This window comes from Malus domestica, chromosome 03 (genome assembly GCF_042453785.1).
Source record: "Malus domestica chromosome 03, GDT2T_hap1".
In the NCBI taxonomy this organism is placed as follows: domain Eukaryota; kingdom Viridiplantae; phylum Streptophyta; class Magnoliopsida; order Rosales; family Rosaceae; genus Malus; species Malus domestica.
The window spans coordinates 7,220,606-7,288,778 of NC_091663.1; the positions used below are offsets into that span (position 1 = coordinate 7,220,606).

Consider the following 68,173-nt stretch of genomic DNA (forward strand, 5'->3'; position numbering starts at 1 on the left):
ACCTTGCCCATAAACCAACCATCACTTGCAGAATGAGTTTTGAACGTGGCTGATGTCAGCATGACGTCAAACCGCTCGGGTGCAGAGTCAGACAATTGCCTGATTGGGTTGCCACAATTGTGCCCACCATTTGCCTTAGTTTTCTTTATCCTTCAATTTTTGGACAATAATTGTACGGGTCCGGAACTTGAAACTGCTCTTCGTCTCACACGCCCAAAATATCAGGACCGTGCAGATTTCGCCACGTGGACCGACTCATGTAATCGGATGCAAACCTATTTATATTCCACTCTTTAATCTTTTGTTCTCGTCCGCCCCTCTCTCTCTCTCTCTCCTCGCTCTCGCCCCTCCATCCTCCGCCGTGTTTCTCTCTCCTCTCCCTTACACTCACACACCCCAAACCTGATTGCATGTTAGGTCTTCAAACTGGTATCGATTTTCTGCGCTGAAGATTTCTCTTCCTCAATTCTGCCGGGAAATCTTCGATTCGATTTTGCTTTTTGCTTGACGGAATCGGAGGTAGGCGGAGCTGAGATTTCAAAAATGGCGGCCTCCACGAGCGGTGTCTACGTCAGTGTTATTGAGGATGTCATCAACAAGGTCCGCGAGGAGTTCTTGAACAACGGCCCCGGGGAAGACGTTCTGAAGGAGCTTCAAGGAGTAAATTCAATTTCCGATTTCAATTTTCAAGTTTTTGTTTTCGTTTCGATTGTTTGAATTTCGGATATTGGTTCAGAATTAGGGTTTTTTTCTTTTATTGTGTTGACAGATTTAGGGTTTTCTGGAGGACTGGTTGTCGAGTTCGATCCGATCAATTTCTATGGTTTTGAATGATAAGAGGGGATTAATTGTTTTGTTGGAACGCAGCTCTGAGCTCGGGTATAGCTAATTTTTAAATTTGGGGTATATTTCAGACTTGGGAGGCGAAGACGGTGCAGGCTGGTGTAGTAAATAATCCTATAGAGAGGTCGGCGGCAAAGGGAACGCCTGGCAGTGGGGTTACTCCAGTTCACGATCTCAATGTACCGTATGAAGGGACCGAGGAGTACGAAACTCCCACTGCCGAGATGCTCTTCCCTCCAGTGAGTGTTTGCTGTGTCTTGTTTTTCTATGTAATCAAAACCTTTGCTTAGAATACATGGTTGATGTGGGTTCATTGTAATGCTAGACGCCGTTGCAAACCCCAATTCCTGCAACCCCAATTCCAACACCTCTACCTGGAACTGGTGACAACATGTATAACATCCCTACCGGAGGTAGTGAATATTCTGCAAATGAGTCTGGTAGCAGCAATGGTGGTGTCAATGCAGAGTTGAAAGCTGGAAGATCTGGCCCCTACATGGTAAACACTCAGTTTGGAAGCTATGAGGTGCATGCAGTTATTATTTTTCTAAATGCATTGCGGGAGTATGAAATTCTCTCACTGGTTACTATAAATGTATCTAAATTTTATTTCAAATAGATTTAGCTGTTTCACTGTTTAATAAATAAATACTACTAACTCTCTTTGCTAATTAATAAATATGAAATATCAAACATTCCTTGAGTTATAATAAATTGCAAAGGTAAGGATATTATGGTGATTGTAATTACATCACTTTATGTCATTTATGTTTGTACTCTCTCTTTACACGCGTTTCTTGTAATAAATTTCCAGTAATACTGTAATAGTATAAGAGAACCTAAATTATCTTTGTTCTGTTTGCAGCAACCTTCATCTACTTGGATGAACCACCGCCCCCCTCTTGATGTTAATATTGGTAAGTTGGAGCGTATTGTTGTATATAGCTTTACTTTCAAGAGTTCTGTAGTAATTCACATTTTATTGGTGTAGCTTACGTGGAAGGGCGGGATGAGGCAGATAGAGGGGCCTCTCATCAACCCCCAACACAGGTAATCCCTACTATTATTTACAAATTCAAATTAGCAGAAAAATGACTGGGTTTCTGGGTACGAAGAAAAATCATGATTAAAGAGTTCTGAATGGCTTTGGTTCACTTGATCATTGCCATGGAGATGGTGTCGTTGGATTACCACTATAGTTGGTCATTAATGTAATGTTGGAGAAAATTTCAGGATTTTTTCCAGATGAATTCTGGAAAGCGAAAACGTGAAGATTTTCCTGCACAGTATCAAGCTGGTGGATATTTACCCCAGCAAGATGGAGCTGGAGATGCTGCACCTGAGATTTTTGAGATTGAGGTTTGTTTTCTTTCCTGCTTTTCCCCCTAGCCTTCTGACAAGATTAGTGTGGATGGTCTGATGATCATGATGTCATACCAACTTCTATTTTTCTTTAACATTCATCCATTGTATGAGTGAATTTTTTTATTTATTTGAATCTCTGGATGGGTGTCTATGTTTTGTAAAATCTAAGACTAGATTACTGGCACTTGAAAATATGAAGAAAATGTGACCTGAGACTCTTTATCCAATGAATTACAAATTATCTCATGCTTCAACTGCACTCAAATATTTAGGTGACTTGTATATTTTGGTGGGACATGGTTTTGGATGATTTAATAGGAGGAGAGTGTTAATCATGTTTTTCTCCATTGTTCTTACTCAATACAGTTGTGGTGGCAATTGTTTCAGGAAGTTAGAGCTATTTGTGTCATTCCAAAGGGTTGTTTCAAGCTTCTAAGCACCAAGTTTTAGGCTTTAGGAAAGGGGAGGAAAGCTAAAGCTTTGTGGGGCTGTTTGGTGTTGGCAGTTTTTTGGAACATTTGGTTGGAGCATAATAGAAGAGTTTTTGAGGATTATAATGGAATGGGGGTAGCAGAACTATGGGGTAGAGTAAGAGACTGGGCAGCCCTCTGGACATCAGTTTCTTTCAAATGAGTTCAGGGATTATTCTCTTATATAGTGTGGGATATGTTAGCAGCTGTAAAATGATTTTGGTTGAGGTTATGTTACCTGTAAATAGATATACTTGAGAGGTCTATTCAGTTGTTAGGATTAAAAGGTTATCTGGAGCAAGTCTGCCTCTACAGGAGCTATAAGATAAGGGGGAAATTTGATTGTTTGAGACTGTTTTGTCATTTACTATTCTTGATTTGTTCTTTCATGTCAATGGTCCCTCTGGTTTTGTATTGTTTTATAAATTAATTTGCTCAACAAATTTTTTTTAAAGGGGAAAAAAGACTTTTCTCATAAAGTATGAAATGGTTGGCTATACGAATTTTTTTGTCTTCATTTGTGCACTCATTGGAGGAGCATAAAATTTGAATGGAAAATTATCTGTGTATTTTATGAAAAGATTCCATTGGGTTTGATGACCTTGCAAGTGTTGAAAGAAAAAAATGGTTAATACTTGAAATTTGGTCAATAATGGTAACGATGAGGTAGGTTGTTCTTGTGGAATTGCTCAATTTCCGGTGAATGTTAGTGCAAGTAGGACGTGCTAAAAGTGGAAATTGATAGATAGAAAAATCATAAAGTGCTAAAAGTGGAAATAGAAATGCTAAGGAGACTCTCAAAAGTGGGACTCTCCATGGACTCTATGCCACCTCATGTTTTTGGCACAATGTTTTATAATGGTGGCACGAAAACTAACGTTAAACTGAGAGGTGTGTGAGAGTCCATGGAGAGTTGCACTTTGAGAGAGTCTCCTTAGCATTTCTTGAAAGATAGAATAATCATGAACGATTCTAATGGGAATGTACTCGAAGGACAAAAGCGTATTTTCTTCACCTTGGAAGGCCATTTCCTCATTTATATTAGATATTTGTCTCTCTGGGCTAGTTTTGTAGGTTTTGTCACAGTACCTGGTGTTTGACTTAGGAGTTGGGACTCAAATGGTCTCATATATTATGATCACTTTTATTGCAATTTTCTTGTGCAAGTGATTTCTCCTTTAGGGTCTATTAGTTTTTCCTGAAAGGTATGTTTTAGGTGTCATTTGATGTCAAAGGAATATGGTTCATCTATGTAGCTGTAAATTATGGTTGGGGTCACTGTTGTTTATTCTTTTTTGGATCAATTAAATAAAGTTAGAATTTGCAATTGTAACTAGCTAGCCATTACGCTGCAAATATTCCAGGCAGGAGGCCTGTGTGTTTTAATCTTAGGACATTGTTTAGATAAGACTATTTTCTGCACTTCACAATGGCACGTGACTGGTCATATCTTTATGTTTTTGTCGGAATAGTACACTGTTGCTGCTATTAATAGTTGTTTCTTTATCTTTATGAATTCAAGTTACTCAGAGCATGAAAAAACACTTCTAAACCAGCACGCTTTGCCTTTATTTTTATTTTTTTTTGTTATATGCTATTTAATCATTTAATGGTGATAAACTTTCAGGTCAGTGAAGGGAGCTCATCCATTGCCAGCCGTGCATGGAGTGAGATGTTAACACGTGTACGAAGTTCTACTCTCAAGATTCCTCAACTTGATGGACCAATCCCTGATCCTTATGATGAGCTTTCTACTCCCAATGTAAGAACTGTTATGAAAATTTCACACATGGCTCGAAATTGTGTGTTTATATAGTCTAAATAGCCTTCTATAATATATAATGTTAGAGTAACACATACAAGTGACCACCATTAATCTGCATGCCACTGCTGTGTTGGTTTACGGGGGTTGATTTTCCATCCTTTTGGCAAACAAAAGAGTGTTAATATAGGAATCTGCATCATATTTGTATTGCTTTTATTTTTCCGGTGGAGGTCTCTACCGTATAGCAAAAATACCTTTCTCTACCTTTTTGGTTAAGATCAAGTGTACCATATGTCCATGAGCAGTAGGTCTCGGGTTCGAGACTTGGGAGCAACCTCTCCATAAATGGGGGTAAGGCTAGCCGACATTCACCTCTCCCAGACCCTGCGTAAAGCGGGAGCCTTGTGCACTGGGTACGACCTTTTATTCTAGGGCCCACCAGGGTGACTTTCATTGGGCATTTCTAGTGTCGCCCATGCGATGCACTATTGCCTGGAGGACCCTAACTTGAAATATTGTATGGGAATAAGTCTGGTGGTTTTTTATTTTATATGTAAGTTTTCAACTTGTAGTTTACAGCCTGAAATGAGTCAACTGTGATATCAATGGTCAAGGAAAAATGGTGCAAGTCTTTAGATAGAGTACTGGGAACTTGGATTTTGTTGTCTCTTGTTTGAATTAGCTCGAGGGATTTACTTGGTTGTTCATATTTGGTTCTGGACTCTAGCCAGTCTCTCTCGGGTACTAGTAGCCAGTATCTCTTAACCATTGACTTGATGTCTAAACTCTGAAGTATAAATTTTGGATACATACATATCTTTTATTTATCCAATAAGCTGTGTTGCGTTGGCTGCGTGCTTTGAAAGTTTAAGGATGATGAACCAGCTATTTTCAATGCCCCTCTTTCTGATCTGCTCTGGATCTGTTCTTAATATTTGATAATTTTCTTTTACTTATGAACTGTTGCCTTTTCCTCCCCTTTCCCTACAGATATACAATTATCAAGGAGCTTTCAATGAAGACTACAATGTTGCCAGCACACCTGCTCCTCATGGTAATCTAGTGATAAACTTGTGAACATTGTGATTACCGTAGGAGTGGATAAGTTTTAAGTGTTGTAAATCCATCTCTGTGGTGTTGAAGCCATCTCCTCTCATCATTTTTTAACCTCCAGATATACCAGTGAGCACTCCAGCTCCGGTTGTTCAAAATGATGTTGGAGATGATGATGATGATGAACCCCCATTGAATGAAAATGATGACGATGAGTTGGATGATGTGGACCAAGGTGATGAGCTAAACACAGCACATTTGGTTTTGGCCCAGTTTGACAAGGTCTCTCTCCGCAGCATTATGACTATAATATTTAGGCTCCATATAGGTTTTTCAGTTTTATTTCTCCAATATGATTAACAATTGTCTTCTCGTGTGTTTGGTTGGGTAGGTAACACGCACCAAGAGCAGGTGGAAGTGCACATTGAAGGACGGCATTATGCACATAAACAACAAGGATATTCTCTTCAACAAGGTAAACTGTACTTTAAAGGGTTTGACGTTCTTCGTTCCTTTTGCACTTGTTATCCTCATGACCTTTCTTTTGGAATGCTGGCTCTTACAGGCGACGGGAGAATTTGAATTCTGAATTCAATGGAGAAAGCCTATTCTGGCAAACAGCGGCAGTTGCCCTAGCGAAGCAAGTCCGAGATGATATCATCGGGTGTTTCCTAATTTTTCTTTATGAATTGTTATTAAGAGAGAGGTTGAGGGGAAGAGAAAGACAATGCTAGATACTTTGTTTTTAAAGAATATGGGATGAATGTTGTTGGCCAATTGTACATACAGGATGAGCTTTTTTGGCCTTTTAAAAATGGGATTGGCTACTCGTGCGTTCCGACGTTTTATATTTTCTTTGATGGAATGCAACTGCATTAAATTGGTTTACTTACAATGCAATTCGATGGCAAGTGTCTTCGCCCATAAGTGGTAGGTCTCGGGTTCGAGACTTGGGAGCAGCCTCTCCATAAATGGGGGTAAGGCTAGCCGACATTCACCTCTCCCAGACCCTGCGTAAAGCAGGAGCCTTGTGCACTGGGTACGACTTACAATGCAATTCGATTATTATCTTCGGGAAGTACCCTGCCCCCGGTAATTTTTATGTTTCAGACTTGCTTGCAGTTGGTAACACTGCGTTTCTAACGCCATTTTTTGGTTTGAAATGCGACGTGTTTTATTTATGTTTTGGGAGCTTCGAGTCTAGAAATGTAGTTTTAGACCGAGCAAGGGGCTTGTAGGCTTGTAGCTCAAGCGTTTAATCCTGCATTCGTAGTTTTGTTCAAACTTGCATCCGTAGGAACTATTTTTCTTCTTTTTCTTCGGCTATTCTCTCTTTCGGATTTTTTTGTTCGTTCGGTTTAGGTTGACAGATGATGTTTATTTCGCCCGATCAAACACCCGAGGTTCTGAAGCTGTAACGTTGTGGTTTCTATGCTTTTATTTTCCATTTTTTGGGTGGTTTTGATAGAGTAACTTGAAATTTTTTGCAGACAAAGTGTGAGTTGGAGAAAAACGAAAAACAGTACGGAATCATGAAGTCAAATATAATCAGAAACCGTGGAGAAATGCAGGTTAATATTTGAGAATGATTTGTACTCTGTTCTACACAATGCAGCAGGCAGGCAAAGCCTCATCAAAACACAGGCCCTAATCATTAATTTTCGTCCGAAAACTCAAGGCATCAAGTTGAAATCTTTAAATGTCAGTACCGCGCTTGGTTTGCGATCATGCACTGGGTTTGAAACATGGCAAACAACGTTGAGGGATCCACAAAAGGACCCACAGCCGGGTGTTGCCACCCCCCTGCAGCAGGAAAAGGCGGTGCAATACTACTCACGTTCTGATCACCGGCTTTTTCCATCGCTACTGCCACTGGATGCGGGGATGGAATGAGTACCGGAGACAGTAATGGGATTGTCATTGTGGCGTCATCGTTTGATGAAGGGTTGGTCGAGGCAGTGCTTGCAATTTCATCAAGGTGAAGAGACGCCGGGGCACGCTGTTGTAACCTAGTTGGAGCCTTCCCTGTATCGGCTTTGACGCTGCACGCATTGTAACTCTCCATTGTTTCGGATGATTCTACGAAACTTTTTCGAAATTCTTGTTCGAAATTTCCGTAGAAATTCAGGTCTGTCTCTGTGATCAGACAGTTTGGGTTACTGTACGTAGAGGTTTATAAAGGGTAGGAAATTTAACCTAAATGATATAGATAGTAATGGTGCTTAATCATGACTAATTCTCTCTTAGCTAAAATTAAGGGTTCGGTTATGGAGGTGGACGTACGGTTGGAAAAACGGATTTTTCGTTAACGGTCATTTGCTCTGAGGCGTTGGCTTGTGCCCCAAGCTTGGTGGAGCAAATGAACCAAAGGAGATAAAGCTAGGGATATACCGTGTCGTGTCAAATTCGTGTTGATGGTTAATCAACTTACTAATCAAGGGAGATAAAAGTAAAGACGATAATTGACCAATTGTACAACGCCAAATTCGTGTTGAATAAAATTAATCTGTTTAAGAGTAGGATCTGTCAACAATAGCTGCTAGACATTATTGGTATAGACAATAGACTTGTAACTATTCCTCTAGTTAGCCATCGTTACTTTACTGTATAGCTAGCTATCATGACTTTGCTTTACTTTCCTTTTCTCCTTATTTTCGTCTTCGGTGTTTTCCTCATATAATCATCATTTGGCTTGTCCACTTTTTAGGACCAATTGTGTAGTTTTTGGCCCTCTATAAGAGAGGACTTCCCTCTTGTAAACAAATAATGAAGTATATTACAATTTCTGAGAAGATCTACTCACACGTCTCGCTGATCTTACGAACTTTGCTTCAGATACGATTGTGACATTTGCATTCTCGCCGCTGAAGGTATGCATATATGCCACCTCCCCACGTTATTTCCTCGTAATGAGGCCAATCCATTTCTTTCAAAGTTCAAGCAGGTTTTCTGATATCTCATGAGTTAAAAGTCTTTAAACTGACTGGTATAGGAGTGGTTCATTAAATTTGCTAATTCTGCAGGAGGCGCTAGGAGCAGATAACCTTTTCATCCTCTTTGATGCTATCGCCTTGTTATCTCTTATCTTCGTTGTACTGACTGTCCCCGAAACCCAAGGCTTGAGTTAGGAGGAAATAGAATCCAAACTCTCGAATGGATGCTAACCCCCTGGCCAAAACCTTCGAAGGTTCGAAGGCTTTGTGGTGGAAGAGGCAATGCCCCAAGAAATATTGAGCATTCCGGCGTCTGTTATTAAGAGGAGGACGCATGTTTTAATGCTTGGTGAACTAGCAGCTGTAGTTGGATAGATTCTTTCAACTTTTGTGATACTAGAAACTCCCAACGCAACTTCAGTTTGAGCTTTTATGGATACCACATTTCAACTGAGAATAATAATCTTACAACATTTTGAAGTCAGTCTCAAGCATAGCTACTGTCCGGAGAAATAATGTGATGCAGACATTGCAAACTCCATACTTTACACGGGAGGAATAAAAGCGTTTTATGCCAACTAAAAGTGTTTCCGACTGTGTTTGACAGACAAACTTGAGTGTTTCTAAGTTCTTGAAATGCTTTTTAGAGAAGCAAGGTGCTTCTTTAGGAAAATTTTCCAACTACATTTTTAGAATGAACTTGGAAGGCGCTTATGAGAAGAAGTGCCTCTTACAAAAGCAATCTGAAACCCAAAAATCACAAGACGTCTCAAATCACTGTGAATACAATGAAGAGTTTGTACAATCAATAGCAATGAAGGATTGTTAGACATTACTTTTGTGTAAGAGAAATTACTTTCGTGTAAGAGAAACACATTGTCACATGCATATGTTTTAGACGGAAGAGAGTGGTTATTGCATACACATTTTCTCCTCTTGCATACTCTTATATATATCTAACCTTTAAATTGAATAAATAAATTAAAAAAACTGATGAACAAAAATAAACAAAAATGTGCAGAAGAAGAAAAATAGTGTGCGGAAATCATTTTCCATTTAAAACTCTAATACCTCTCATTTTGTATGGTTCAACATCAATGACGTGAAGTTTGCTTGACTCTTCCATGTGAGTACACTCTCAATGTTTTAACTTAATAGTGCATTATTTTTCAAGACAAAGGGTCCCAAAACCCAATCCACTTTCAGAGGTGAAGAAGCAAAGCTTAAATCTGATCCTCAACTGTTGTGTATTTTGTCATTTTTGTAAAGTAGGATGAAGCCAAGTAGGATTATCCTATTTTGTCCACAGAGAGCCACGTGTCACTCAGCCAATCCCCATTGTGTGGCCTTCTGGATTTCTACAACCACACATGTTTTCATCAGACTTTGGTCTCACCTTATATGCACCTATCACTACACTATCTGCAGCTTTATTGCATTAATCTGTAGTCGCAGCTCCTCAGTCTCAGGATACCACTTTGATCCATGGCCGCCATGCACACAGTCTCGAGCGTCGGAACCGTTAACCGGACGCCAGTACGTTGTTTTCCCGCCAGATTCTATTTAATTTTTTTGAGTTTCTGTGTCGCTTAATTTTTACATTCAAAACAGTTCTTCATGTAGTGATTTTACATTATTAGTTTCTATTTTATGTACTTATCCGCTTGCTTTTGTCTGCTAATTCTCGTTTGATTTAAGGGAACTAATAAAAACGGTTTGAAAACTTTAAGTTTTAATGATAAAGACAAAATAAAGGATAAAGTGAATAGTACCAGGATTGACTTTTTAGTGTAAAAATATGATTTTTCGATAAAATAAACAATACTGGAAGCTTTTCGTTAAAGTTCTTTTGATTTGTCCACTATGACTAAAACCGAGGGTTAAGTATAAAGAACTGTACAGAAATAACTTCCCATATCCATATTGTTTTTCTTTATACTATTCCAAAATACCAAAAAGGTTACTTTTATTTGTCCGTGTGATGCATCAAACTCAAGTGTCTTTAAATGAGAGGCGATTTCCATACAACTTTTTTCTTCTTGCAAATTTATGTTTAGTTCTAGTCTCTTTGACTGAAGAATCGCGAGACTTAAATGAACCGGGTGTATAGAAGGTGAAAAAAATTGCACGAGATCATCTCTCTTTTTCACTAACTATTATATTTTTTACAAGGGTTTTGCTCCAAGGTTAATCTAAATGCAAAGAAATGAAGTTTGTGATTCTGTTTTGATGAATTTCCGAGTTTCTTGGTTCTAAAGTTATGTTATATATATTCGATCCAGGTGAGCTTGATCAGCTCTGGTTCCGGAAGCTCGGCCTTCTTGGGCACCAGTTTGAAGAAAGTGACCTCAAGAGTCCCCTACCAGAAGGTAGCATCTGCAGGCAACTTAAAAATTAATGCGGAAATCGACGAGAACAAGCAAACCAACCAGGACAGATGGAAAGGCCTTGCCTACGACACTTCCGATGACCAACAAGACATAACAAGAGGAAAAGGTTTGGTTGATTCTGTGTTCCAAGCTCCCCAGGGAAGTGGAACTCACTTTGCTGTCATGAGCTCATACGAATACATCAGCACCGGACTTCGAGAGTAAGCGAGAAAATGTTGAAAATAAATCCTTTTTGTTTCCTGGATGCTTGGAGGTTGAATTTGTTTTGTGATAAGGTTTTGATTTGTGTTTCAGATACAACTTTGACAACAACATGGATGGGTTTTACATCGCTCCGGCTTTCATGGACAAGCTTGTGGTTCACATAACCAAAAACTTCATGAGCCTGCCTAACATTAAGGTACGAATAACGCTACAAACACAAAAAAATAAATCTAGAAACTTCGGTTTTTAATTGATATGACACTGTTTCATTTGCTCGTATTTGACAGATCTCGAAGCTTATTTAATTCTAACGAGTAAAAAGTAAGATATTATCATGTTATCCGCCATATGCAATTCACAAGGTGACTAAAATTCGAGAATAGTTTTGTTGCTTCTAGTAGTATTATCATCAACTTAACTTTCTCATGTTGGTTCTAACTAGTAAGAAATGAGATATTATCATGTCATCTGCCATGCCATTTGCGGGGTTACGAAATTAGATGAACTTTTGTTTCTTTCAAGTAGTATAATTAGCTTAACTTTCGCAGTTAAAAGTTGTTCTTCGATTGTTGGTTTTTGTTTTGGTAGAATTCTTTGATTGTTGGTTTGGACAGCTGAGATGATTTCATTTGAATCTGTATCAGATTCCTCTCATTCTTGGTATATGGGGAGGAAAAGGTCAGGGAAAATCCTTCCAGTGTGAGCTTGTGTTTGCCAAGATGGGAATTACGTGAGTTCGTAAACTTTACGAAAGTTTTTTTTTTTTAATGAAGAATCACATAAAAATGAAGTAATATTTTCAATTCATTTTGTTTTAATTACACCTTGTGATCATATTTCAGCCCCATCATGATGAGTGCTGGAGAATTAGAAAGCGGGAACGCAGGAGAGCCCGCGAAACTGATCAGGCAAAGGTACCGTGAGGCTGCAGACATCATCAGGAAAGGAAAAATGTGTGCCCTCTTCATCAATGATCTCGATGCAGGTGCCGGTAGGATGGGTGGAACCACACAGTACACTGTGAACAACCAGATGGTGAATGCTACCCTCATGAACATTGCTGATAACCCGACAAACGTGCAGCTTCCTGGTATGTACAACAAGGAAGAGAATCCTAGAGTCCCCATTATAGTCACTGGTAACGATTTCTCCACATTGTATGCCCCTCTCATTCGTGACGGTCGTATGGAGAAGTTCTACTGGGCTCCCACTAGGGAAGACCGGATCGGTGTTTGCACAGGAATCTTCAAGCCTGACAATGTGTCCCATGAAGATGTTGTCAAGATTGTTGACACATTCCCAGGTCAATCCATTGGTAAGTATACTGTTGTTGTAGTAATTTTGCATATAATTTATATTTCTTGAATAGTATATCTGTTAGAGATGTGATCAGTAAATGTGATACAAAATAACATTACTCGGTTAACAAATAAATGTGATACATAGCATTGCTTGGTTAAAGATTGGTTAAAAAAAGATCATGCTAACTTCTTGTATCGCATACTGCAGATTTCTTCGGTGCTCTGAGGGCTCGAGTTTACGATGATGAAGTGAGGAAGTGGGTATCGGGTGTTGGTATCAACGGCATTGGGAAGAAGCTTGTGAACTCGAAAGAAGGTCCCCCGACTTTCGAGCAACCTAAGATGACTTTGGAGAAGCTCCTTAACTATGGTCAAATGCTTGTTCAGGAGCAAGACAATGTGAAGAGAGTCCAACTGGCTGACAAGTACTTGTCTGATGCAGCCCTCGGAGATGCAAACCAGGACTCCATTAACAGAGGAGAATTCTATGGTAAGCACTCTTTGTCTTGGTACGAAAATAACCCTAGAAGCACCAACTCATATCCGAACTTATTAAAATCTTAACTGATGCTGCAACATTTCGTTCGTTTATATTTGGAGTGACTTTGAACCCCATTTATTTACAACAAGTAAGTAACTCTCGCGTTATGTGCCACATTAGTTGGGATAATAGTTGGTGGCTGTAGTTATTACTACTCGTCTTAAGAGCGTTATCTCGATTGGAGTAGTTTCGTTGAAGTGTTGTTTAACCACTGCATGCAGGAAAGGCGGCCCAACAAGTTAAAGTACCAGTCGCAGAAGGGTGCACTGATCCAACAGCTGCAAACTTTGACCCAACAGCAAGAAGTGACAATGGTAGCTGTCAGTACGAATGAAGTGACTGGAGTTAGAAGAAAATAAATATGTTGTTTGCTGGGTTATTGATATTACCTTTGTAATTTACGCTTGTATTTCTATGGAAATTCATGCTTTATTTCGTTTTAACTTTTAACTATTATACTGGCTATTGATAGTCCGGCTATTGTACAAACGACAAGAACAGAATGTTATGTCATCGATAATATGTTGTTGTCGTTGTCGCAAACAAAACTTAGTAACATGTTACAATACATTTGTGATAGGATCGATACAATATCGATGAATGTTCGTTCCTGTACAGAGAACCAATGGAGCATATGGAAGACACAAGGACATGGTTGCATATAACTCTCCAAGGGGCAAACAAGCATAAAAAATTTGGGAACAAAGATGCTATACATAGTGGATTCTTGAAGAAACTTATTAAGTAAATGCATCATAATGGAGTGCTAATAACAGTTGTTCTAATTATTACATGAAAAGAAACATTCATAAAATAATAGGGTGTTTGTACCTTAATTGTTCAACAACATCTCTATTTGATGGAGTGCTAGTAACAATTGTTTATAATAATGACATGAAAAGAGAAGGCATCAAATAACAAGGTATTTGTACATGATATTCAAAAAGAACTACATTCAACTCTCACTCATCATTCTTCTTTTATATTTTATACAACAATTCTACTAAAATGGCGGAAGATTTGGGCTAAAGCCACACATTAGTTCATCACGATAATTAATTATTGAGTTCATTACTCATTGAGTTCGTTATTTAAGTAAATTGTACCTAAAACTTTTTCCTTCCAAAATAGAAAAAAAGTATCACTAATAGTAACGATTTCCCTTCCCACTCTCACCAATATGATCTTAGACCAAATTTAAAAGAAAAATGGAAGAATAACATAAATAAATAAAACAAATAAAAACAAACAAACATGTAAGCCAAACCCCAACTAGACTATATAGTCCCACTTGATTTCACAATTAACAATAAAATCCCATTCCGTAAACAAGCATTGTGGATCTCGCCCACTACCAAATTGCACTGCACTCCAATCCCAACTCAATTTTGACCAAAAGGGAGGGAAAAAAAAAACCTATTCAAAACTAAAATATTGGGCTGATTTTGAAATACTAATTGGTGAAAATGTATTTTAAATTAATCTTTGGTTAAATTTTTAGTATATTCTAAAAAAAATAAAAAAAGTTAAGTGTTTACTACAAGAAACGTATATCTGATACTTCTAAAAACACTTAAAATACTTTTGGCACCCAAAATTAATTTCACTAAAACTCTTTAAGTCATTTTTCAAGTGATTGGTACTCAAGCGGTATTTTACATTTTATAATATAGTGGAGAGAATGGTATATTTTTTTAGTAATGCTCGGGAGACCAAATTTGTAGATTAAATTAGCAAACCAAATGAAGTGTCACCAATAAAAAATGAGCACGTTTATTAACGATTAAGTTATAATCCAATCATCAACTTCCATGTCATTTAATTTACAAAATTTAGTCTACAAATTGAGTTTTCCTAGCATTACTCATATTTTTTACCATTCACTTCTTTTATAACACGAGGAGTACTCAAATACGGGGCACATGAAAAAATTACTCCAAACTTGGAACTTGAAAAAATTACTCCAAACTTGGAACTTGAACAAAAATCGAGTCACAGACTCAGCATCCGAGGGATTGAGTCAACTCGTCCTCACACACTCAAAACTCCAAGGGTGCATTTGTTGCACCAGATTGCCTCGGACTGGACTAGCTTTATAGACTAAGCTGGACTAGTTTAGACTAGACCAAGCTGGATTGACTTAATTAAGCGTTTGGTGCAGAGACGGGCTAAGAAGCAAAATTAAGGACAAAAAGGAAAAAAAAAAAGTTTTTGTTTACAAAACTTTGTCCATAATTTTCTAATGCAAAGAAATTGAACCCAACATTAAATTTTTCTGCAAAATCGAACTACATCTAGCAACCAAATATTACATTCTCTCAAAAACATGATTTGAACCCTCAAATTTTACATTCTCTCAATCCAAAAACAAAATTTCCAATAAATCAATGGAACCTAAAAGCCCAGCTGAAAACCCTTCGAATTTTTCAACTGGGAACTCAACTTTCTATTGAATTACCACTCATATAAATTAGAAGAACCCATACAAAAATAGAAAAAAATAGAGAAAACACTGAAATTCCCATAGAGCTCGAAGTCTTGTCGCTCATTTGAGTTCTTCAAATTCAAGGCGATTCTTTAACTAGGGACTCGAAATTCAACCTGGAAGTGGGCGTCCGCCATGGCCAACCTCTCGATCCGCTTCTCGGCTCGCAGGGTCAGCAGGTTCTCCACCGATACGCCGATTTTAGGCTTAACGTCTATAACGACCCGTCCCAAAAAATTATGGTTTGTGTATTTTTAAAATATGAAATTACGAAAATGACCTTCAAGGCAAATGCATTGACTTTGTTTGATCACTTTTTTGTGTCATGTAACATTCATTTTCTTGGCATATCCTTGTAGTACTCGTCGAGACGAACGCGTGGGTGGAAGCGAAATTGAAATTTGAGTTATAACGAATGAGTTATTAACGAACGAAGTTGAGGGCAAAATGGTCATTTGACCATAAATCTGGAAGGCTCCAGATTGCTGGAGCATTAATTTGATGAGCTACGTGTGTGGTTGTGATGGAAAGGAAATAAGAGAGATGAAAGAGATGAACGGGGGGAGAGAAGAAAATTGAGAGAAAGGAGGGAGGCTTCTGCCCAATCAGAAAAAAGAGAAATGAGAGAAATGAAGGAGTTGAGGAGCAGCCAACTGGGACCCTTTTGACCCGCGTGACCCGACCTGTTTCCTTTCAAGTTTTTCGTCTGTTTTCTTCAATTTTTCTGACAAATTGTAGCCATTCACCACCATAAATCAACTCAGAGACTTCCCATCTTCGTTTATCCATCAAACTCAAGCTATTTTGAGCATTGTTTCACGATGAACACCTACCTTGGTCCCCGGACACCATGGCGGCGATTTCGCCGATATTGCATACTCCGACGACAGCCACCACCCTCATTCAACTCACCTTAAAACCCAGGAACATTTTAAGATTGAATTGAGAACACCCATTTCTAGGGTTTCCGACATATCGAGACATTTTCAGGCCATTTCCCCGCCGAATTGGACTTCGGCCCAGGTATAAAAGTTGTTCCTCTGATTGAGATCTTCATTCTTGTAAATTTTGGAGTCGTTGAATTTTTCAGCAAGTCGAGGCGACCGGTCGCTGCGTACGGAGGCGCGTGGGGGGAACCCAAGGTCCTTCCTTAGGTTTTTCGACATGCCGAATCTGAATCCGATGTCTGTTTTCCCAAATTCAACCGTTTTCGTAGAGTTTTACTTAATGGTCTCTATATGTACGTTTAGGTGCATCGATGAAGGTGATCCCGTTCATGCTAGTTCGAGCAGCTCTCGGGCAATAAAATATCTAGTGGACCCCTTCATAACTTATATATATTTTATAAATATTAGCCTAGCATGCATTGCATATTTTATGAATGGAGTATGATTTATAATATTTTCATACTTATGATTTATTTTATGGTTTTTGAATACAATTTATCTATCTTGGATTTATGAGATGTGACGTTGAGCTAATGAGTTCCGTATTTGATACGAGTTTTGAGATATGTTTTTGGTACTTATCTAGTGGGTTATCATACAACACATCTACACACCACAGGTATCGATGTATATGGCCATAGGACACAGTTGATGAAGATGAGTGAGATATGATATATGATATACCCTTAGCTTCACTGCCGAAAGCAGTGTCGGACAACTTCACTAGCCACGGCTAGTGTTGGTGTGGATGTATGCTAATTTATACAGCTTCACCTTCGGGTAATGGATAGGTTATTTAGCTTCACTTTCGGGTGCTGAACAGGTAGTGCCTTCGGGCGACTATGATACCCTTAGTTGAGTACCTCACTAATGAGATTTACGGATTTGCCTTCGAGCATTATTACCATTTATGAGCACTAGTTTTACATACATATTTTACGAATGTTCTACATGGCATACTAGGATTTTTCATAAAACCTATATGTAGTATTATATATGTGTTTTCAAAACAGAGGGTTATTATGTTCATAAATAAAATGTTTTCCTATTATTAGTGTTTATACCATACTTAGGGCCTCCGTATTTAGACCTCGTATAAATACTCGGGGAACTCAAATGTAATTATGTAATAAATGGAGGGGCAAATATGTAATAAGTGATGAGCCCTTATTCTATAAAATGACTTCTCACCCTCACAATTAGGTGAGGCGATTTCTTAAGCCTTCTCACCCCTCTCACATCCCCTCTCATATTCAGAGGTTCTCTCCCTCACCTCTCAGATAAATACAATATCAGTGTGGACGTAGCCCAAACCTTGGGGTGAATCATGATACATCTTGTGTTATTTACATTTCTTGCAGATTCACGGTCGAGTTTACGTTGTTCCAAGACCTCCGGTTTTGTGCATCAACATTTGGCGCCGTCTGTGGGAATCGATACGCAAAGTTGTGTCAGTTCTCTTTCATTTTTTCACCTCCACCGTGAATCTGCAAAATCTGCAAGAAACCCAAAAAACCTCACTGGGGTTTTCCAAAAAAATATACACTATGCCCCAGAAAGAAATAAAAGAAATACACCAAAATCTTCAGCCTTAAATTTCTTCCTCACATAAACTCGTTTGGTTATTGAAAAAATGGAGAGACATATGTAACTGACTGTCTGCCTGCCATCTGTTACTGATACTAATGAAGTTGTCAAAGCAGTAAATCCAAGCCTCCTCCAGTTTGAAAACCCAAGGCTTCGCCAAGACTACATGGCCCTCTAAGCTTAGAAGTCATCTATCTTCTCCGAGCCTCTCAACTTCACCACCACCTAGAATAGCTCCGACGTCTGCTCCTACACGGAGCGAATCTACTGCTGCCTCAGCTTCTCTCGGAGTTTCTGAGAAAACGACCGGCAAGCATCCATGCTCAGATCAATTGTTTCCCGGTCTGGACGATGACCCCGACCCTAAGTCGAAGCTGCCGTGTGGGGGGCTGTTCACCGGAGTCAGGCTCGAGGTTAGGTGATCAAGAATTTCCCGTCATTTTTACACCGGAGGTGGAGTTTGTGAGAACCTGCACGGAAGATGCGACGGAACCGCTGAGCTTAAGAACCTGACCGACCTTCAGCCGCAGGACAACTGCGACGACCCAGATCGGGAAGAGGATGAAGAACTCTCTCTCTTTCCAGTACTCCCTCGCTCTCTGCCTTATCATGCTCACACCCTTTTTCCCAGGATCGAGTTTTGGGACCAATTACGAAGTCTTCTCAACCATGCTCATTAACTTCTTGAGCTAGGCACCGACTCGTTCTGGCAAGAGCTCACACCCTCTCAGCATTCATAACACATTACAAGTGTTTAGTAACTGCAAGAATTTACATGCGCTCTCTGGTTTATGAAAAGCAAAACAGCCACGGAGATCTTGACCTAGCTACTAAGAATATGGCAATCCAGCAGTCTCTCCTTGAAGCTCCCAAAACTACAACTTCCCACTGCAAACCCTACTCTCTAGTTTTCTGCTTGGTTGCTGTTATAAGATCAACAATCCAAAAGATCGAGCGGCTATCGTTGATTGCGTGGAGCTGATGGATGTGACCAAAGACAGAGTTATGGACTCCAGGATGGACTAGAATGTCCGGCCAGGACTATGATGAAACCTTGGCTCAATGACTTTGTATTAAGATCAAGAGCCTCCCTAGCCATTGTGGTTGCAATTTCCGATCTATCAAAGTCAAACCCGATTAAGGAGCTGCTGGATGGGATTTTTCCGACTTGGGTCACAAGCAAGGACAGAAGGCTTTTGCTGGATTCTAATTTGGCAAAGGAAAGTAATGCTAATGTTGTGGTTGCAAAGGATGAGAGTGGGAACTATAAGACTGTGAAAGAAGCAGTGGCAGCAGCACCAGATAATAGCAAAACCAGGTACACTATTCATGTGAAAAAAGGAACTTACAAGGAAAATGTCGAGGTCGGGAAGAAAAAGAAGAACTTGATGATTACTAAAGATGGCATGCATAACACAATCATCACTGATAGCCTCAATGTTGTTGATGAAGCAACCACTTTCAACTCCACAACTTTAGCTGGAGTACACCAGCTTGTGTTCAAATAGCAGAAAAAGAAAAAAGGATGAGGCATATATACTAAAGCTGCTTATGTCTGCATCTTGTCGGCAAGGTTGAAAGAAATATTCCCGATGATGACCCAAGAAACCCAGCTGTGATAGCTGATAATTGCCTGCACACTTCCTCAACCAATATAGAAGCGTTATCTGCCATCTGCCAAAAAGGAAAAGAGAAAACAAAAGCAGAAAGCAAAAGAGAAAGCAGAAAGCAAAAGCAAAAGCAAAAGCAAGGAATAAACACCTCACCAAAATGATATTATTTACTTTTCTTGGCAGATGTATGATGTGATTTATTTTTCTTATCTTTCGGAGACATCTGTATAAACCCCATCAGAAGGTAATAATAAAAAAATAAAAATAAATAAAAATAAATAAAAAACGGCAAAAGCCCAAAATAAATGGGCTGGAATGTTATGTGGAGAGTGAAGACCCATAAGCCCAAAATAGCACTAACCAGACGACCAAAAGTACGTCCAGTACTCTAAAAAATTATTCGGCACCCCGTCGCTATTATCGCCAACCAGGTGATCAAAAGTACGTCCAGTACTCCAAAATTATTCAGCAGCCTGCCGCCATTATCACCCACTAGGTGATCAAAAGTACTCCCAATACTTCAAAATTATACATGAGCATCACTCATATCAATAATACATAAACATTCATCAGCATTACTCGTATCAATCATACATAAACATTCATGAGCATCACTCATGTCAACATTCACGAGCACCACTCATGTCAACATTTATGAGCACCACTCATGTCAACATTCATGAGCATCACTCATGTCAACATTTATGAGCATTACTCATGTCAATCAACATAAACATTCATGAGCATCACTCATGTCAATCAGCTTCAAAAGCTTCATTTACAGAGCTCCAGCTTTAAAAGCTTCATTTATAAAGCTCCAACTTCAAAAGCTTCATTTACAAAAGCTCTAGCTTCAAAAACTTCATTTACAAAGCTCCAGCTTCAAAAGCTTCATTTACAGAGCTCCAACTTCAAAGCTTCACTTGCAAAGCTTCACCTCTAAAGCTTCAGTACAGGGTATACAAATACCACTTCTGAACAACCGCCATTTCAGCCCATACATGGATTCAATCTGAAGTCTCCAGCCAATAGACTCTATTGACCGAAGACTTGGGGGACTACATTATGTACTATATATTGGGCCTCAATTGGGCCTCATGAAAAATACTCGGGGGACTCTAACCCATTATTTTTGTATTGAGGAGCGAGCCCTTACTCTATAAAAGGGACTCTCTCACCACCATTAGAGAGCATCAACTTTAGCCCATATTTATGTATTGAAGAGCGATCCCTTATTCTATAAAAGGGACTTCCTCACCATCATTAGATAGCACCAACTCTAGCCCATTATCTATGTAATGAGGAGCGAGCCCTTATTTTATAAAAGGGATTCCCTCACCTTGGTTAGAGAGCATCGTCGTTCGCTGAGAAACCGCATCGCCGCGAGCATCACTCCTAACCCATTATTCATGTACTGAGGAGCGAACCCTTATTTTATAAAAAAAGACTCCCTCACCTTCATCAGAGAGCATCGCCGCCCGTTGAGCAACCGTCTCGTCACGAGCATCACTCCTAACCCATTATTTATGTATTGAGGAGCGAGCCCTTATTCTATAAAAGGGATTCCCTCACCTTCAACGCCACAAGCCGAGCTAACCAAGGCAACATAAGCCACAAGCTGAGCAGCCTCGCAACATGTGCTACTTCAAGTTGATCATCATTTCACTTTAAGCACCGCCTCATATCAGGTATCTGTTCAAGACGACATCTAGTTACTTCGGCCTACACATGGACTGAATTTCAAGTCTCTAGCCAAAAGACTCTCTTGACTGAAGACTTGGGGGACTACTGTTTATACCATACTTAGGGACTCCGTATTTAGATCTCGTATAAATACTCAGGGGACTTAAATGTAATTATGTAATAAATGGAAAGGCAAATATGTAATAAGTGAGGAGGCCTTATTCTATAAAAGGACTCCTCACCCTCACAATTAGGGGAGGCCTTTCTTAAGCCTTCTCACCCCTCTCACATCCCCTCTCATATTCAGAGGTTCTCTCTCTCACCTCTCAGATAAATACAATATCAGTGTGGACGTAACCCAAACCTTGAGGTGAACCACGATACATCTTGTGTTATTTACATTTCTTGCAGATTCACGGTCGGATTTACGTTGTTCGAAAACCTCCGGTTTTGTGCATCAACAATTAGTATTATTATTATAAACTTTGGTCCACTCACCTTTCTGTTTTTGTGCCCCCTCAGGAATTAGAATCGAGGCACATGATCTCGACATCAGGGCACTTCAACATTGATATTCTCGAGTCTTCTCAGTGTAGGTATCATTCCCTTGTTCGTATCTTTTCCGAGTAATCATTTCATATTATTTTTAGTAGTTGTATGCTCTAAACATGTTCCTGCTTTGATATAATCGTTCTAATTGCATATATTTTATTTGTATGCATGTTTAAAATAACTTCGTTACCCACACGTGTCGGCCAATATATGCCTACCCTAATATGTGGGGATATCGAGATTGGACAGCGGTGCCGCTTTCAACTGTCCCCCCCCCCCGGTGGGGCAACTTAGGCCACAAAAGAGCAAGCACCGTGATGCCCTGGTGACGGCACTGCAGAAGAAGCGGGGACTGGATGTCAGTGAGCAAAACTTGGATATTGGATGTCGGCCTTCCTTTCTAGTCCCCCTTAATACCAAGCGACAACTTGGGATTAGATTAGCCTGCTTTAGCCAACCCTGGAGGGCCTCCTAGTCGAGGTGAGTCCCACGTATTTTAGTCCAAAGACATACCAAACGCACCCCAAAAGTCCAAAAGTCCAAACCCAATAAACCCCTCTTTTCATTAGAGGGGCCTTATCTCTTCTCGACATTCTTCCGCTGCTGCACCCCCAACACAATGTTCGCAGCGGCGCCCTCCTCCGCCTACCTCAACCCCAAGCCCACCGTCCTCCCCTCCTCCGCCCGCACCCTTTCCCCGCCCATCACATACGCCGCCGCTTCTAACAGCCGTCGACCAGTCGCTGAATGTCACCTCTCCTCCAATACCCCCTCGCCCCTCTCCCAAAACCCTAAACCTTCCTCCACCTCCCTCAAAACCCTCTCCAAAGCTCTCGCAGCCGCCTCCACAGTCACCCTCATCTTAAATTTGCGATCTTTTTCCGGGAACGGAAATTCCGGTGGTGGCGGAGGTGGGTTTGGAGGCGGAGGTGGAAGGGGAGATGGGTTCGGCGGCGGCGAAGATGGGTTTGGTGGGTTTTTGAAGAGGCTGTTGTTTGGGTCACAGACGGCCATTGCGGACGAGCCTCAGTCCCAAGAGTGGGACTCGCATGGGTTACCGGCCAACATTGTTGTCCAGCTCAACAAGCTCAGTGGGTTCAAGAAATACAAGGTCTCCGAGATCTTGTTCTTCGATCGGCGGCGGTGGAGCACCGTCGGCACCGAAGACTCGTTCTTCGAAATGGTATCCCTGAGACCCGGCGGCGTTTACACCAAAGCCCAGTTGCAGAAGGAGCTGGAAACCTTAGCCAACTGCGGGATGTTCGAGAAGGTCGATTTGGAAGGGAAGACGAACCCAGATGGGACTCTAGGCGTTACAATCTCGTTCACAGAGAGCACATGGCAGTCAGCGGACAAGTTCCGGTGCATCAATGTGGGTCTGATGGCGCAGTCGAAGCCCATTGAAATGGACCCGGACATGACCGATAAGGAAAAGCTCGAGTATTTTCGGAACCAGGAGAAGGATTACAAGAGAAGGATTGATAGGGCAAGGCCTTGTTTGTTGCCGGCGCCTGTGCAGAGGGAAGTGCTGCTGATGTTGAGGGAACAAGGGAAGGTGAGTGCGAGGCTGTTGCAGAAGATTCGAGACCGGGTTCAGAAGTGGTATCAGGATGAAGGGTATGCTTGTGCACAGGTTGTGAATTTTGGGAATTTGAATACCAAGGAGGTGGTTTGTGAGGTTGTGGAAGGGGATATCACCCAGCTGCTTATTCAGTTCCAGGATAAGCTCGGGAATATCGTGGAAGGGAACACTCAGATCCCCGTGGTGAAGAGGGAATTGCCCAGGCAGGTACGTATATCATCCCTTAAACGAAATGTACTGCTTATGTATTTAATGGGTTTTTGGTTGTTTGTTGAATTGCATTTCGGTTGCATGATTTTGCTATCAGATTAGCTTGTTTCTCAAGTTATATGTATTTTTCCAATTTGCAATGGGGTGATTTATTGACTTGTTGAACTCTTTGGTGAATGTTAGCTTCGGCCTGGTTATGTTTTTAACATAGAAGCAGGGAAACAAGCTCTGAGGAACATAAATTCCCTAGCTTTGTTTTCAAACATTGAAGTGAACCCACGGCCTGATGAGAAGAACGAAGGAGGGATAATTGTTGAAATAAAGCTAAAAGAACTAGAACAGAAGACAGCTGAACTTAACACGGAATGGAACATTGTTCCTGGACGCGGAGGTTATCCGACTCTGGTATGTGTAAAGTGATCTCTTTGCTCTGCTAATCAACCATGAAGATTCTGGAGGTTTCAATTTTGTAATTCTGATTGTATTGTATTGTATGTTGTATGTATAGGCTTCACTAGAGCCTGGTGGAACTGTTACATTTGAGCATCGGAATCTCGGTGGCCTGAATAGGTCTATTCTGGGATCAATAACCACCAGCAACTTCTTGAATCCTCAGGTAATCTTGCCTTACCAAGAGTATACCCATTCCTGTATCTAAGTTAACTGATGGTTTAATACCTTTGCATAGATTCTGTTTTCATGTTTTTTCTGTGGTTTATCTCTCAGGATGATCTTTCTTTTAAGCTTGAGTATGTGCATCCATATCTGGATGGCGTGTACAATCCCCGCAATCGTACTCTCCGTGTAAGCTGCTTCAACAGCCGAAAACTAAGTCCAGTCTTTACTGGTGGGCCAGGGGCTGATGAAGTTCCCCCTATTTGGGTTGATCGAGCTGGAGTTAAGGCTAATATAACAGAGGTGATTTTCATCGTTTTTCTTAATGTTTGATGCAGTCCGTTATGATTTATTCAACAGAGGTACTTGTCATTTTTATTTTTTCCGTTGTTATGATTACCTAACTTGATAGCCTATGCCTACCAGAATTTCACCCGTCAGAGCAAATTCACTTATGGACTTGTAATGGAAGAGATAACTACACGTGATGAGCGCAGTCATGTCTGTTCTAATGGCCAAAGAGTATTGCCAAGTGGAGGAGTCAGTGAAGATGGACCTCCAACAACTCTCAGCGGTACAGGCATTGACCGCCTGGCATTTTTACAATCAAATATCACCCGTGATAACACCAAGTTTGTGAATGGAGCTATAGTTGGTCAGAGGAATGTGTTTCAGGTAACCTCATATCTTGTACAGTGTAGCTTTTAGAACAAGCGGGGAAAGAAAAAAAATGTCTTTAAGGGAAAGCCGTTCTCATGAATTTTGTTTTAGATTTATCTAGAATTGTTGTTGTTCTATTTACCTGTCTGTGTAACATGCTCTAGAGACTTTGTTAACTTGCATACTTATTCGTATGAAATTGCAGGTTGACCAAGGCATTGGTGTTGGCAGCAACTTCCCCTTCTTTAACCGTCACCAGCTAACATTAACAAGATTTTTCCAGCTGAAGGAAGTCGAGGAAGGTGCTGGTAAACCACCACCACCCGTGCTTGTACTTCACGGACACTATGGTGGCTGTATAGGAGACCTACCAAGTTATGATGCATTTACCCTTGGCGGTCCATATTCTGTCAGGGGTTACAACATGGGCGAGATAGGTGCAGCTAGAAACATCCTTGAGGTGGGAACTACTTTTGAAAATTTAACTCGGTCCTCGATATGATGTCATAGGCAGTGAAAGACTTTCCCCATACACAAAAATTACGATATATGATTAGCTGATTTCTTTTCCCATTGTTATCTCCAGCTTGCTGCTGAACTACGGATACCCGTGAAAGGTACACATGTATATGCATTTGCAGAGCACGGAAATGATCTAGGAACCTCCAAGGAAGTCAAAGGTAACCCTACAGAGGTATACAGGCGATTGGGTCACGGGTCAGCATATGGCGTTGGCGTCAAGTTAGGTTTAGTAAGAGCTGAGTATGCCGTCGATCACAACTCTGGCACAGGTGCAGTATTCTTCCGTTTCGGCGAGAGGTTTTGAGATGCGGCTAGTTTTTATCAGTTTTGTTAATTTGGCCTGTAGTTTTTCGAAACAATTATTTTTTATTTATGTCGCAATTCGTTTCAAATGGTTTGATAAACATAAATTCAACTTGAGTGAGAATTGTTAATGCTTGTATCTGACGCAGTTGCAACTAATAAGAGGCAAAGGAGACTTAAGATTATTTAGGAAAACTAATGAAAATGGCTTGAAAACTTTGAGTTTTAATTATAAGGACAAAATAAAGGGTAAAGTGAATAGTATCAGGATTGATTTTTTAGTGTAAAAATGTAGTTTTTCATTAAAGTGAACAGTACCGTGAGTTTTTCGTTAAAATTTTCTTATTTATTCGCCTTTAAACTTCCGGTCTCCCTCGCTGGAATCTCTCCCTTTTAGATTCTCTCGACGCTTGCTTTCTAATTAATTCAATTCCTCCCGTTCTGATTACGGATTAGTAAACGAGCCTAAGTGTGGCAATAGGAACAAGGCTTCATCTTTGATGCCTTCAACAAAGGATTGGAGTGAAGTCACGTTTCAATGTCGCTCCCCTTATCGGCTTCGTTTTCCCTACCACTTCCCTTTACCGGCTTGATTGATTCATCTGTTGCAAGCCATGAGCAGAAAGAACTCAAAACTTGATTTACTTGCAAAATTATCTGAATTCCAATTTTCTGCAGCAAAGAGATGGATCAACCAATATAATTGCGAATCACACGAGCAGCTGCGTTGAATACATACGCCTCGAGCAGGCTTGTTGCACAAGAAACTTGTACTCCACTTGATTTCATTCATCTTTGTTGATTGTTTTACAAGATATGATCTCAGCACAAGCTCCAAACAGAAGCCCAAGAGACTATAAACATCGACTTGTACTCTATATAAACTATACCCTTGGATGAAATAACTTGACTTCGAAAAAATAATGAAGTACTTCAGCAAGCGCATCTTCTTTTCCGCCTTCATACTTCCAGTCTCCCTCTACCATACAACAAAACCCCCATCGATCGATCTCTCCTTTTCCTTCTCTCATCCTTTGCTTTCCGCTAAAGTGCGGTAATATGATTTTAAGGCTTCACCTTCGATGCTTCCAACAGAGCATTGACGTGGTGATGCCGTGTTCCTATGCTACAATCCCAATTCCTTTTTTAACCGAGCAAGAGTAGCTTCTATCTCATCAATGTTATCCTCTATGCTGCTCTCCTTACCAGTTTCGTTTTGACCAACATTTCCTGTTCTCTGTTCCCCGGAGCTTCTGAAAGGATTGCCTTCATCACTGTTATTTACTCCGTCTTCTGGATCTGTTATGTTGAGTTCTTTCTCAAGAAATTCCACCAGTTCTTCTCCAATCTCCTGCAAAGTGTACATAAAATTATAAGAGAGGTTTCCTTGGTAAACGTTCACGTTGAAACACTGGTATTTGCAAGTCATAACTTCAAATGGCCGCAAAGATGGTTTAGTTTAATTGCGTTTTCAGAAAGGTATAGTGGGAACTTAATAATCTCTCACCCCCAGTTCCTCCCATAGACTCTTTGGCTTTCCTTGTGACGAAGCACTCGCTTCCCAGTTCTGGAATTCTTCTTGAATGTCTTTAAAGAAGTCCTCTGCAGCACTGAAAAAGACTCATGACGCCACAATAATTTTAATTGCAAAAAAGAGGATAACAAAATGGCTCGTTGAGATTTGAGAACAATGCAATGCAAACATTACAGCCTGTATGATGTCTCACAGAGAGGACAAATCTACCTATTGTAATTTGAACATCCCTCAAAAAATTACCTGCACAATGAAGGGCTTAAGAATAAGAACATGCTAAAGACACCTGTATATAGATTGGTCCATGCTATATTTTGGTCAATATAAGACACTACACATCAGCGTCTTAACAGTAATACGGATAATCCGTTGAGATTTAAACGGTCATTTGGACCAAAAGATCCTTCGAGTGAAGGTCCAATTAACTGCATGTTTGATACTGCAATGTCACAGGAAGCATGAAATCTTTGTCCGACAGATTATCAGACATGTTTCGAGTGAAACATATATAGTATTGGACTATATTGATTCATAAAGGTCGTACCCAGTGCACAAGGCTCTCGCTTTACGCAAGGTCTGGGAGAGGTGAATATCAGCTAGCCTTACCCCCATTTATATTGATTCATAAAAAAAGGTCGTACCCAGTGCATAAGGCTCCCGCTTTACGCAGGGTCTGGGAGAGGTGAATGTCGGCTAGCCTTACCCCTATTTATGGAGAGGCTGCTCCCAAGTCAGCAGAATTCATGTGCAAATTTACTAAGTTCTTACCAAATCCGTAAAACTCCTCTTCATCTTGAGACTTCTTGCTCTGGTTTTTTTGAGCAGAGGAATAGGAATAGTCAGATCCGAAATTAGAGTCGTATTTTCCCCGAGATTTAGAACTCAGCAATGTATTGTAGGCATGCTTAATCCGCATAAATTTCTCCTGTGCATTTGCCTGTACAAACAAAAAAAGTTAGGACTAGTGAAACCCTTGCTAAGCACTCTTGATAGAAGGGATGAGCTAAAAAACAGATTCAAAACAGCAATTCATATCCACTATACCACCTGGCAATACAAACTACAAAAGGGGGCAACTGGAAATTTGGAAGGGCATGAATCGCACGTCACAGTTTAGCACACAACGTAATGTGCCTCGATAGTTGGCTGGGTGCCACAAATCACAAAATACAATTCGGGTAGCAGCATATCCTAGGATCATTTGTTTGGAGTTTGGTGGAATCATTTCAAGATTGTTGTCTACACAATCTGTAAGAACAGAATCCTTAACACCATAGGATTCTTTCGACAAGAGGGATAATTATAACCCTGTATACATTGTACTGTTATTCATGAATCAAATCAAGGAGTTACATGGTAGCAGCTAAAATCAGTCCTAGGGGTTCAAGGAGTCATAATTCCCTCCCAGAGAGAGAATGTACCTCTCGCAATAAGCCTGCGGTTTTATCCCCCGACATGGTGACAAGAGTGATAAACACAGAATGTATCATTCGACATTCATTTTCTCTAATCCAGAAACATCACAATACTCAGTTATGAAAGATCCTTAACTTCCCCAATTGGGTAACTAAAGAATAACATACTTAACTCTTTTCTGCAATTGGGTAACAAAAATATAACATTAGCTTCTGCAAATGAGTAACCAACAAATAACATAGTTTATAACCAACAAACAACAGAGCCTCATCCCACTAAATGGGGTCGGCTGTTTGAAACCTAGAACAACACTGCGCTCGGTTTTGCGCCAAGCCCTCCGTTAGCTCAAAATAGTTTATAAACAAACTCCAAAAAAATAAAATTGAAACTGCCTCCTCCAATGAATCGGCATCCTTTAAACTTGGTAAGCAAAGATTTAATGAACACGAAATCAAATCAAATACCTAAAAATTATATCATCACACAAATAATTAGGGAAAAAAAAAACTACCCAGAAATTAAAAACCTTCAATTTGCAGCTAAAGCACTAGCAATTCCACAACCCCACAAAAATATAAGTTATGGGTTTGAATCCGTAAACTGTTAATTACCTCTTTGTTAACATCGGGGTGATACTTAAGAGCAAGTTTGCGATAAGCCCTTTTGATCTCGACATCAGTTGCAGAAGGAGACACGCCCAGAACCTGGTAAGGAGACTCTCTGCGACTCGCTCTCAAAACGGTCGCAAAACGCCGCCGTTTCTGGTTCAAATTCGAGAAGCTGGTTACGGGTTTCGAAAATTCGGGTCGGGTTTGCAGAAAAAGCAGAGATCTCGAAGAAGAAGAAGAAGAAGAAGAAGGAGGGAGGTTGAAGAAACAGAGGGTGTGTGGAGTTAGAGGCAGGAGAGCCAATCCATGCATTGTTCGTCGACGTCGGGGGAAGAATTTATGAGAAATTTGATGATTACTTTCATGTCCCTTAGAAGATTGTGGTTGAGAAAATGTGAAGCTTTGGAAGTTGGGTTGTGCTGCTTCCTGCTTTCATTGGTGGCTCTGTTTTGAGCTTCCAACGTTCTGGAGAGGGATGGAGAGTAAAATCGACGGCCAAGATTTTGGATCAGTTGTTTGGAAATGTGGACCCACTTTCTATTTTGGGGGATAGAGTTGTTGTAAGGCAGTGACGGTATTACAAACTAATAAAACATTATGGTGAAAAATTGAAATGAATAACATTTGTAGTAGCTTAATGAGTGAGTTAGTTCTTGACCATTTTTATGCACTTGTGTATAGTATACATCGGGTCTCTAACCGTCACAACGTGTTTATTGGATATTTAATAGCATGTTGAAACATTCGATTTTTGTGTGCATATAATACATAAGAGTATAGTAGAATTTTATGATAAGGGATCCTTAATCATATTATCTTCTCATTTGTGTTATAGTACTAGAATACAGTTAAAAGTATAACTAACTCACGAGTCACAATATAAATAGACGGTTTATGCTCTAGGCCTTAGGATAATTTATTAATAGGCAATTTATAACTTCATGTGAGTATATTAGTTATATTGCGTGACGATGTTCCAGCATTTCACAATAATTCTTCCTTGTAACATGCGTAGATTGTTATCTAAATTTCACAAATTGTGAAGCATTGTCATTGACGTCAATTCTGTGATAATTTCCGTTAAAAGAGGTAATTATGTAATTTTAATATGCTCCTTAAAATAGACTCGTATGAGTTTCACATTTCACGAATTTGTCATGACTCATGAATGACCAATACTCTAAATTGTGCGATAATTTTAATGAATTTTAATTATTAAACGAAAACTACAATTCAATCATAATTCGAGGACAGATATTCCAATTTTCTTTTTAACTTTTGACGCAAATTGTAATTGTAACCTGTACTCTTCACTTCAATCTTCTGGTATAACGGTAGTTTGGTTATTCCCCGCGCTTTACAGTTGCTGTTCCAATGTTAATGCGCGGTTCCAAAGTCCAAGCACTCCCATCGGCTCAGTAGAGCAACCGCATCAACCACCGTCCATTTCAATCATCACCCGGTTTCTACCCAAATCTGATCGAAACCTACGCTCGTGATCGACAGTTGCACTCGGGAAGAGCACTCCACGCCCATTTAAGCACCAATGGGTTGGCCGGTTTGACCCGTTTTGCCTCCAAGCTCATAGCTTTGTATGTTTCTTGTGGCCAAATAGTTCATGCCCGCAAACTGTTCGACAAAATTCCCCAGACGAACATCCGCCGCTGGTTTGCTCTCATCGGAGCCTGTGCTCGTTGTGGGTTTTATCAGCAGGCAATGTGTTTGTTTGGGATAAAATCTGAACTTTGGGCCAGAGAGAAAGCCGGCCCAAACCCAAGGCCCAGAGGAAAACTTAGGAGGCAGGAAAGAGGCTTTCGGCTGGGCACAAGTTACAAAGGCCACCTGCTTACCTGCTCAAAGACCACAGGGGGTAGGTTATTCAGTCACTGCACAGCCCAATAAAGTACTTTATTGGTGGCATTCATGTAAAAAAGCTAGTGAGTCATCACCAAACCGCATTCGGGCAACCGCTATTGCTACAAGAACCCAAGCTGAAGTCGTCTATAAAAGGAGGAAGAGAAGACAGAATTAAGGACACTCAAACAAACAAACAAAAGCCAAAACTCTGCTCAAGCCAGATTTGCCTTCAACGAAGCTGTAGTCAGCCCAAGCCTTCATCCCATTCGGGATAAACCTTCCCAAACCCCTGTAATAGCTCTGCTACCTTGTTCATGGTGGTATCGATTCATTTTGTATCCTCTTCTCCCCCGTCAACCCCTCTAAAAGCTTTCAGACCTCTGACAGAGCCACAAAGATAGATTTTGTAAGAAGTTCAGCCTTGGCCGATAAGGTTCAAACTTACCCGACTAGCTTTGCTCTGTCTTTGTCTTTTCTTTCTTTTAAAAGCACAATAACATGTTATATATTCCCAGTTATATACAAGTTATTTCTAGCAAAGTCATAATGAAAATAAGTCTTCAGCACTTGAATCCGATCTGAATCGCGTCAGAGTTCAAATCAGATCTAAGTCTGAAGCCCGCGGGCATGTAATTTAAAGATCAGTTTAAAAGTCCTTGGCCTCAAGGCATAAAAAAGAACTCTATGTGGACTCAACCCATCCACGACAATCTTTGACAAGCGAGAAGTCCGAAGTTACTTGGGGCGCAAGTAATCAATCTATTTCTCCGTTTTGTTGCTATTATATCTTGATTCGTAGAAAAGGCTTAAGCAGGGAGTGAATTCTGATAGAAAGCCTCAAGGCCTACACCTAAGGCCCCACGAAGGCATCTATTTAGCTTCATTTCATGTTGTGGTCTAGTTGGTCCGAGTATAAGGATTAACTCTGATGGGAAGCCTCAAGGCCTATACCTAAGGCCCTACAAAGGCACTCATTTGGGTTCGTCCTACCTCTTGGATTCAGATAATCAAAGGTATAATAGTGATAAGACTCTGGCAACCATAAAAGACCAAATATGATACATCCAAGCACTGGTTTAGTTTGACAGGAAGCCTCAAGGCCTATACCTAAGGCCTCACAAAGGCACCTGTTATATCTAACTTGGTTTCTCGGGCGTATACATATTCAATCAAAGCTTAAAACACTCATTCAACATCTGCCATACTGAATATGGCAGTGGCACGCCTGAGCACGACAAAGTTAATCTTGATTGTGAGCCTCAAGGCCTACACCTAAGGCCCCACAAAGGCACCCTTTCAAATTAACTCTGCCCTTCTCTTTCAGAACTGCCCGACGAGCCTTGCCCGAAGTTTGTCTTGCCCGACCAAGATCTGCCCGACAAAGGCTTGCCCGAGCGAGCCCGAGAAGAAAGCAGAAGTACGACAGATACCCTCAACCGACGCCATTCTCCCAGGGGAGCTGTGTGCTCGTCCGCCAGGAGATTCCTGCGACGAACAGTGTTTGTTCTGTGAGATGCAGAGAGAGGGTTTGAGGCCGAACAAGATTGTTATTCCCAGTGTTTTGAAAGCCTGTGGGCACCTCTCGGATGTTAAAACCGGCGAGAAACTTCACGCCGTGGTGCTCCTGTTCTCGTTTGAGTTTGATGCTTTTGTTAGCAGTGCTCTCGTTGATATGTACTCGAAGAACGGGAGTGTAGAGAAGGCGCATCGGGTGTTTTATATGATTGCGGAGAAAGATTTGGTGGCTTTGAATGCTATGGTTTCGGGGTTTGCTCAACACGAGGGAATAAAGCCTAATTTGATAACTTGGAACAGTTTGGTTACTGGGTTTTCGCAGAAGGGCGATGAAGCAATGGCGTCTAATCTTTTTACGTTGATGCGCTATAACGGAATTGAGCCTGATGTGGTATCTTGGACTTCAGTTATATCCGGGTTTGTGCAGAATTTTCAGAACGACAAGGCTTTTCGAACATTTAAGCAAATGTTGGGTCATGGATTGTGAAGAAAATGATGAAGAGAAACAAGTTAGGGAAACTTCCGGGTTGCAGTTGGATGGAAGCTGCCTGATATACGAGAAAGGTCCTTGAAGGAAGATTTTGAACTAATTCTGAGGCAAGTGATCGTTGGAACTAATTCCGGAGTCTTTTCATCACACTTTCTTCGCCGGTGCTACCGTTGATCTTTTCTATGCCTGCGGAGGGAAGAGAAACTGGATAACAGTGAGAATGATAACATGAATTTAAATACTATTGATCATCAAAACAAATACATCTTCTCACCGATGTTTGTTCACCACATACAAGTAGGTTTCAGCCCGACAGGATTTTAAGAACAAAGCCAGTGTAGATGGAGAAACACAAAAGATCTCAACTACAATCTGTAGAGAGGTACAGTATGAATTATTTCAGTTGACAACATAACTTAAACAATTAGTAAAGAACACTCTATGCCACTGCGGGCAGGTAGACGCCATTTTTCTGCTGTTGTAGAGGCCGCCGCTTTATCTGATGAAGTCTCTCTGTAGTTATCTTCGAACAATCTGCAAATGATGCGTATAAATTGTACAATAAACATCTATTTCAAGTCCAAGAAGAAAAAAATATCATGACCTACACTTACAAAGGATCCATGCCCCGAATGAACTACCAGTACTATTATGCAACAGAAACCCAAGCTTTAACCGAGAGAAACAAGGAGAATTGGCTAAGATATTCGCTATTTTGAAGAGCAACATACAAAGGCAGAGACTGTCAAAAGGTTAACTGAAGCAATTGCAAATATATTTACGAAATGTCGGAACATAACATATCACCATACATGACAAGGGAGGTGAAAAGGTGATAAAAGCGTTCAACCCAGGATTGCAGGACAGGTAACAGACAATTGCTATATCTTTATTGACTTCTTTCCATTGAATCTGGAAAGAAAAGGCTTAATACCTTATTGATACAAAGAATATATAAACTAAGAACAGGTCAGGGATGTGCTCGATGCCCTCAGTGTCAACAATGTAGACTGGGAATGAACCTCCCCCTGTTACGTAACTTGGAATAGGAGTATACATTTAATGAGGGGAGTTTTGCTACATTGGCTGTTCATTCAAAACCCATATGCCTCTAAAGTTTCTCCACATAATTCCTAAGAACCCTTCCCATGCCTGTCAGGTTCGGGATTACCAATCAAGCAAGCTTACAGGTTGAGTTCAAAGAGTTAGCTTCAACCAACATGCTGAAACGTCTGAATCTACACAAAAACATACATTTAATAATCGGAATTTCAACAGTGCTCATCAATACAAAACTGCATTTTATACGCAAACTAGCTGCAACAACAACAAAGCCCAGAAACTGCTATAAATCCTTGCTAAAGATACACAAGCTTATGAGCTGTGATTCCTACAAATGGGATAAACACTTATTTCTCCAACAAGTGACAAATAAAATGGACGAGACCAGTGCACGCGGAATGATATCACATGGAAAACACCATTTCAATCCCAAAATAAGTGCAAGGCATTACTTCAACTCTTTTGTTATATGAGGCATAAACTTAAAATGCAGTGAGACGAGATTCTACGTCCACAAAATGGATTTGGAAAGTCAAGAAGGAAACTCTCTCATCATTCGAAACTTATGATGTAAAATAATACACAGGTCGGGAAACACTCTGAAGATTATTCAACTTTAGGGCCGAAACCTAGTTAGGAAGTGCCTAGTCCTCGATATCATTATTTTGAGTTTATATCAGAAAATACACTGCGCATTTTTAAGAATGGAAATGATTTCCGCACTCCCGTTTCACCTTCATTATTCAATCGAGCCAGGAGAGAGAAAAAGGGAGTGCGGAAATCATTTTCCTTTTGAGAAATCGAACCCCGTAGGTTCAATTAATGAGGCCTAATATAATAAGGGAAACAACAATCAGTCAAACAAGATAAGCAAACGATAGAATCAATTTCCCAGCAATCTAATTCAATCAAATAAAAACTGGAAAGTTAAAACTTCAGTGCACAAGCTCAGGAGAGTCACTCACCTCAACTTTAATGTGTAAAGATTTATCATTTGTCATTAGAACCAGCATGTTGGTACGAAACCATCGAACCCATGTTGTAGTGGTGCGACTCGAACCCATGGTACCCACCGCCGTGACCGCCCGCACCGCCTGGCATGCCCATGTGCCCGTGGTTCATCCCGAGGACCGGCATCTGCATCATCCCGGCAGGCGGGTACGGCATCGGAAACGAAAACTGCCCATTTGCGTGCCCGTGGCTCTGACCCTGACCCGCCTGACCCGAGCCCCCAGCGCCACCGCCGCCACCGCCAGACTCGTGGCGTAAGCTCTGCGGTACCGGCGTGGTGGCGAAAAGCTGGTCCGACGAGGAGGACCCCACGTCGCCGGATAAGCCCTGCATCCTCTTCAAGTAGAGGCGGTACTTCTGCAGGTGGCTGGCGACGTTTTCGCGTGTCAATCCCTCGACGTTCATCAGCTGCATAATCGTCTTGGGCACCGCGTTCTTGATCCCCAGGTGGGCCACCACTTCCACGAACCGCTTGTGCAGCTGCGGGGTCCACACCAGCCGCGGCCGCTTCAGCGTCCGTGCTGACATGTCGTCCGGCGAGAAATTCTCGGTCCTCAGCGCCGAATCCGCCTCCTCCGTACTGCAATCGACCTTCCGCGACTTTCTCGAATCGGATCCGTACCTCTCGCCGCTCTCGTCCACCTCCACGACCATCGGCTCCACCACGTCGTCGCTGCGGTTCTCGTCGAACGACTTGTAGTTCGACGACGAGAACCCTTGGGAGTGGGCGCCGCCGCGGAGCGTCGAGACCGTCTTATGCGACGCGCGGTTGACGTCGAAGGCCGTGTGGCAGGTCTCCGGCGAGATGCTGAAGGCCGAGGCTAATTCGATCGGAATCAACGGCTGGGATAACGGAGTCAAATCATCAGCGCTCGGCAGCCCCGCCTCCCACTCTGAAACCCGCGCCTCGTCGTCGCCGCCGCTACCAGCGCCTTCGTACTCACTCATCCTTACCTCCTCACCCATTTGCAAACAGCTCAATCTCTCTCTCTCTCTCTCTTTTTTTTTTTTCAAATTTTTTGTTGCTTTTTCAGATTTTTGTCATAGAATTGTTCGTGTCGGGATCGGATCGGGTTGGGAGAAAAATCAGGAGAAAAACGAAGACCAATTGAGAGAAGCAGAAGAGGAACAAGTAGATTGGAGAATTCGGGAGATTCGGAGGACTGTTTGGCAAGTGAGAAAACGGGTGGGAAAATTATTTTTCCTTTTTTCCTCTTTTTATTATTTTATTCTTCTTCTACGCTTTGTGGTAGAAAAAGTGCAATATCTGATTCGCTCTTGCGCCGACGTGGACGACTTAAGGCAGATATTTTTGATCTTCTAAATATCTCATCCTTTTCTTTTTCTTCTCCACTCGCTACCCCACATTTCATCAATCCTACTCGCGCTTATCTGTTGACACGTTTCACGATTCGGCACTCGTGTTCCGAATTTGAAATGACTGGAATGGCCTTGGCGGAAGAAAGTGCTCGCTCTTTTGGGGGGTATTTTTGGTAATTAATGGTGAATATTATTTTTTCTTGAAAATTTTATTTCAAAAGCGGATGGACCAATGAGAAATGAGAGATGTTGGTGAACAGCTGTTCTTTTTAGTAGGTATTGAGCATGACGGTGATGAATACCTAATCGTACGGCGGCAAAACAAGCACTTGGTCCAAATGTGTTATCTACATTTTTTTTTTGTTTTTTTTACATTTTTTATTTTTATTTTTAGCTGTTGAATTGAACAAATTGAAAAAGATTAATGACAAAAAATTAACAAGATGTGTCGGAGGCAAAATTAGGGGTGTGAAGAACACTATCCTTCCTAAATACAATTAAGACCATTTACATGTTTTGTATTAGTTAGATAGCCTTTTCGCTCACCATCTTTAAATGGTGGTAATGCTCACCACCTGATTTATTACTATTTGATGAGTTCAAATTTTGAAATTCATGTTTATCTACCATATAAATTTCAAAATTTAAACTCATTCAACGATGATAAATAAAGTGATTACATAACTATCACTTGAAGGTGGTAAGCAAAAATGTTCCTCATTAGTTATTATAAGTAGTGTTCTTGATTTAAATTTGAGTCGGGAGTACAAGTTTTAGTTCTAGCTTGAGAAATGGAGTGGATTTGAGCAAAATTTGACAAATTGAAACCCTAATTTTGGATGGTCATATCGATAATTTGTTAACTTGTACAAAACCCGTTCATTCATAATCCAAGTTAGGGCTGAATTTTGGCATGTTAAGCCTTAATCTTGGTTCAAAAATATGCATGCCTGGCTTAGTTGTTCCTGCATGTGAATGATTATGAGTTGTTTATGCATCAACGACTTACATTCACACATGAGTACGCGGCGTAGCATTCCCAACCCCGATTATATTACACTCCTAAGTCACTGTTTACCAAGTTCATCAAGCTTAAGTTGTAAAACTCAACAGGAAACAAAAATGATTTCAACACATTCATTTTCTCCTTTTGCAAACCCATGTTTATTTCAGTCTCTTGATTCTCCTTTATTTTGTTTCAATTCAAAATCCAAAAATCAATAGGGTATATAAAAAGATAGTGTGCGGAAATCACTATGTTTTAAAAAAAAAAAAAATATATATATATATATATATATATATATATATATCAAAGTTCATTTGTTCTTTGAAATTGGGGGATTATTGTGCTAGGACTTGACTTTTTTCTTTTCTTTTTGCAGAAAAAAAAGAACAACTGGTGGCAAGTCATGGTTATCTACCTTTTCCAGGTCTGGAGAGGCTATAGGGAATTTCACCCTACTCGTAGCCACAATCAAGCAGACTCATCAACTCAGAGCATCGAATACGAAACCTCCCACATTTTTTTTTTGTTAGGACTGGACATTGGTTAGTCTATTTTCTTGCCATGGGCTTTAGGGCCTCCGTGAACAATGCCAAACTCCCAATCATAACAGATTTACAATTGTGCCCCCTCTCCCACATTTGCTGAGAGGGCTGTTTGTGCCCCTGAGAGAGAGAGAGAGAGAGAGAGAGAGAAGTGGTAGCAAATATCCATGGCTACCACATCCATATCTCTATCCCCACCACCACCAACTTCCTCCCATTTTCTCAAGCCAAGCCATTCCCAATTCCTCAGAACAACCCTGAAACCATCCTTCCATTTATCCTCCCCAATAACGACAACCAAACGGACCTTAACTTTCATCACCCCAAATGATAATCTCAACCACAGAAGCACCCCAACTTGGCAAATCAGCGCCACCGCCTCTGCTGAATCCGTGCCTGCAGAAGCCTCCGTGCCACTTGAGACTGCGCAGGAGATAGTGGCCTCTAGTGACGAAGGAGTGTCTGTCGCAATTTCTGTTCTTCTTTTCGTCGCCTTTGTTGGTCTCTCCATCCTCACCATTGGGGTAATATCTAAACTCAAAAAACCATGTCCTCTTTTTTGAATCGTAATTTGTTTATGTGGCTAAATGTTTAGTTTCGGCAACTTGGCTTGCTGGACTTTGGTTGCTTTGGATCACCATAGCGGTAATTTCAAAAAAAGGATGTTCCTTTTGTGATCCCAATTTGCTTAAGTGACTAAATTTATGGCTTTGGAATATGGTTTTGATTAATTTGGGTTGTTTAGGATCACCGTTGTGGTAAACTCAAGAAACCATGTTCATATGTGTAGTTCAAATTTGTTTGAAGTTACTGAACTCGTCGTTTTGGCATACCTGGGCTTAGCCAAGTTGGCTATAGCAGTTTGCTCCCATCTCTGCACTCAAGTTCGAGTCTTTGTCACAGTTATTTAGATGAATTTAGCTCGAGATTATCCCTCGTTTGTGAAAAAGAAAATAAAGGATTAGGAAACTTGGTTTTTGCTAAAACTTTGGGTGGGTTTTGAATGCAGGTGATATACCTAGGTGTGACAGATTATCTGCAGAAGAGGGAGAGAGAGAAGCTTGAGAAAGATGAGGAAACTAACAAGAAGAAGAGTGGGAAGAAGAAGAGGGTGAGAGCAAGAGCTGGCCCTAAGGGATTCGGCCAAAAGATTACTATCGATGAAGAAGATGATGACTGAGATGCCATTGCTCGTTGTAAGATTCCTTTAAAACATTTGCTGTAGATTTTAAATAGTAGAGTTATGAAGTTGACACTTCGTTTTGATGAAAACCTTAGTTGTGGTACAAAATTGTCATTTAACGTACCGCCAAAGTGACATCTCTAGTCAGAAGTCCCTAAAGTGACGCATGTCTCTTAGGGCTGGTTTGGTATTGCTGTGCTTTGAAAAAAAGCTGCTGTGAGAATAAGCGGCTGTGCTGTGAGAATAAGCGGCTGTGAAATAAAGCCAGTAGAGTGTTTGGTAAACTTTTTTGTGAAAGTGTTTTTGAAAAAAAAAAGCAGGATGATAGTGTGTCTTTTCATTAAAGGAGCACTGTAGCTCCGTGTGCTTTGAAAAAACTGGCTTTTTTTTAAAGCAGCAAATAGCAGCTTCAGCTTTTCCTTTGATTTTCAGCTTATTCTCACAGCAGCTTCCAAAATAAGCCCTTTTTTTTCAGTTTACCAAACACAAAAATGACCCTCAGCTTTTTTTCACAGTGGCTTTTTTTAAAATCACCTCAATCCCAAACGGGGCCTTAATATAATGCATATGAATGCTAAGGACGTAGTTATTGTGAACCTAAACCTTTTCTCATCAAGTGAAGTCGCCTATACGAATCCTACAACGTCACTACGCTTGGCTTGGTTTTCCGGTGAAGATTCAGGAAAAACCAATTCAAAATGAAGAACTTGTAACAAAGCATTCCAACACATTTGAACAGTGACAAGGCGAAAATACGATTAAACAGCAAATACATGAGATATGCAGCAACGAACATTATACTTCCATAGAAAACTGTACTTTATGTGATTAAGGTAAAAACCAAAGTCATTACGATACACTTCATAAGAAAAAACCGCGGCCTCGCCTAATCATGAACAGCTCTCCACATGGCAACATTTGTACAGTCATGTCGACATATAAACTACCTCACCATTAATCATTTTTACACCCTTAAAAAACTTGTATAGTCATTTATCTCCTCTGCAAGGGGCATCAGGTGTGTTCATCATCTGAACCCACAGCCAGCTTCGACTCTACGTATAAGCTTTAAAACTACACAATGTACAGTTTTCCAGTACATAGAAGAAACAACTTTATTTCCAAACCGCCTCGTACCTGTCTTCGGAAAGATAGGCAGAGCCGGTAGTAGCTCTAGATACGAGGGAGAGAGACGACAACGAAGGGAGAGTAAACACACACTAGCCTCAGTTAGCTGTACAAACAACTTTATTTTCCTACACCGCCTAAGCAGGGTGCTGAGCAGACTGAGCAACTCTCCTTTCTGCAACCATTAAGGTTACCGTAAGAAAGCTTCAAAGAATTAATCATGGCACAGTTAAGACAATAGTGAAGATACCATCTCGGCATTGAATAAACGAATGCATGAGCGCAACGATGTATATTATAGGAGGGAGACCTGTCTTTGCTAAGACATATGAGCCATCGCCCCTCGGGAAAATTCCAGTACGAAGATAAATATAGTAATAAATATGGCATAATGAAGAAACAAGAGAAAAGGAAGCCAAGAATGACACCCCAATCCCTGGTAAGAGACATACGTCAGCATGCACATTGGTGGCACATTCAACTCTCCTTCCATGATCTCTTACGAGGTAGCAGGTATAAAAAAAAATGGCACCGAAAAATATTTGCACGCAGCCATACATCAACTCTTTTAGTATTCAATATATATTAAGCGAATGTATGTGCATGTCATAAAAATATTTGCAGTGTACAGACATAAAAATATAAAAAGGCAAAGAGAAGAAGGATTACCCCCAGCAGCAACAAGTTTTTCTACACGAGCAACAATATGCTTTCCATAAGTGTATTTCTTTAATGCATTCAAATGGACTTTAATTCGGGAAAGAATCAGTTCACGTTGTTGGTCATCACAAGTCTCCAACACTTTTTGTACAACATAGTTTGCAAATTGATCCTTCATCATTGCCTGCATATATAATCAGGTTAAATTATTAAAAAAAAAGGCAATAAGCCGAGGACGGGAGAATACATATCTAAAATATAGGGGAAGGAGAATAATATCAGAATTAGTCATGCAAAAGGAATTCAAAACATTTAAAACCGCCATGGAAACAATGGGTACGCATAAACCCCAAGATATGATCACTTTTGTACTCACATGACAGATAAAATGCAAGTTCTTAACTTGGGTCCATATTGCATCACCTGTGTACAACGGCTGATATATTCAATCCCGATGGAGATCCACAGGCTAATGAAACTACTTTTTTCCAAATAAATCTCAACCAGTTGTATTGTTCGGACCGCTACTAACAAGCACAACTATGCACAGTGCTAATGACAATGTACTTGCAGTATATTGGTAAGAAACGCTACTAACAAGCACAACTATGCACACAGCTAATGACAATATACTTGCAGTGTATTGGTAAGAAACCCAACAAGGTTCAAGAACTAAATCTCAAATGGCAGGAACATATTGTCAAATTGCTTCCAAAATTCAATAGATGGAACAAATGGCTGTGATGATAATGTATACACTTCTTACAATTACACTTAACAGAGAAACAATGAGTCCACGACCTTATTTTCAACAGATTAAAGTACGTAACATGCACATAGAGATGTGGCAAACCTGAAGAGGCTCATTTTCATCAGTAGTGCCAAGCATCTCATTCACTAGCAATTCACGCTCAACAGGACCTCCAAAAGTTAAACACTTCTCTACTACATTGGAGGCAAACTTCTGCTGACTCATTTGGACTATTTTCCCAGCTAATTCTTTTATGATAGCAGAGCGCTCATGCGGTTTTCCATGCTCCAGCACATGCTGTTTATAAAAGAAATCAAGCAACTTACGACAAAAGCATTGAAGACTATCTACATGTACATATAGATACTGAAAAACATGGGTCAGAAGTATTAACACGGCACTAAAATAAAATTTCTTGTGTATAAGACTAAAATATCAAAAAACCGGATTGTTAAAAGAGCTCAAGTAGTCATGTTAAAAAAATAAAAAACAAAAAATAAGCCAAGTGGTGTGCATGCAGCTCAAAACTTGACTTAGTTCACCTTGCTTAAGTTTTCCCATTCAAACAAGTTAAATAATCGTCCCTAATAAGCATGAAAAATATATTTTGAGCACAAATAAAATTCAAGCTCAGCTCATATTCAAGAAAAGATTATCTCTTTGAACTCTAATGAAACTTGAGCTTGTTCCGTTCAAGCTAGGCAAAGATCGTCTCGGTTCAATCTCAAACATCTCAGTTTAACTGCAAGAGAATAGTTGCTCTTCATGCTCATGGCTTAGCTGGACAAATGAACATCTAAAAGAAAAACTGCTAAACCCCCAAAAGGTTTTTCTAAAGCTGTGGACTGCTTGACAGAAGTGCCGCCTTAGTGCCAATCGTAGGTACATGGTAAAACAAGCCACTTTAGTTGTCATTCAAACTCAAAAAATTACGAAACAAAATCAAAACATGTTGACGATGAAAAAAAAAATCAAAACATGTTGATGGCTTTGCTGCTATATGTTCTATCAAACTATAATGCAAGAAACAGAGGAGTATGACCTGACGCGTAAAAAGCAATAAAGGGAAAGGGTGATGGCAGAGGTGTGCCAGAAGAACAGAAATCTTGTTAATAAGTTCACAATGAAATGGTAATAGAATAAAAGGCTGAGAGGGAGTAGAGATGGATATGTCAGGATTTAGCTGCATAGGTGGCACAGAAATGTTTAGACCAATATTTAAAAATTAAGTTGAAAGCAATAATTGAAGAACATCAGTATCCCACAAAACAAGTACCACAAACGCTCATATCCAAAGGGAAAAAGAAGACAAACATTACCAATATGAAGTTCATAAATAACAGTACATCAATAAGAAAGAGTATGAACCTGAACGACATAATTGCCATACTGATCTTGTGCCAACATGCTAACAGCTCCTAGAATCTCATCCATAACTTTACTCTGTGTATTCTCATCTTTGCAGTGCTCAAGAACTCTCTGCCAAATGAAAATATTATTGAATATTACACATTAGTTCTTTGTTGAAAAGAATTACCAGATCAAAGAACAAAAAGAAAAGAAAGCATTAAGTATCTCTACCTGTATCACACGACACCCATATGGATGGGTTGAAAGGGTCACAACTTGATCAAAAAATGTTGACACAATAAAACGAATGGCCTCTTCAGGGACACATTCAATACACTTCTGGATGACATGGTTCCCATTCTGATCACGTACGCAGCGCATGACATGACCGTCAAGTTCTTCAACCATTTTGATCTTTTGGTCCAGATCTACAACTTCTATTGCCTGAACATGATAACAGTACATTACTGCTAGAACGTACCATAGCAAGCCTTGGATAAACACATGAATCTTAGTTACTAGCATTAACATCAATCAGATCATGAGCGTTGGTATGTAGTTATTATCAAGCCTCCCTTGCTGAACAAAAGCATAATAATGGAATTAATGGTTAAATATAGAGGATACAGCATACAGATACAGTAGTTGTTTCTACTGGTACTACCAGAACAAATGGTTGAACAATCAATCATCAATATGTCAAAAGCTGATTAGAGATCTAGTCATAAATTATTGGTACCTTCTGGATCACCCGACAACCATACATTTGAAGGCTAAGTGTCAGTACATGACTGAAAAGCTTGTTGGCCAATTCCCTTCTCTGAGGTTGAAGTCCATGCTCAAAAAACTAAATAAAAACACCAATTATTACCACGAATCATACACTAACAAGTACAAAGAAAACTAAAGCAGGTGTGCAAGGATCATTATTTACCTTTTGAATCACATAATTACCAAACACATCAGTCATTAGAGCAAGAGCTTGAGGCATGATTTCTTGATAAACCATGTTTTTCTCTTCTGTAGTGGCAGTTTCAAGTTTTTGTTGAATAAAACGACTCCCATACTGATCCGCACTGCTCATAAAAATACAAAATTATCATAACCAACTATATGATGAAATCATAAAGAGAGAGATGACAAGAAAATTTATTAGCAGTTGATACCTGAACTCCACAACATGTCCACCGATCTCTGAAAGTTCAAAAGACTTGGCTTTGTTGCTCTTGAATTCTTCTAAGAGTGAAGAAGCAAAACTTTCATCTATGTTACATCCACCATCCAGGTGCCAGGGAGCTAAATTCCTCATCCCAGAGGGATAACACATATTGAGTTCATTGTGCCTAATAGGAGTACCTGGTCCAACTGGAGAGTTAGGAATAACAGGAGGACTTCCAGGATAAGACATGCCTAGACCAAATGCAGGATTTCCATAATACCCCTGATGATTAGAACCACCAGACTTGCCAACCATAGGAACACCATACTGTGACTTCTGTGGTGACAGCAAGGCTCCAAGATACGCCTTTTGAAGTTCCAGTAAATTCATGTATGAATTACCCAAGTAGTTCCTATCCACAGAAGGATCATTAAGAGCAGCAAGCTGTGCTGCAGCATACTCAGATGTCCTCAAGTACTGAAGATACATAGGATCAACAAAGGGAGCCTGAAGACCACTCCCTGCAATCGGACTCCCCAAGCCACCAAGATTATGTGATTCATTTGCAGCAGCTGCTAGGTTTGGTCCAGAGGACATACGGCCTCCAAGCGCTCTTGAATCCATTCCAGGGGATCCCATAGCTGATTCAAACAAGGGTGGAAGATTACCAGTGCCAAGTTGGCTAGCCACCATGGACGCCAACGCTGGATTCATAGAGTACCCACTTAAACCATAGTTAGGAAATGGTGAGTTCGCATGATCCACTTGCTGATACTGATGAAGCAAGCCACCCCCACCATTAAGATTGGATGTGGGAGATCCCTTCGAGTACAAGTTACCCGAAGAAACAGCAGACTTTTGCAGTTCAACTTGCCTATCAGAGGAATCTGAACCACCGCCATTGCTCTTACCCAAATCTGTGTATGAACCTTTTGCAGAGTGTGGAGCAGAAGGCATGTGCATATGCCCAGATTCAGACTTCTTGAGGTATGCAAGCTGCCTGGCATGATTCTCGCCACCTTGAAGACCAAAGAGATAATTCTGGTGATCATCTGCATCTTGCTTAATCTGTGATGGCAAATGGCTCTCATCATCTTTTACACCATTTGCAGACAAGTTCATGCTGGAAAACGCGCCCACCAGATCCCCAGACTCATTCCTGCCAGATGAGACACCATTGAAGGAACTCGGACTACTAATGCCTCTCTTTTCTGAAGCACCAACCCGTCCTCCTCCAATAGGTGTGAGGCAAGGACTAGGAGCCCTAGCAACAACTTGAGGATCAGGAGTGGTGCTTCTTGATAAGGAAGCGCCTAGGGCTGCAGCATACGAATATGACGAAGGCGGGCCCATACTTTGTGCTGCAGATGAGCCCTGGCCATTTGCACTAGATCGTAGAGCATCAGAAGTCATCAAGTCACGGCGCAAATGAGCTAGATCAGATTCAGCAGAACCAACAGACTCTGCATTGTCATCAAATGCATTCCTGCTTGCTGGACGAGAAGGATGCCCAGAAACAGGAGCAGCACGACCCAAGTCATCCTGAACAACCAAACATTAACTTGTCAGAAAATGAAATAGAGTACACAATTCAAAACAGAAAAAATTGTGCACCGGCACAATAGTCCAAAACAAAAAATGAGGAACCGTAAGTAAGATCACTATGCAACAACAGAGGTTCCCGACAAACCATATAGTGAAACCTTAACAGTAATATTGATAGGAAGGAAAAGAAAGATATGGGAAAAGATGGTTTAACATATGGCTGCATGACTAACGACTACACAGACTTAACAAATGACCAGTACAATCATGAAGAGGACTGCTAAGTAGACATCAACATAATTCATAAAGCTGAGTTCATATAGAAAGTGCGATTACGACTGACTAATTGCCATAATTACATAAATAAACTAAATTTCTTAGTTGGAGAATTTTCATTCATCAGTAAGCCTCCACGATATCCAACATCTCAAAGAGTGGACTAACAGTAGGTACACAATCAAGTCACTAACATAAAGGTACAAGATGGCCTTCAGTATAAGAACACTTCGATCCTGGCTAAAAGCAGCAAAGCACAAATATTAATTCTTAACACGAAACGTTTCAATTCCAAGAATCCAGATTCTCCAACACTACATTATGTCAATCTCAAATATCAATGGAAACAATAAATGTCAGAACAGACAATTCAAGGAACAAATATAAAGAGATACTAAAAGTGTTATCAACAAATACAAGCGATCATTAGGAAAGCACAAACTTCAGTTACACGTGTACTTAATCGTAGATTGAACACAACTATAGAAGCAAATCACCTGAAAGATTTCGGCAAGGCTCTTTTGTTTGTTACCAAGTCCTAAACCTGGCAGACCAATCAGTCCATCAACACCCCACTCTGCTGAGCCACGCACTTTGTCCGACTCGGTCTCACTCTCTTGTTTCCTTGAGTTGAAACCCGGCGGCATCGAAAACAGCGATCTTCCGCTGGCCTCGTCAACCCTATTCACTTTCCTCCTGTCTCCTATCCCACCCAACACAGAACTCCCTCCTCCTTTCATCCTTTGTGCAAACCTCCAATCCTCCTTCGATAGCAAAGGAGGCGGAAGCCGCGGATTCAGGTTCACATTCGAGTAATAGTATTGAATATAAGCAGGATCAGACCTAAGCTCCTCTTCGGACTCGAACCCATTTCCATTCTTAGCTCCAGGAAACTCCGAAAAGGCGGCACCAGCACCGCCACCGCCACCGCCGCCACCGCCACCAGCAAACAACCCACCGACCGCATTCAAAGAACCCTCCACAGTGGGAGGTGCTGATCCACTTCTATATATATTCAGCTCACTTTCGCGATCATCGGCGTCTTGCCTACGCTGCTCCCTCAGCAGCATCCCAATCTCCTTCTCGAATTCATCCCCAAAGGAACCCTCGTTTCCTCCGAGCATTGGCCTCCTTCCTAATTCCGACAACATTCTCAAAAACCAAAAAAAAAACACTAACGTATGATTAGTAACCCCCTTCTCAAAACCTCAAATTGATCACTACCAGAAACCTAACCCTAAACCCTAAAACAATCCCAAAATCAAAACTTCCAACCTAGAACCTCCATATTTACAACCTCAAAAGTTGCTAACAAACTGATCAAGACCCAAAATTTCCCAACACCCACTTCATAACTCACCTTAAATCCACAAACCCATAAACGATCGACCTAAAACAACAATCGGAGCTCATAAAGTTCTTGCCTTTCCCTGACTTTCAATCCCAAAATTTATTGAACGCGCTTATTTTTCAGCACGTTCCCCATGAAACAGCATCAAGAACAGGAACAGAAGCATAAAAACAGAATACAAAAACAGTGAGAAAGCTCAGGAAATGGTGTCTGAGATCAGAAGAGATTTACAGACAGAGATGGAGGGAGACTGACGGGCTAGATCAATATGGCGGCGATTGATTTTTACAAGAACCCTTGTTAGGGTTTTGTTGCAGTTCAAGGAGCGGATTAAATACAGTGATAGTTAGAGAAAGAAAGCAGGAAAGAAAGTAATAAAAATGGAAAGTAAAAAAAATAGTGTTATAAAAATATATTAGATTTTTCCTTCCTTTTTTAGTGTTTTTTTTTGAGAAATGATTTATGTCTCCTATTTCTCTCCTCTCGTTTCTTCTTTTTAATTTTAGACATTTAGGGGGGCGTTGGTTTCACATTTTTAAGTGGGACTAGACTAACTAGGATTATTGTCCCATGTTTGGTATGCTTGGGGACTAACTTAAATGAGACTAGCCCGGACTCTGGGCCTCGTTAGATCGTTCAAATTAGTCCGGCGTTGAACTATGGGATTGCTAAGAACGCCTTCCTCACAACGATGTCTCATTCGCCATTCCTCATCTCTCTGTCTCTCCCTCTCCCTCTCCCTCTCCCTCTCTCTCTGCTTTCGCGTGCTCTCTCCACTGCTCTCGTTCTCTCACTAATGCTTGTGTCATTTCTCTCTATCCTCGCCCCAAACCCAGATCACGTCCTCTCCCACTCTCTCCTCATCCTGCTTAACGTCGAGCCAATCTGCATGACCCAACCCAGATCACGTCCTCTCCCACTCTCTCCTCGTCCTACTCGAATCAGTGTCGTTGTTGGGTATACAAGGAACGCAGCTGCGATTTCGATTGAAATTGAAATTGAATTTTTGATTGTTTGTGTTTTGGGAGCTTTATCGATTCAAATGGAGGAGAAAGATGTGGTTGAAAGTAGTGGAATTTGGACGGAGAGCTTTATCAATTGAAATGGAGAAAAAGTTGTGATTGGAATCTATGGGGTTTGGACGGAAAAAAGGAGAGGGAAGAGAGGTTTCAGGAGTGTAGTATAACAGGAAAAAGAAATAGAAAAAGAAAAAAAAGAATTTATTTTATTATTTTTATTATCTTACTTCTTAGTCCAACACTGCACCAAACGTTTCACTAAGTTAGTCTTGCTTAGTCTAGTCTAAGCCAGTCCAGCTTAGTCCCTGAAGCTAGTCCAGTCTGAGATAGTCCGGTGCAACAAACATCCCCTTATAGCACGTTTACGTAAGATCAATCGGAATAAAAAACGGTGGATTAAAATTCTCTACAATGTGGTGTGAATTGAATATCAGGTTATTGGGAAATCGGAATGAATTTTTCTTCCCCATTATATCACTTATATATAAATTTTTAAGATTGGCATTCAAATTAAGTCGGATCAGGATCCTCTCCTAAGCTTAGAACATTGAGCCTCTTGAGCAAATCACACGAGCCGTTGGATTAAAATCTAGCTGCTACAATTATTATAACTTTTAGGATAACCCTCTATTTATAGCCGTTGGATTTTGATCCAATGATCCGTGTGATTTGCTCAAGAGGCTCAGTCCTAAGTTTAGGAGAGGATCCTAATCCAATTAAATCAACACCATATTTTGTTCTCTAAGTCAAAAGGTAAATAAAAAAATAAAAAGAATTATCATATAAAATAGAATATTAGAATGAGTGCATTTTAGTAATCACATCAATCTTCATTTTGATTCATTTAAATTAGTAAACAGTTTCAATAGAAATCTGATTCAAATTCTACCTCATTTCAAATCATTCTCAATTCAATTCCTCTCATTACGAATAAGTACACGAGTCATTAAAACAACTAATGATTTGATGTTGTGGCACATATTTAATGAAAGAACCCAATTGAATCAACAAACAATGAACATCAGATTTTTCCATCAAGTGCTTGAACATTTTCGACACTAAAGGAGATAGAAGAAGGACAACCAATGCTGGCATGTAGGAGAGGAGGGTTAGCAGTGGTGAGAAAAAGGAAGGGACGTTGAACGCAGTAACGAAAAAAATAAGGCTCATAAAATGTGGCCCAACTCTAAGACATTAAACGTATTTTTAACCGTGTAAATTAATGAAGAAACACCAATAGAGGAAGAGAGATAAATAGGGGGAGACAGAATTCAAGTTTTTTTTAAATATTTGAAAATAATTAATTTATGTGCCTAAAAATAGAGTTAATTGGCCAAGTGATAGCTGACTAATTTTTTAATTGTAAAAGAAATTCACAAAAAAACAGTAAATAATATCAGTAGACAGCTATTGGCAATATAAAAAATTTATTTTACATTTCTCATAAATATGGACGACAATTTATTAATATATTAAATAAAATAATGATTAATGATAATGATGTTTATTTTTTTTACTTTTTCTCGTCTCTAATAGAAGAATCTATGACTGCCACGTCAGCTTATTTAGATTCGCTGTCGCTTCCATGATGCCAAAATATGCAGGCGGTTAAAAAGGGCAAAGTACACTGCCCAGCTAAAGTTTCCAGGTTAAATATTAAAATCTATGGGTAAATAAGTTGGATTTTCCATTAGATTTTCTTTTCCATTTTTACTCTATTTATTTTCCTTTAAACATTTTGTTACTCAGGGGTAAAAACTCTTGGACGCAAGTTAAAATTACAAATTTATGTCTCACGTATTAAGTTGAAAATATCAAAGAAAAAGTAAATGAAACGTAAATATAAATTTCATATCTCAAATTTGCATCTATCCACGCTAAAATTGATTTAATTATAAGTTTTAAATAGGTCTCCATGATCAAGTACTTTTTAGTCAAAGAGTGTTTTATTTGTAATTTTTAGAATACAATGATGTGTTGCATACATAGTTAATTACTCATTTGGAAGTACTTTTATAATGATTGAAAGCATTTAAAAAAAAATCGAATTTCAAAATTACTTGAATTGCTTAAATGCACTTTCATCTTTATAAAGAATTGATACCAAAAATATTTTTATCATAAACGTTTTCAATTAGATCTCTCTAAAACGATAATGTATATCTACGTTGATGTACTGAAAAATAATCCTTATAACTAAAAACCCTATTGATAAATGTATGTACTTATTTTGTATTTATGGGGTAAGGCTACCATTACAAAAAAATTAAAGTTTTGTTCTTTGGTTTTTTATTTGTTTTTTTAGAAGGTTATAGTTTTGTTTTTTATATTTAATTATCTTATCCAAAAAGGTGTCACCAAATTGAACCAATTTGTCATTAAGTTATGCTTTGCTAATTTTGCTTGTAGCTTTGCATGGCTTTTGCTCTGCTGGGTCCAAAGATGCAGCTTTGGCCGATAACTTGGCTCTTTCCTCTGCTGTTGCATGACATTGTTGACCAAAAAACAATTTCTTCAAGCTTTGCTCATGAATTATGAGATTAGGTGGGCAATGGGCATCTCACCTGTTTCTCTTTTATTATCCAACAAATTATCGTCCACAATTAACGATCTCTTTCAACAAAATAGACCAACGTTTTTGGCAAAAGATCATGTTTTATTGACATTGTTTATTTTAACCAGATTTAAGGTATTCAGAAAGATAATTCAACTTACAACACATTACACGACTTGGAATTGATAAGGATAAATTATCTCCAAAGGACATGTCAAATTCCAACTAGAATGTTACGCAATCAATTTGATGGTAGAAAGAAGTTCCAACCGATATATCAATTCTACATAAATTGACTTATGAGTCTTTTGCTATCAAATTTAACATATGAGAAATGTGCACTCAATTAACTTTTCTATTATTTTTATCATGTGGATCTTATTAATACACCAATTATAAATCTTGAAATTTTTTTTAACTGATTTCTTTTAAAAAATGGGTTTTATAAATATCATTTATATAAAAAAAAAAACGTTGTGTTTGAAGAAGATAAAATATGACATTGCCACATCAACAATCAAATTAACATGTAACATTTATCTTTTGACATTTCTATTGAAGATGCTACTCGATATGTGCATGACTAACGTTGTTCAATTACAATTATACGAATGAAATTATACTTTTTCTCGTTTTTCTTATGGCCCAAAAACACCTTATTTCCCATACTGGATGAAGTGTGAACTCCTTTTGATTTTGGGAACAATTTATGTCCCCAGTTTTTATCTTTACGCACATCTCTATTTGTGCAGAAGTCACAAATACATAAAGATTAATCATTTCAATTCAAGGAAGACCAATATATTTATTTGCAAGATAAAGAATTATAAGGTAGATAATCAAAAGACTCGAAATGATTTCAAAAATTTCTCCATCCGAGAGATTTTTTAGTGTGACCGGCACATGAGGTAGTACATCACGTGTTACTATACACATGATGATATATGTATGTTAAAAAGTTAATAACTTAAAAAGTAAAATTTTCCCACCACTTACATAAAAACAAGTAGTGTACCACCCGTATTTCTATCACAATAAAAATTTCTCCATCCATAAGGATGATCAGTAGAAGATGTTGAGCATAACTAAGTCATAAATTTGGAATTCTGGCGTTGGAAACATCAGATTGACTGGATAAAACTTCTACTCATTGCAAAAGGTAGGGATGAAGAGGTTAGAAAATTAACATATGCTCTTAGTTTAAAGTTATATTTTGTTCCTAATGTTTGTAGAGGTCTCAAGTTTGAGTACGAGTTCTTCTTTTTTCACATAATCTTCCAACCACTTTATTAAGCAGATCAATGATCAAAACTACTTATCTTTTAGATCCTTCCTTAATGATCATCCCTTCAAGTCAGAACATTGCAATACATCTTTATTGTAAGTGAGAGATTTCAAATTCAACTTACAAGGATTACGAGTTCGACACTTATATATTATAGTTAAATCATTGCATCAGAATTGATCATTCCTTAAAGGAAAATCAAAGTAATATCATAATACTACAAGATAGAGACAAACAAGAGTGGATGGACATTGGTACTAAGGTGGTCCCAGGATCATCTGGAGTTCGAAAATTATACATGTAAATGTCTTCTAAGGACCATTTGAAGCTACGGGTCTTTTTGTGTCTACCAAATGTTTGATATAATGTCTGCTAGGCATATCTCGACAGATTGCATCGACAACACTTGACAAATTCTCTCTAGATCACTCATCAGATTTCTTAGGCATATGTCGATATCTGTTAACATGTGCGCAACATGATTTGTCTAATGACAACAAACTCACAAAATGTTTGCCGAAATACCTTAGTGATAAACAAATTTCTTTTTCGCGATTCATGTTTTGTTTCTATTTAGTAATGAGACTCCCTACCATTCGAATTCTGGATCCTCTTCATTAGAGACAAAGCATACAACTAGGACTTTTTACCTAGAACAAAATGTAAAAGGGTCTACCCTTAACCTAATGCTTTTGTAGATAATCCCTCGTTAAGTCATTATCAAAAGGTAAAAAATGAATACAAGGTCCATTTATTTGTCCTTTTTGTGCCGGGCAATTAACTGTTTAGTAGCATATGATGTGAAAGGGTCTTAGTCGCAATAGAAAGTCGAACTGAAATCTGGTTGGTGTTGCCGGTGATTCACCATGTAATTTTGTCACAATTTTGCTTATACAGTACTATATCCTACATTCCTAAACCACCACGGGGTGGAGCTGTAGTTGGAGATAAATTATAAGGAAAACTAATGAAAAGGGTTTGAAAACTTTGAGTTTTAATAATAAGGACAAAATAAAGGGTAAAGTGAATAGTACCAGGTTTGACTTTTTAGTGTAAAAATGTGGTTTTTCGTTAAAGTGAACAGTACCGTGAGCTTTTCGTTAAAACTCCCTAAATTATATGTCCTTATTCCATACAACATGTTCTGGATTTCATTTTTGATGTTGTGTGAATCATACGAATTTTGCCAAAAAGGTTGCTAAAATATCTCTGTGAATCCTTTCAGCCTCCCAAAAGAATGGACTGCCGTAGTAAAGCCACCAGTTAGTCTCTTTAAAAAAAAAATTTATCCTAAATCCCTGATTCAGCAGGATAATAAGATCAAAAGTCACTAATGGTCATTGCGTTAAAGTTCCCTTATTATAATTGTCATTTTAGGTAATGTGGTTTCAGTTTAATAATTCTACCAATGTGATTTACTTGTATAGTTGTATCACCAATTAATTTTGTTCAAAAGTTCCATTTCTAGCAATTCTATAACTGAACATCCAATCGTGCGTCAAATTCTTAAAGATGTATTTACTTAGTATTAGAATGAAAAGGAATGCCGATGAAAATTAATGTTTATGGGATAAACAATCCTCCTTAATTACCTCGTATCTTTATTTTTCAGATATATCATACTCAAAATTAATCAGACTTACCTATTATTCATTTGGTTATTAGTAGACGTATGAATAACAATGCTACTCAGTTCTTGCAAATCAATTTCTTGTAAGTAAATACGCTATAAATAATGTAAAAAACTGGATAACACTGTTCCGACATATTCTAAAAAAACAGGGAAGTCCTACTATTAATTGTCCCCTTAAAAAAAAAAAAAAAGAGTAAATTCACTGTAAGTAAGCACTCCATAATATAAATGGTTTCAGGGTTGCCTCCAAAATATTACTCCAAATTGAACATGGTTCCAACATAAAGCCAAAAAAATAGTTAGTCCTAATAATCCCCGGTACCTAAAGGAGTCAAGGGTATTAATAAGAGGCGTGACAAATCCTGAAGTATGCAAGTTTTGGTATTAGATGCCAACTGCCAAGTTGAGAAAAACCCTAACCCTAACCCTAATCTTAACCCTAACCTTAACCCAAACCCTTTGGGAAGGGAAAGGTCTTACATCATTCATTCTATGTGTCAGCAAATAATGGCAATTACGTATTTTACTGCTATTTTCAGAAAAGGAAAGGTCATGTGCTAGTTTGAAGTGAATGGCCAAGTCACGTGGAACACTTTGATTACGTTATCTACTCTGCTCTCTTCTGTTATCTTCTGCCTACTTTCTTCAGTTATGTTGTCTGCATTGATAGCTCGCGTAGGGTTGTGATTGCATCTAGAAATGAGGAGAAAGCATATTCAAACCTAGCCTCCATGGGTTTAAGCTGGGCCTTGATGATTTTCATCGCCCTTGTGACCGATAAACTCACTTTATACCTGATTGTTGTTTTTCTGACGTGTGGTCGTTTAGTCACGGCAGTGTGTCCGTTTTGTTGCACTCAAGTCGAATCTCCTTTCTAATAAACTTGGGAAAGTTAAATTATTGTTTATGAGCGCTCTTATTTCTCCGGACATCCACTTTATATTATCCACATTCTTTAAACACCCAAAATAAATTACGATTCATTCTTCCAAGAATGCACCTCCGTTTTCTTTTCGTCTGAAAATTTTAGAACGAAAGTTTTCGGAGGAGAATGTGTGAGATTCTCTACGGTTTTAGTTGGGCCTTGGATTAACTTACTTGGGCTTTGTGGTTTAATGTGACAATGCAAAACAACTCAGCCCTACCCAATACCAAATTTGGACAATACCCAAAGTTAACCCTAAATGTGGGTTTATAATTAGTTTGGGCTGTAAAATTGGATTTATAATAAAATGGGCCCTACACATGTCACATGATCTTACACTATTTTAGGGTTTTCAAACAACTTAGACCCCAAACCAACAAATTTGATGGTACTAGCCAATGAGAGTTGGTTAAATTGGTAAGGGTGTGCTTGTGGTTATTCTCCAATTCAAGGTCAATCTCTGCTGCCAGCAGTTCTTGTTGGTGCATGATCAGTGAAATTCCTACTTAAAATCTATACCGGTAACAGTTGATAGTTAGGTGTCATGCGTAAGTACTTCTGGTTAGAAATTGTGGATATACCTAAGGTTGGTGGTGAAAGTAACCAACTTTTTACTCAACGATAAAAACAAATTTGATGGTACTTGGCTTAAAAAATAAAAAATAAAAATGACTTTATATTTATATGCAAAATGTGTTTCTTTTTATCACGAGAATATTTGCTTTTTGGCTTTTGCCCGATACTAGGATGAAAAAGCACTGTATTTTCTTCCAACAAACAACTTTGCCTCTTTTTTTCTTTTTTTTCTTGGAAAAGTGATGAGAGTTAGAGAAAACCTCAACTCAAAGTAACATTATTCTTGACCAAAACAATAGGAAAGTAGCATAATTCCTTTATCGATGACTCAAAGACGAAATGGCAATCGGAAAGGTTTGAGAAATCATATTAACTTTTGCTTTTTTAGGCTCTTTTGTGCTTTTTTAAGCGTTTTGTGCTTTTAATTTGAATAGTCATTCGACAAGACGCTCTCTTCTATCAAATATGCATGACATTGGGATAAAAATCGTAAAACTTATAATTGTTCAGATTAACAATATAACTATAACAAATAAAGAGACATGTACTTGATGTTAGACTGATATGGTTATACGATTAAAACACAACAATGAAAGAAAGATGATTGACCAGAAATTAGTTCCAACAGCAACCATTGGGTCGATTGGAACACGAAAACAACTACAGAAATATCAATATCTTCTACATAGCCTTATACAACTACTCAATGGGAATACTATATCGTTTGTTTTACTGCAACATTTATACTGGCTAAAAGACTAGGGTTTCGTCCATAAGGCTGATATAAAGGATTCAATCATAATTCCATGTTTCTTTCATAAGGCTGATGTAAAGGGTTCCATCAAGTAGCTTTCTTAGCCTCCAATTTAGGTATCATAATTATATGTTTATCAAGGATTCAATGAACCTTACTTGGATTTCACGACACACGTTCATAAGGCTGACATAAAGGGATCAAATCACAATCTTAGCATTAATCTCTATTATTTCATTGCTACTACATTGTAGACCATTTAAGTTAGGGACCCAAATATATGGAAATTCACTTTTACGACATAACGCGAAGCCATAAAAGAGAAGGAAAATGTGTCGTATAAATTATCAAATATGACACACAACGCTTAAGCCTAAATACTTTTATTTAATTACTCGCACAAAAGTAATGTCGTGAATGCGAGATTATGCACAAGTATTACGACATGAAATTTATAAATATCGTGAATAATATCATTTAAGGCATCTTAATACTGTACGCCGTATATTTCAAATCGTAAAAGACCCAAACTGTTCTAGTAGTTGATTTATATTGATTAAATCCAACATTTGAACTATCTACACCTTGACTTTATTTGTAATCAATGTGGAGATAACCAAACTGAAGACTTAACCCTGACATCAGCTTCCCAAACAAACCAAAAATGTCAAGTATCATGCTCTAAATGATCAAAACTCAACCCCTCAAATGGTGTTACGCGACCATCCTTTTCATTTTGCAGAATCTACTCAAAGAGAGAGAGAGAGCTTTCAACCTAGCTACTTCGAGTTCCACCAAATCCGAAGCCTCGACTTTCACAGTTGCAAACTTAAGTGGGCTTGGACGTGCTCGGCTTTTAATATGTACCCGTTCATATACATGTATTCTACATTTCTCTCCTTTTACTATATTTTATCTATCTTTTCTCTAGTATATTTTCTACTATAATGATCATTATTCATAAATTTTAAGTTGAATATGCAATGTTTTGGACGGGGATCTTAAAATAGTAATGCACTCATGGTTCTTTTTATCTTTACCATGTAAAGCACCATGATGCTTGATTACGAGAATTTTTCAATGTGCCAGGAATACAATTAATATACTAAGTACAACAATACAAGTGGTCGGATACTCAAGGAAAAAAAATTTAAACACTTATATTAAAATACTTGGTATATTAAACCGTGTTTTTGATACACTAAAAATTTTCTCCTTTTAACTACGAATTAGCATGAAGTATACATACAAGCGATTTTCACTTTTCACGCATGCAACTGACCAAATTGAAAATTATTCACCATGATTTTTAAGGATGGAAGCCAAGAAAACACACAAATCAGTGGTACCTAATAATGTTTCTTGTAGTTAACCAAAAAAAAAAAAAAAAAGTTTCTTGACTGAGGTGTTACCAACCTATAGGGAGTGAAACTCTTCCCCTCCTTTTATCAACTCTCAAAATTTTTATATTTTTTTGTTGATGTTTTTTTTATTATTATTCTCATTATATTAAAAAGGAGGAAGAGTTTGACTACAAAATGCAATAAGTTCCTATCTTGACATTTTTTTCACGCATAAAAGTTTAGTGTTATGTTTATAATTTTCGAGGTTTTTTCATAGGCTCAGCGCCCAATCCGACATTTTTAGTTTATTTTCTTTCATCGGATTTGAATTGAAATTGGTCACTCCTATGGAGTGTAAGAAATTCATTACTTGTGAGCCTTGAGGAGGAGGGAGAGAGGAAGAAAGTCAAAGATGCTTGAAATTTAGGTTTAAGGAAGAGGATGATTATGATAACGTTAGCAGACTCAAATGCCAATGGCCAACTACTCAATATATGACAAAATAATTTTTATAAAATTAGAAGAGTGTTTCAGACTTTTGGATTGTTCTAAGCTAAAATTCAAACTTCGTCACTGTTTGCTCTGATTAATTTTTGTGGTGCCTAAAGGACAATATAGTGTTAATGTTAATATTTTATATTTCTAAATTCATCACTATTTTTTCTTCTGCTTTACCCTTTAAAGAAGGGGAGCGTACTGGAGAACGTGCATTCATAATCACTTTCCAGAGCCAATATGGTCACCCCTACCATATAATTACTCTAATCCAACCAACCATATTATTCTACTTTTCCCAGTTTCTTGCCCACATTAAGCTTATATTTTAACTTATGTATTGTCACACCTATGACCATATACTTGTTGTATCAAAGCAGTATCTCATAAATGAGCGATTTTCAATACACTTGGAATAAAATTTGGTATACAACGTGTTATATAAGTAGAGAGACATTAAGAAATATAGCCTAAAATTAGAACATATTAATCATGTCATTCACTTATGTTACAATATGTGATATATCATCTTGTGTTTTGAGTACACGTAAAAGAATTCTTAAACTAATAAAATAACTTACATGACATAAGTACATCATCAAGTGAAACCAGAAGGGTAATGCAAATGAGACTAAATTTGTAGATCAAATTTTGTAAACTAAATGACACGTAAGTTGATGATTGGATTATTACTTAAGTGTTGATTAAGGTACTTATTTTTTTTATGGGTCATTTTGGTTATGGTCCCTAATCAACCTAATTGTTGAATTGTGATCTTATTTGTTTAAATATTTTGATCCTTAGCCTCATTTAAGAGATTTAACTCATGCATTTATGCATTTAATGTCTCACAAATTATGAAATTTAAACAAATTCAAATAATATTTTTAATTATAATAAGTACTTAAAAATCAATTTTAGAGTAATATTGTTCTTCACAAAAATTATAGCAAAAAAAAGAATTTTCCCACATAATTATTAACATATTTTAAAACATAACTATGGATATATTTTAAAACATAAAATAAATACATATAATTAGCATGGGTACATTTAGCAAGAATAAAAATGGGGTACAAATAAATTAAAAAATATGGGTACAAATACAAATAAGAGTTTTAAAATATAGGCACAAAAATGAATTAATATATAGGTACAAATTAAAATTGAAAAGAAAATTAGTACGAATTAAAAAAAAAAGGTTGCAAATTAAAACTGAAAATGAATAAGGTTTTAATCTATAGAGTAGGAAAAATAGGGATGAGAACCTAATTTTTCCTTTTTTTTTTTTATTGGTGACACATTATTTAGTTTGCAGATTTAGTTTAATTAACATTACTCAAACAAGAATATCTGAACAAAAACTTACATATACCTTCATTTATTTTGTGGTGCGATATTGGCAGTGTGGTGGCTCGTCGCCTTTGAGTTTCGAACTGTTGCGGTTGACCATCCCTCACATAGGTTTCTAGGGTTTTCTCTACTAGCCACTTTCGAACCTCTATTGGTTAGGCCAATGAGGAATGTATTTACTTTTGGGTTGAAACTCGTTATGTATATCTATTATTTACCATTTTTGTGCTCGATGCAAAAAGAAACCATTATTCATGTTTTGTTTGCATCAGTGGTGTTCTTTTTGTATGCTAATCCTTTTTAGAGCTCGGTATAAGTTGTTATATGTCTGTTTGAACTTTGTTTAATGAATTACTCTAGATTAAAATAAATAAAAAAGGCTACTTTATCTTTCACATTAAGTTGGACTGTCATCGTTCAAATTAACAATTAGACCCCTATCATCATTGTTGGTATCTAAACTTGTATTGTAATGCCACTAAGTCCATGTTATGGAACGTAAGACCATAGACTATCGCAATACCGACGAACTTGGGTATCGCATCTTGAATAGTAACAATATAAGAATATACATATTCATCTTTTTGTTAAAATGAGGAGGAAATTTTAAATTAGGATGTTTTATATATTTAAAAGAGAATATCATACTAAAATTTAGTTAATAAAAGTACATCGTTGTAAATAGGGGTACAATTTGGGTTGAACCAATCCGAACCCGTCTATGTTCGACCCGACTTTAGCCCGAATAAATGGGTTTTTTTAGTTATAACTTGTCTGAACCCAACCCAATTTCAACCCGTTCATTGATTAGGTTGATTATTTGCCCATTCATCCCCAACCCAACCCGACTAATCAAACTCAATCTAACCAGATTGTAACCCATATCAATTAATGCTCATACTACACCTAAGTGAGTCAAGTAAAAAAACCAATGCCCTTTCTAATATTTTTTTAAATAAATTACCCTTTATAATTACTTAAGCTTTTAGGGAATAAGAGACTTTGATTAGTCAGCATATTCGTAGTCTCTAAATCATAACGCTTTATAGTTGATTGATTTATGAAATTAAAGTTAGCTATTTTTTTTGTCAAAGGAAATTAAAGTTAGCTAGCTTTGATGCTACTTGGCTTAATTTTTTTAGGAATTTTTGGAAACTAAGTTGTTATATGATTAAACTTGAAAAAGTTAGGCAATCCAAACCCAACCTAAATAAACACTAACCCAATTAAACCCGAGCCCAAATGAACTCGAATGAAACCCAACCTGAACCCAAGCCCGAATTGTAAAATTTGGATTATGATTGAGTTGACCTTCCAACCCGCCTGAGTTGTATCCCTAGTTGTAAATATCATTTATTATGTAGCTGTTCACTTCTGGGTCAATATGTAATTGGACAGACTTTTTTGATGTAATGAAAAGGAAGAGTCACCCTAATTTCTCCTTCACTTTCTTTCTTGTCTCTCTCCTAATCTCTTTTACTCTCTATTTTTTTATATTTTAATATTATTATTAAGGGGAAGGGGAGAGTTCATAACTATTGCAATAATTTAGGAGGGGGAGTTTCAAACTCGAAATGTATGGATAGAAACCCAACACCATATTCATTAGGATATTGGACTACAAGCAAAAGATTAAAAAGGGGTTATATTTTGCCACTTAGTACTATAGTTTAGTAGTATATTATTCATCTTTATTTGTAAGTGAGAAGTCTTATGTTTGATTATCGTCAAAATCGAAGTTGATATTATGGCTAGCAGTGTGTGACATAGCTCATTCCCCTATTCCCTCAGTATATATTATATCGTTTGTTTTTTATAAAAAAGGGGTTATATTCTAAATTTCTAAGGAAGCTCACCAATGAACCTAATGGCTCGTTTGAGAAATGCTGTCATATAATAAAAAGTGATTTTATAGAAAATATTTTTAGATTCTAAAAACACTTGAAATGTTTTTCCATGATTAAATTGTTTTTTTTACTAAGGATTGACTTTAAAAACAATTTTTTAAAGCACTTCTCATACGAGCCATAAGTCACTCAACGAACCAGCTTTTGATTTTTGTATTTTTAAAAAAAAAAATAGCAGTTAAAGCACATGGAATAACAAATACAATGAAGCACCTAAGAAAGTCTCCAACCATAATAATATCGAACTCGCCACTTGTTGCAGCCAAACTTAAAACCTCAAACTTACAAATGAAGAAAAATATCATTAAACATTATCTATTTGTATGTGGTCTAATACTATAGTGAATAGAATGTTAGATTTCCACTCAACACCTAATTTAAAAATAAAATAAAATTTAAAAATTGGTATGATTGGACGGAAGGAGTGGGACCCAATCTCATGGAGTCCACAGATTTGATGTGGTCTTCGTAGACGAGTGAAGGCAACCCCCGACGCGCCTTTGCCTTGGTTTCGGAATCTTCCTGCCGAAAACTGGTCACCAATTTAAAGTTCAAACTCGGCGTCCCACGTGTTAAGTCAACGTCTCGCACCTACGCGCCAGCCAACCCTCTTAATTTCTCGTTATGTTCATATTTCAACTTTATCAATTTAATCACATGCCTATTTCTCTTTTGAATTTACCCACTAACACTTTTATGGTAGCTTACAAGAAATTTCTTAATCCATATAAAATAAAAAGAAAAGTACTAAAAATTTATTTAATTATTTTTTAGTATTTTTGTTTAAGGTACTCTTATTTAACTAAAAGAGAATATATTTTTTTCCAACAAAGAAAAGGAGAATATACTTTTAATTCTTCAAGGTTGTTCTCCTTAAAATTCTTCATGTTTGTTTTTGATTTTCAAATGCAAGCTCAATTAATATATATAGAAAGTCAGTAGAATTTATTTTTACTTCTTGTGTTTGTAATAGAGATGCATATCTAGTAGCTTCTTTTGTCTCGCGAGAGGGTGGCTTCCATATGTGAAATTGTTTTGAGTCAGAGTGGTTGTTTAATGCTTTGACTTCTGATGTAAACGTTTCTAGTCGAATTTAATGATAATAGTTCTTTAAAAAAAATTATATATGTGGGAGGTCTAACCATTTTATTTGTCCGACACAATCAAGATTTTAACCTATTGAAAGTTTCTACAGTGTTTTTCTTATCTCATCTTGTGATAAATTTATTTTTTCTAATGGAGAGAGATAGGAAAAAATAGTGTTGAAAAACAAAGTCTTAATATCTAAAATAAAATTAATAAAAGAGCTGCAGTTTGAGGCGTAGTTGGTTAAGCTAATAGGACTCATGCACTCGAGGTCTCAAATTCATTTTCCTAAAGGAACTTTAGCGAAAAGTTTCCGCTACTGTTCACTTTAACGAAAAACCACATTTTTACAATAAAAAGTCAATTTTAGTACTATTCACTTTACCCTTTATTTTGTCTTTATCGTTAAAATTCAAAGTTTTCAAGCCATTTTTATTAGTTTTCTTTTTTCCTGGTTCTTAGTAACGCTTGTATAACTATTATTTCGCTCAAGGGTAATTGTGGTGCACAATATTTTGGTTTTTTGTCATTTATTTTCAATAACAACTTATAGAAAAATTGGGAATAAGAATAAAAAAAATACGTCTAAATAACTATTTAAAATTTTTAGGTAATTCCTATTCTTTCCAACTTGGAAAAATCATAAAAATTATAATAGTGGAGCAGTTGTGTTTAATGATATTTACTCTTAAATTATTGTCTTAACACTTTCCTAATGGACTAAAAACCCAAATTATGTGGTTTATTCATTTAATCTGTGTCGTGACTCCACGCGCCACGCAACGAACCCTATTTCGTCCTTTTCCACCTTCCCACGCGTACCTCAATAAAATGCTCTTCTTCTTCCCTTCCACTTCTCATTTCTCATTCTCCCTCTCTCTCTAGAACTCTTTCTCTCTCTTCCCCTTCAGATCTCTAAACCTCATGGCCATGCCTTCGCCGCCGCCGACGACGTCGTATTGGTGTTACAGATGCACTCGCTTCGTCCGCGTGTTTGCTCTGGACTCCGCCCTCTTGTGCCCCCACTGCGAAACCGGCTTCCTCGAAGAGATCGAGACGATGCCACAGCCGCTACTGCAGCCGAACCATCTCCGCCGTAGATTCCCGTCCTCCCACCGCCACGAGGAAGAACGGGGCCAAAACCCGACTCCGACCTCCCGCCGGGTACGACGGGCCTCCGGCGACCGGTCTTCTCTATTCAACCCGGTCATCGTCTTACGTGGCACCGAGGCCGATACCGAGTCCAACACATTCGAACTCTACTATAATGACGCCGCGGGGTCGGGGCTCCGACCACTTCCGCCCACCATGTCCGAGCTTTTAATGGGTTCGGGCTTCGACCGCTTACTTGAACAGCTCTCCCAGATTGAAATCAACGGTTTGGGCAGACCTGAAAACCCGCCTGCGTCTAAATCCGCTGTGGAATCTATGCCCGTTATTCAAATCGCCGATACCCACGTCGGGTCGGACTCGCACTGCGCCGTTTGCAAAGAAGCATTCGAACTCGGGTCGGAGGCCCGAGAAATGCCCTGCAAGCACATATACCACCCGGATTGTATCCTCCCCTGGCTCTCAATGCGTAACTCGTGCCCGGTTTGTCGACACGAGCTGCCCGCTGACCAAAACAACCGTAATTCGGATCCGGGTATCGAGGAAGAGACGATGGGTTTGACCATCTGGAGATTACCCGGCGGCGGATTTGCCGTGGGGAGATTCTCCGGCGGCAGAAGACCCGGCGAGAGGGAATTACCGGTTGTGTACACAGAAATGGACGGCGGGTTCAATGGTAACGGGGCTCCAAGAAGGGTATTATGGGCATCGAGGAGTAGAGGGAGCGAAAGTCGCGGGATTCGGAGTGCTTTTCGTAATATAGCTTCGTTCTGGGGGCGATTACGTTCCAATTCATCGTCTTCGAGGTCCGGGTCGGAATCTGAATCCGGGCCGGGTTTGACTAGAAGTCAGTCAAGTTCGGTGTTTGGGCGGTTCGTACACCGGCGTAGGAGGGCGTGGGTGTTGGATGATTAGAAAGACCACAGTTTTGGCTTCTTCTTCTTTTTTTGTTTTGTTTATTAATTTATTGAAATATTCATCAGTGTAAATACTTTTATTATTATAGCATTGAGTTTCGAAGAACTTTCGAGTTTGCCGGTTTGGGGTTCTGTGTTCATAAAAAAAAGCAGCACGAAATTGGCTCAATTTGTAGCAAAACATCTTTGGTTCTGCGTGTTATGAAGATTATAGAATTTGAAATTTAATTCGTAATTAAGTGTGTAATTTTGCATCTTCTGCCATCACTTTGTTGCTCTTCTTGCCTTTGATTTCAATTGCTCCCAAATCCAAATCACCTCTTTTTTTCCATCTCTCACAGTTCATCTCTCCCCATCATCTTCATCAACGGGTTCCATCATCTTCCCATCCATTTACAAGTTCAATCGATTACCGTCTGTGTTCTACGTGATTTGTCGTGGAATTTAGGGAGGATGTGTAGAGCTTCGGCTCAGGTGTTCACACCACCCCCTTTGTTGGTCCTTGTTGGTCATTCATGTTGTTCGCATTCGTTGGCGATGTTGCCTGTGGGATTTTTCTTCGTGTGGACTTCTATGTTTTGTGGTGGCAATCGTTGTTATGGTGGTCCTAGGAGGATGTTGCGACCTTTCTTTTACTCAACAATAGGGTTTGTGCTGGTGGAATCGTAGGCAGTCAAGGCGGTAACAGAGTGTGTTGATCGTGGCGTGGAGCCTTAACTATGCGGCGGAGGCAGTAGCTACAAAGACTGTAGCTTATTTAGGGCTTCACTGTTTAGTGTTTTTTGTGTGCTAGGCTTCAAAGCAGCTGACTTGGGGCCCTTTTGTGTTTAATGGTCATTTTTTTCTTTTCTGCTAACTTTGTATCTGGACCTTAATGTTTGTAATTGCTGTTTATTGGTAATATTATTACCCTTTGACAAAAAAGGGCCTTGGTTTTAAACACACTAGCCTTCGTGCAAGCGCTCATGCGCGTTTCAAAACAGTTGACTTGGGGCCCTTTGTGTTTAATGGTCATTTTTTTCTTTTGTGCTAACTTTGTATCTGGACCTTAATATTTGTAATTGCTGTTTATTGGTAATATATTTACCCTTTGACCATAGAAAAAGGACTTGGTTTTAAACACACCAGCCTTCATGTATACGTTTTAAATGTATTTATATGCGTAAATTGATAAAAAGAAAGGCAAATATTTGAAGTAAATGAATAATCTTATATCATACTAGAAGAAATCCCTCATAAACCAATTAAAATAGCTGAATTCACATAATAAAATCGGTCTCTATAGAATTTACAATAAGAATAGAGAAAATAATATTTAATGAACAATTGATTGAATCACATTATTGCTAGCCCATTGTGAGGCTAAGTCCACCCCTTCCCCCTTAGTGTAAGTAATATCGTTTGTTAAAAAAAAATCATTTGACAACTAATTTAATCACATTATTATCCGCGTGCGAAATACCTTTTTTTTTATAATTGACATTACACGTCTCTTAAGATGGTTTGAACATGTTTAAAAATAGAGAAAATAATATTGGATGAACTGTTGCAGTCATATTTAGAATAGGAATGTGATTGTGTAAATCCTAGGAGATATGAGAAAGTGTCTTATATTCCTATTAGAAGTAGATTACCTATTAAATGTTGAAATCCTAAAGGGAAATGTTTTTACCTATCATACTACTATAAATAAAGGCACAATGGGATGAATCAAACACACATCACAATTAAATCAATATCTCTTCTCTCTATTTGTGGCCGGCCCCCTCTCTCTCTAAACCTTAGATCGTTCAATCAAATAGGCCTACAACACGTTATCAGCACGCTCTTGCCAGAAGCTAAGGAATTGACACATCGTAGGAGGAGGCTATCATCCACCAAATTCAAAGGCTTAATGGTTTTCTGCTAATTAGGTATGCTTAAAATAAAAGAAGATATTTGAAACGTTCATGAAGCATGAAAACATTCCCTATGATGTATGAACCCTTCTATGTTTATATTTTCATTTCGATATATATATATATATTGTATATGTTTATATATTTGTCAATATATATATTTGTTTCATGCATCGCACAATTAAATTGTTATGTGGAATTTGTGAGTCAAAGTATTAAAATTAAATTAGAAGCAAATTTGGGTTTCCTAAACCCTAAGGGATTTGAAAAAAAAAGAAGGGAAAATTGGGCATGGTGCGGCACCCATTGCACCATCACTGTGCATACTGATACCAGGCCTTGGCCTGGGGTCCAAATAGATGGGCATGCAGCCCTTTGTCTTTGCATCGTGGCCCGTAGCCACGCAACCAGCCCATATTGGCTGGGGTTTTCCCCTGCACCCTGGCTTGCGTTATGACCTTTGTTCTTCATGCCAGCCCGCAAGGCTAGCTCTTGTTGGGCCTTGTCCCGTGCATCATCCTTCGGCCCAAATGAAAACCTAGCTGCAGCTGGGGGATTTCTTCCACCCCGTGGCCTGCAGCCATGACCCGATGTCCTTTTTGGGCCATGCCTTGTACTAAAGGCACCCAACCCATGCCCCCTAACCCACGACACCAAGCCCAAATATTTTTGGGGCTATATTTTCGATCCAATAATATTATTTAGCTTCTACAAATGACCCAGTATGGTCCGATTTATTGAATTAATTAAAAGTGACATGCAGTCCATTAATCTGATAATGAATCCAAAATTATTGACTTGAAGATCATTTTTGAACATTAACGATTCAATAATTTATTTTTATACTTTGAACCGTCACATACTTTCGTAGTAATGAAGCTCTCACACTTGAGTTCCCGAAGAACCTCAAATCCACTATATTCAAAATAATATATTGCATTCTGTGTTTCTTGCAGGAACCTTTCATTATGAACTAATCGTTCATAAAACTAAATTGAACCTGTAGTTTCAAATTTAGTGCTTTTGAAACCCGAAGTTTTCATTCAAAACATACCACATGAAACTTGTAGTTTTCATGAATTAAACCAATACATGTTTATAAAACTTGTATGTTCTACGATATCTGTCTATGGATTACCATATGACTACTCACGTTTTTCCCTCTGTTTTAGGGACATGTCAAACTTGAGTAAGCTCGATTTCTTCGTTCTAGAAGTCTCTGGAAGAAACTATCTAAAGTGGGTTCAAGATATGAAGCTCTATCTAACTGTAAAGGGCATTAAAGCCACCATCGAGATACATATCACCGACAAACCTGTTGACGAAGCTCAGAAGGCCGCTGCAATGATCTTCATTTGAAGACACATCCATGATGCACTGCAGATTGAGTATCTTGCTGAGGAGGACCCACACACCTTTTGACTTGCTCTGGCCGACCGTTTCGATCACCAAAAAGACATATACTTGCTTGAAGCAAGACACGACTGGCAGCATCTTCGCTTCCAGGACTTTAAGTCCGTGAATGAATACAACTCCGAAGTTTGTAGAATCTGTTCTTTGTTGAAATTCTGCAAAGTGGAACTAATTGAATCATATCTTCTGGAGAAGACCTATTCGACCTTACATGCCACCAATATTGTCCTGCAGTAACAATATAGGGCACATAAATTCACCAAGTTTTCGGATTTAATCTCTGTTTACTTCTTGCTGAAAAGCAGAACCAGTTTTTAATGAAGAATCATCAAGCTCGACTCACTAGCTCAAACGCCACGCCTGAAGCGCATGTGACCTATTCTAGCAGCCATAAACGACGAAAGAATCGTCGTGGCCATGGCAATAGGTGGCAAGCCCAACCATAAGCCCAAGGTCAACAGAGTGCCACACCTAAGGGAAGAAATGTGATCCAACAACGTCCACCACTCACCCATAA

At 38.8% G+C, this 68,173-nt stretch overlaps 11 protein-coding genes and 1 long non-coding RNA gene across 18 annotated transcripts; 8 read left to right on the forward strand and 4 right to left on the reverse strand.

Annotated features, from left to right (window-relative positions):
* The first annotated feature begins 292 nt into the window (after positions 1 to 292).
* Positions 293 to 6,384, forward strand: LOC103407728 (transcription initiation factor IIA large subunit-like). 3 transcript variants are annotated; one of them, XM_008346611.4, is made up of 11 exons: positions 293 to 660; positions 915 to 1,082; positions 1,169 to 1,342; positions 1,709 to 1,760; positions 1,835 to 1,893; positions 2,077 to 2,202; positions 4,306 to 4,440; positions 5,434 to 5,497; positions 5,618 to 5,778; positions 5,888 to 5,971; positions 6,062 to 6,384. In XM_008346611.4, the coding sequence occupies exons 1-11, from the start codon at positions 544 to 546 to the stop codon at positions 6,083 to 6,085; spliced, it is 1,164 nt and encodes a 387-aa protein (XP_008344833.1). In that variant the 5' UTR covers positions 293 to 543; the 3' UTR covers positions 6,086 to 6,384. The 3 variants fall into 3 exon arrangements, with proteins under 3 accessions (XP_008344833.1, XP_008344834.1, XP_070674346.1); XM_008346612.4 differs by having other exon boundaries at positions 302 to 660; positions 5,618 to 5,731; XM_070818245.1 differs by having other exon boundaries at positions 310 to 660; positions 770 to 1,082.
* A 650-nt stretch (positions 6,385 to 7,034) lies between these two features.
* On the reverse strand, positions 7,035 to 7,561 carry LOC103407729 (uncharacterized). The gene is made up of 2 exons (XM_070819510.1): positions 7,206 to 7,561; positions 7,035 to 7,098 (listed from the first exon to the last, which is right to left on the reverse strand). The coding sequence occupies exons 1-2, from the start codon at positions 7,559 to 7,561 to the stop codon at positions 7,035 to 7,037; spliced, it is 420 nt and encodes a 139-aa protein (XP_070675611.1).
* A 706-nt stretch (positions 7,562 to 8,267) lies between these two features.
* Positions 8,268 to 8,913, forward strand: LOC139194181 (uncharacterized). Its single transcript, XR_011578950.1, has 2 exons — positions 8,268 to 8,366; positions 8,520 to 8,913. It is a non-coding gene; the product is annotated as an uncharacterized lncRNA (long non-coding RNA).
* Positions 8,914 to 9,699: 786 nt separating this feature from the next.
* Positions 9,700 to 13,308, forward strand: LOC103407730 (ribulose bisphosphate carboxylase/oxygenase activase, chloroplastic). Its single transcript, XM_008346614.4, has 7 exons — positions 9,700 to 9,965; positions 10,712 to 11,019; positions 11,114 to 11,219; positions 11,668 to 11,753; positions 11,866 to 12,338; positions 12,533 to 12,814; positions 13,087 to 13,308. Exons 1-7 carry the CDS (start codon positions 9,915 to 9,917, stop codon positions 13,197 to 13,199), a joined length of 1,419 nt encoding a protein of 472 aa, XP_008344836.1. The 5' UTR covers positions 9,700 to 9,914; the 3' UTR covers positions 13,200 to 13,308.
* Positions 13,309 to 18,927: 5,619 nt separating this feature from the next.
* On the forward strand, positions 18,928 to 19,392 carry LOC139194624 (pectinesterase/pectinesterase inhibitor 18-like). Its single transcript, XM_070819511.1, has one exon. The coding sequence runs from the start codon at positions 18,928 to 18,930 to the stop codon at positions 19,390 to 19,392; it is 465 nt and encodes a 154-aa protein (XP_070675612.1).
* A 2,822-nt stretch (positions 19,393 to 22,214) lies between these two features.
* Positions 22,215 to 25,765, forward strand: LOC103420495 (protein TOC75-3, chloroplastic-like). Its single transcript, XM_008358559.4, has 7 exons — positions 22,215 to 23,521; positions 23,708 to 23,929; positions 24,033 to 24,140; positions 24,251 to 24,442; positions 24,566 to 24,814; positions 25,005 to 25,259; positions 25,386 to 25,765. The coding sequence occupies exons 1-7, from the start codon at positions 22,352 to 22,354 to the stop codon at positions 25,623 to 25,625; spliced, it is 2,436 nt and encodes an 811-aa protein (XP_008356781.3). The 5' UTR covers positions 22,215 to 22,351; the 3' UTR covers positions 25,626 to 25,765.
* A 582-nt stretch (positions 25,766 to 26,347) lies between these two features.
* On the reverse strand, positions 26,348 to 29,697 carry LOC103420505 (uncharacterized). 3 transcript variants are annotated; one of them, XM_070818246.1, is made up of 5 exons: positions 29,186 to 29,697; positions 27,927 to 28,095; positions 27,369 to 27,401; positions 27,132 to 27,226; positions 26,348 to 26,975 (listed from the first exon to the last, which is right to left on the reverse strand). In XM_070818246.1, exons 1-5 carry the CDS (start codon positions 29,492 to 29,494, stop codon positions 26,751 to 26,753), a joined length of 831 nt encoding a protein of 276 aa, XP_070674347.1. In that variant the 5' UTR covers positions 29,495 to 29,697; the 3' UTR covers positions 26,348 to 26,750. The 3 variants fall into 3 exon arrangements, with proteins under 3 accessions (XP_070674347.1, XP_070674349.1, XP_070674348.1); XM_070818248.1 differs by having other exon boundaries at positions 27,132 to 27,234; XM_070818247.1 differs by lacking the exon at positions 27,369 to 27,401.
* A 2,855-nt stretch (positions 29,698 to 32,552) lies between these two features.
* Positions 32,553 to 33,041, forward strand: LOC139194625 (pentatricopeptide repeat-containing protein At5g59600-like). Its single transcript, XM_070819512.1, has one exon. The coding sequence runs from the start codon at positions 32,553 to 32,555 to the stop codon at positions 33,039 to 33,041; it is 489 nt and encodes a 162-aa protein (XP_070675613.1).
* Positions 33,042 to 33,265: 224 nt separating this feature from the next.
* LOC103420541 (transcription factor BOA) lies at positions 33,266 to 36,390 on the reverse strand. 3 transcript variants are annotated; one of them, XM_008358604.4, is made up of 2 exons: positions 35,072 to 36,390; positions 33,266 to 33,578 (listed from the first exon to the last, which is right to left on the reverse strand). In XM_008358604.4, the coding sequence occupies exon 1, from the start codon at positions 36,081 to 36,083 to the stop codon at positions 35,097 to 35,099; it is 987 nt and encodes a 328-aa protein (XP_008356826.1). In that variant the 5' UTR covers positions 36,084 to 36,390; the 3' UTR covers positions 33,266 to 33,578; positions 35,072 to 35,096. The 3 variants fall into 3 exon arrangements, with proteins under 3 accessions (XP_008356826.1, XP_008356831.1, XP_008356838.1); XM_008358609.4 differs by having other exon boundaries at positions 33,266 to 34,282; XM_008358616.4 differs by lacking the exon at positions 33,266 to 33,578 and adding an exon at positions 33,913 to 34,276 and having other exon boundaries at positions 35,072 to 36,083.
* Positions 36,391 to 38,024: 1,634 nt separating this feature from the next.
* Positions 38,025 to 39,257, forward strand: LOC103420564 (uncharacterized). The gene is made up of 2 exons (XM_008358627.4): positions 38,025 to 38,509; positions 38,995 to 39,257. The coding sequence occupies exons 1-2, from the start codon at positions 38,153 to 38,155 to the stop codon at positions 39,163 to 39,165; spliced, it is 528 nt and encodes a 175-aa protein (XP_008356849.1). The 5' UTR covers positions 38,025 to 38,152; the 3' UTR covers positions 39,166 to 39,257.
* Positions 39,258 to 39,949: 692 nt separating this feature from the next.
* On the reverse strand, positions 39,950 to 47,785 carry LOC103420573 (pumilio homolog 1-like). The gene is made up of 9 exons (XM_008358635.4): positions 46,535 to 47,785; positions 44,224 to 45,758; positions 43,992 to 44,133; positions 43,797 to 43,904; positions 43,289 to 43,501; positions 43,076 to 43,186; positions 41,810 to 42,004; positions 40,966 to 41,140; positions 39,950 to 40,471 (listed from the first exon to the last, which is right to left on the reverse strand). Exons 1-9 carry the CDS (start codon positions 47,186 to 47,188, stop codon positions 40,434 to 40,436), a joined length of 3,171 nt encoding a protein of 1,056 aa, XP_008356857.1. The 5' UTR covers positions 47,189 to 47,785; the 3' UTR covers positions 39,950 to 40,433.
* Positions 47,786 to 63,156: 15,371 nt separating this feature from the next.
* On the forward strand, positions 63,157 to 64,580 carry LOC103420583 (E3 ubiquitin-protein ligase RDUF1). The gene has a single exon (XM_008358646.4). It carries the CDS (start codon positions 63,243 to 63,245, stop codon positions 64,341 to 64,343), a length of 1,101 nt encoding a protein of 366 aa, XP_008356868.1. The 5' UTR covers positions 63,157 to 63,242; the 3' UTR covers positions 64,344 to 64,580.
* The last annotated feature ends 3,593 nt before the right edge of the window (positions 64,581 to 68,173 follow it).

Excerpts from the sequence above, each read along its gene's own strand:
- LOC103407729 (XM_070819510.1), bottom strand. The coding sequence starts at position 7,561 with ATGGAGAGTTACAATGCGTGCAGCGTCAAAGCCGATACAGGGAAGGCT. Across the intron at positions 7,099-7,205 it reads ATGATCGCAAACCAAGCGCG|AACAGAGTACAAATCATTCT; the intron begins GTACTGACATTT and ends TGCATTGTGTAG.
- LOC103420495 (XM_008358559.4), top strand. The coding sequence starts at position 22,352 with ATGTTCGCAGCGGCGCCCTCCTCCGCCTACCTCAACCCCAAGCCCACC. Across the intron at positions 23,930-24,032 it reads GCGGAGGTTATCCGACTCTG|GCTTCACTAGAGCCTGGTGG; the intron begins GTATGTGTAAAG and ends TTGTATGTATAG. Across the intron at positions 24,815-25,004 it reads GTCAGAGGAATGTGTTTCAG|GTTGACCAAGGCATTGGTGT; the intron begins GTAACCTCATAT and ends ATGAAATTGCAG.
- LOC103420583 (XM_008358646.4), top strand. The coding sequence starts at position 63,243 with ATGGCCATGCCTTCGCCGCCGCCGACGACGTCGTATTGGTGTTACAGA.
- LOC139194625 (XM_070819512.1), top strand. The coding sequence starts at position 32,553 with ATGCAGAGAGAGGGTTTGAGGCCGAACAAGATTGTTATTCCCAGTGTT.
- LOC139194624 (XM_070819511.1), top strand. The coding sequence starts at position 18,928 with ATGATGAAACCTTGGCTCAATGACTTTGTATTAAGATCAAGAGCCTCC.
- LOC103420564 (XM_008358627.4), top strand. The coding sequence starts at position 38,153 with ATGGCTACCACATCCATATCTCTATCCCCACCACCACCAACTTCCTCC. Across the intron at positions 38,510-38,994 it reads TCTCCATCCTCACCATTGGG|GTGATATACCTAGGTGTGAC; the intron begins GTAATATCTAAA and ends TTTTGAATGCAG.
- LOC103407730 (XM_008346614.4), top strand. The coding sequence starts at position 9,915 with ATGGCCGCCATGCACACAGTCTCGAGCGTCGGAACCGTTAACCGGACG. Across the intron at positions 11,220-11,667 it reads TGAGCCTGCCTAACATTAAG|ATTCCTCTCATTCTTGGTAT; the intron begins GTACGAATAACG and ends AATCTGTATCAG. Across the intron at positions 12,815-13,086 it reads TAACAGAGGAGAATTCTATG|GAAAGGCGGCCCAACAAGTT; the intron begins GTAAGCACTCTT and ends CACTGCATGCAG.
- LOC103420541 (XM_008358604.4), bottom strand. The coding sequence starts at position 36,083 with ATGGGTGAGGAGGTAAGGATGAGTGAGTACGAAGGCGCTGGTAGCGGC.
- LOC103420505 (XM_070818246.1), bottom strand. The coding sequence starts at position 29,494 with ATGCATGGATTGGCTCTCCTGCCTCTAACTCCACACACCCTCTGTTTC. Across the intron at positions 28,096-29,185 it reads ACCCCGATGTTAACAAAGAG|GCAAATGCACAGGAGAAATT; the intron begins GTAATTAACAGT and ends TTGTTTGTACAG. Across the intron at positions 27,227-27,368 it reads GGATGTTCAAATTACAATAG|AGGACTTCTTTAAAGACATT; the intron begins GTAGATTTGTCC and ends TCAGTGCTGCAG.
- LOC103420573 (XM_008358635.4), bottom strand. The coding sequence starts at position 47,188 with ATGTTGTCGGAATTAGGAAGGAGGCCAATGCTCGGAGGAAACGAGGGT. Across the intron at positions 44,134-44,223 it reads GGACATGTTGTGGAGTTCAG|TGCGGATCAGTATGGGAGTC; the intron begins GTATCAACTGCT and ends TTTTATGAGCAG. Across the intron at positions 40,472-40,965 it reads AAAACTTGTTGCTGCTGGGG|AAAGGAGAGTTGCTCAGTCT; the intron begins GTAATCCTTCTT and ends TAATGGTTGCAG.
- LOC103407728 (XM_008346611.4), top strand. The coding sequence starts at position 544 with ATGGCGGCCTCCACGAGCGGTGTCTACGTCAGTGTTATTGAGGATGTC. Across the intron at positions 1,343-1,708 it reads GAAGATCTGGCCCCTACATG|CAACCTTCATCTACTTGGAT; the intron begins GTAAACACTCAG and ends TTCTGTTTGCAG. Across the intron at positions 2,203-4,305 it reads CTGAGATTTTTGAGATTGAG|GTCAGTGAAGGGAGCTCATC; the intron begins GTTTGTTTTCTT and ends ATAAACTTTCAG.